This window comes from Zea mays, chromosome 5, assembly GCF_902167145.1.
Source record: "Zea mays cultivar B73 chromosome 5, Zm-B73-REFERENCE-NAM-5.0, whole genome shotgun sequence".
NCBI classification, from domain to species: domain Eukaryota; kingdom Viridiplantae; phylum Streptophyta; class Magnoliopsida; order Poales; family Poaceae; genus Zea; species Zea mays.
Genome location: NC_050100.1, coordinates 152479718 through 152551806, shown reverse-complemented (window position 1 = coordinate 152551806; position 72089 = coordinate 152479718). Strand labels below are relative to the sequence as shown.

The 72089-nt window shown below is 43.1% G+C and overlaps 1 protein-coding gene across 1 annotated transcript; it reads left to right on the top strand.

Annotated features, from left to right (window-relative positions):
* Nucleotides 1-59696: 59696 nt before the first annotated feature.
* LOC100275174 (uncharacterized) lies at nt 59697-64273 on the top strand. The gene is made up of 13 exons (NM_001353653.1): nt 59697-60023; nt 60381-60561; nt 60652-60737; nt 60830-60934; nt 61081-61143; nt 61259-61368; nt 61509-61628; nt 61702-61777; nt 62361-62434; nt 62529-62649; nt 63232-63329; nt 63419-63542; nt 63785-64273. The coding sequence occupies exons 1-13, from the start codon at nt 59802-59804 to the stop codon at nt 63914-63916; spliced, it is 1512 nt and encodes a 503-aa protein (NP_001340582.1). The 5' UTR covers nt 59697-59801; the 3' UTR covers nt 63917-64273.
* The last annotated feature ends 7816 nt before the right edge of the window (nt 64274-72089 follow it).

Sequence of the window (72089 nt, the reverse complement as noted above, 5' to 3'; positions counted from 1 at the left end):
GCTGGAAAATTTTGAGATTTATCTTCATCAGCTGACTCCTAACGCTATCGTTAGGCTCAGCGTGTTTATCTGGGCTCTCCGAAGCCAAGGAGCCGAGCCGCTTGCCGAAGCCTTCTACCGAGTACACGAACTTCATTATCAGACGAAGGCTAGGGAGGATGGGCTGCACGAGAACTTTGACTGTTATAATTTTGCATACCGCAAAGACATGAAGACACCGGTGGTTAGCTACCGCACTAAGTGGCCGACTGGGTGGAAAACTGAATGGTTTTATGTTAAAATTGATGAGAAAAAGGAGAAGCTAGTTCAGAGCCCGCTGGAACTATCCTTCGGGTTGACTAGGCCTCAGTGCAACATGACATCGGGGGCACCATGCCCAGATGCTGTGGGCGAATTTAGAATTGTATCTGAACATATTGGTACTAGAGATTTAGTTTAGGAATACTTAGCCAACAGAGTATTCCCAACGCTAAGGGAATGGGGTATGCCGAAGCTTAAAGGAGAGCAGAGAAAGAATGAACTCGTTCGGCTGCCCTATCATTTTAAGTTCAAGAAACACGTCAACGAACCCTGCCAAGAATGGTTAGATACAATTGAAGTTATGTGCAATTAGATCTTGGGCAATTATACGAAAAAAGAAGATCAATTGATGACTGCAGCCTTCGGCGCTCGTCCGAAGCGAAGATTGAATCGGGTAATGGACGCCCTGAATTTTGAATATCCTTACTATGAGCGATTGAACAAGGGCGCCAAAGGGAAAAAAGAAAAAGAGTAGTTAGTGTTGTGGGCAGACAAGCTGCTAGGATGGTTAAAGAAGATGAAGAAATTCTGAAGAAGAGAAAATTGAGCCCTGAGCCGAAGGCAGTTGCTTCAAAGAAAAGGAAAGCTGCGGCTCCGAAGCAGAAGGCGACTCATATAGAAGAAGAGACTCCTTCAACACCTTCTGCTACCGACGTGGAAGAAATTCTAAAGGTAATGACTGAATCCTTGCCTATCAAGCTAAGCCCACTGGGGCCACATTTGACGAAGCTTTTACAGAAGGAACAGGAGCCCTCGGCAGTGAAGAAGCCTGCTGGGCTGAAAAAACGGAGAATTATTCATGTGATTGAAGCCATTGAAGAAACACCACTGCCGGCCTCAGCATCAAAAACACCAGCTGTCGAGAGCGCTTCTGTTGCCGAAGCTGCACCCATCGAGGCTAGAACTGCCGAAGCTACAAATCTGGAGAGCACATTTTCTGATATTGATAAAATGCTCCTAAATATGGCTGCGGAAGAAGCTGCTCCAGTCGCTAAAGAGACCCTGACCACAGTGCCTAGAAAAGAAAAGGAGAAAGCCAAAGATACTTCGGAGGAATAGGACTTCGATTTTCAGAACATAATTGGTCAGGAGTTATCTGAAGCTGAGAAAGAGGAATTGAAAGATTATGCAATATCCTGTGGTTACAAACCAGGAGCTCTGCTCTTCGGCGGCATTGACGATGAAAGCTTAGGTTGCCTCCAAGACCGAACTGGAGCGAAGGTTATCAGTACTCTGTCGAAGAGTATTGGTTTCCCAAAGCTTGAGGCCGATATCAGCCGCTACCGACGACAGCATATCATCGGTAGTTTGTTCTATTCTAATTTCAAGGTAAAAACCTTTTTTGGCTTTTCATTGTTTTAACGACGAAGGAGTTTTCTGACGAAGGTTGTTTTTGCACAGAGTATGCTGTTAAGTAAAGCTTTGAAGATGCAACAGGACCTTGAAGACAAAAACATGAGGTTATAATTGAAGGTTTAGAGAGCAAAATAAAAGATCATGCAACAGCTCTTGAAAAGAAAGATTTCGAACATCAAACAGTGGAGGGTTTACTGGCAGAAGCTGAAGCTAAAATTGCAAAATTAAATAGTGAACTCCTCTCAAAGTCAGAAAGCTTCGAACAAGAAAAGCAGAAATTTGATGCGAAGTTTGAGGCTGAAGTCGAAAAGAGTTCAAATTTGCAAAAATCACTGAAAGAGCTTCAAGGTAAATGTATAGACTTCGGCAACCGATGCGTGCAGCGGCTAAAGCAGGTTTTCAACTCGGTTGGAGCCAGCTCCTAGAAATTCAATCCTTCGATTGAAGACCTGCCAGGGACCTTCGAACACATTGAGGGTGAAGTTGATGCTCTTGATGAAGTTATAGCTGGACACGGCGATTTCTGTGCCCTGCTAGCTTCTCGGGGCACAGCTGTTGCCTTCATGAAATCTGGTTGCACACATGGGAAAATTGTTAATAGACCAAACTTCAGCTTATCACCGGCAGATTTAATTGATATCCCCAGCCTGGCCCAAAGCATAGGAAATAGATTCATAACGCAAATCTGGACGAAGGGCGGGCGAGACATGGCTTGTGACGAAGCTCGAAGCCACCTTAAGCCGGTAAGAAATTTGTGCCTGTTGCTTTACCTTCTCCTTGAAATTTGCACTTTTCTCATATCGCTTTGATATGTACAGGATGACGAAGCTGAGGAACAGTGAGCCAAAGATGAAGCTGAAGACCTTGCTACGAAAAATACTCTAGGAAAAATCTTGTATTATCCTTGTAAAAAATATTGTAATTTAAAAATCAGATACTTATGTTGTAAAATTTGTCCATACTTTTAATATATTTCTACCTTTTCGTCTATGTATGAACTGCTTTGATGTGAACGAAACTTGCATTTTTTGAGCCGAAGGCGAAAAACACCTCCCCTTCTTTTCGTACACAACGAAGCATGAAACTGGTTCTTTTCTTTTTGCCGAAGCCTTATCCTTATAGCCGAAGCTGTGTCTGTGTGATATGATGATGATGATCCTATGTATGTCTAAATGAATGTTTATGAATGCAATGTATGATGTAATGTGGCATGCAAATGAATGTCCAAACACACACATACGAAGCCACAATCATAACCTTCATTCCCTTGGGAATGACTGAAATCTCTTTACCGCTTATTTTTTGGCTTCACCACTTATTTTTCGGTGTAAGTTCTGCATCCCCTTAGAAATGTCTTTTGAACTTCTTCGCCTTCTATTTCGGCGGTATTCGCGTTGACTTTTTGCGCTTCGCCTTATATTTCGGCGGTATTTGGCTCTGCATTCCCTTAGGAACGACTTTTGAGCAGAAAACTTACGCTGCGCTCCCTTAGGAACGGCTTTTTTGTAGCTTCATCGTGCTCTGCATCCCCTTAGGGACGACTTTCGAGCTTCTTCCTATTTTTTCCTTTTTCTCTGCACTCGATGGTGCATGCTCAGATTTTACATTTACATATTTTGGGGGATTTTGCTCTCGTAGAGCTGAATAAGAGAGGAAAAATTACAAACTATGGCCCCATTAAAAACCTTTCTCCCCCTTTTGGAAAGGAAAAGGGTACCATAGGAAAAATAAAAAAGATTACATTAATTTACACATAATATCGCTGAAGCTCATCCGCATTCCAAGATCTAGGAATGTTGTTGCCGTCCATATCCTTTAATCTATAAGAACCGGGTCTTAACGTAGATACCACCAGAAAGGGTCCTTCCCACTTCAGTTGTAACTTGCCTACTGTGTCCGGATTGGCCACTCTCCGAAGTACCAAATGTCCTGGCTTAATGTTTTTTAGTCGAACTTTTCTGTCACGCCATTTTGTTGTTTCGGCTTGGTATTTGTTGATATTCTCCACAGCCTGAAGTCTGGTCCCTTCTATAGCATCTTTTGCCACAGAATAATCAACTTTATCCTTTGCCGAAGCTACTGTTCTAATTGACCCTGCTTTAGCTTCTTCTGGGGTTATAGCTTCGTCACCAAACAATAACTTGAATGGTGTAAAACCTGTTGACCTTGATATTGTTGTATTGTGGCTCCACACCACTTTAATCAACTCATCTGGCCACTTTCCTCTAGGCTGATTGAAGATTAGCTTCATTATTCCCGTCATTATAATGTCATTTGCTCTTTCGACAAGTCCATTTGACTCTTGATGTCTGACTGATGCAAAATGAATCTTCGTGCCAATCTGATCACAGAATTCCATGAAAGCTTTGGCATCAAACTGTGTTCCATTGTCTACAGTGATAGCCTTCGGCACGCCGAAGCGACAAACAATGTTTTGCCAGAAGAATTTCTGGACTGTGACCGAAGTTATTGTGGCCAAAGGCTTCGCTTCAATCCACTTGGAAAAATATTCTACCGCCACCACAACATATTTTAAATTGCCTTGTGCTGGTGGAAGGGGGCCAAGCAAATCGAGGCCCCATCTTTGTAACGGCCAAGTGGGCTGTATTAACTGAGTGAGAGATGAAGGTTGCTTCTGGTCTCTTGTACATTTTTTAAAACCTTCACATTTTTGGACAAGTTCTGTTGCATCCGAAGCTGCCTCGGCCAGTAAAATCCTTGTCGAAAAACTTTTCCCAGCAAGGGCCTAGACCCAATGTGAGATCTACACAGACCTGCGTGTATCTCTTTCATTAATTCAATACCTTCAACTCTTGATAAACACTTGAGGAGTGGGGAACGGACTCCATGTTTATACAATTCCCCTTCTATTATCACATATGGTCTTGTCCTTGCCTCCATTCTCTTGTTATAAGCTTTGTCACTTGAAAGACAATTGCCTTGGAGGAAAGATATAATTTCAGTCCTCTAATCTTCACTGTGTACTGGAGAAATAGTAAGTACTGCTCTCTCCATGAGTTTAACCGAAGGTGCTTTTATTGTTTCAAAAAATACTTCCGAAGGCAAAGGGAGCCCCTGAGCGGCTGATTTGGCTAGCAAATCTGCATGCTCATTTTTACCTCTTGGAATATTCTTGACAGAAAAACCTTCGAAAGAAGCCTCCAACCTTCGAAGTGTATCCAGATATCTTTCGAGTTTCGGATCTCTTGCCTTGCTACTTTTGTTCACATGGCCAGAAATAACTTGAGAGTCAGTCTTTAAGATGGCCCTTCTTATTCCCATTGCCCTTAACTTTCGAAGTCCCAACAGAAGTGCTTCGTACTCAGCAATATTATTTGTGCAGCTGAAATCCAATTTGGCTGCATAACATGTTTTGACTTTTGAAGGTGCCACTAGGACCGCAGCTGCTCCTGCACCGAAGGTTCCCCAAGAACCATCGCAGAATACTGTCCAAGCTTTGATATCTTTGTTTATTTCTTCTTCGTGAGCCATTGGCGTCCAATCAGCGATGAAATCTGCTAATGCTTGGGATTGGATTGAAGATCTATGCACGTAGTCAATGGTGAATTCATTAAGCTCCGTGGCCCACTTTCCAATCCTTCTAGTAGCTTCTCTATTCCTCATAATATCCTTCAGAGGCTGTGATGAAGGAACAGTTATGTGGTATGCTTGAAAATAATGCTGAAGCTTCCTGGATGCCATTAGCACAGCATGCAACACCTTCTCCAATTCTGTATAATTTTTCTTTGATAAACTTAGAACTTCGGAGACAAAGTATAATGGGACTTGCTTTTTAGATTGCCCTTCAAGCTTCTCATGTACAAGCGCCGCACTCACTGCAGAGTGCGAAGCTGGAAATTCCGAAAACTGATTCCGTTTTCGAAAAGTACCGTTACCGATGAATCCGATCAAAAAACTTTCGAAATCGGTTTCTGGAATACCAAAAAATTCTGAAACCGTTTTCATCCCTAAAGACAATAATTGCGTCTCGTTAATTCATTCATATTTGCATTCTATAAAACACGTATGAATATTAACAGAATTAATATTACATTGATACCTTCGGCTTGCTCGAAGGTGGAGACACGAGAGAGTGATTACAATTCAGCGTGAACAATATGGTGCTACTGTTCATCTATTTATAGGCATGGGACGCAGCCCGAGTAAAAGTACATTTATATCCCCAATATTCACATATGATCATAATACAATTTATTGAGGACTAAGTAGTCTTTTTTTCTTTTGGTCAGCATCATCATTATACTTCATCTCTGTTGTGAGCCGAAGCTGTATATCTGGTGATAGCTTTGACGTTTAATCTGATCCTTTTTAGATCTGTCTTCATCTTATGTACCTTTGTCATGAGGAAGAGGCTTACATCCTGAAGATGAAGCTTCCTGTAATAGCTTATGCTAAAAGCAAATGGTTAAATACGTTTTTGATGACCTTCGGAAGAAGAAGGCCCCCAACAGGGCCAGATGTGCAGCCCAGACCTAGGCTGGGCCAATTAGGCCGGCCAGGCCATTTTGGCAACAATTTTTTCCAGTGAATTTTAATTGTTTTCATTTATTATTTCTGGGAAAAAGAAAATTATTAAAGAAAATTCAAAAAAAATTATAAACATTTTTTCCTAGATATAGAAAATTTTATGGACTATTTTATTCCGCTGCGTTCTTTGGTACTTTTATTTATATTTTATGTAATTTTCAGTTAATTATCAAACCAATGTGGATTGATTATTGTTTAAATTGCATAGAATTCAGAAAATTTGTGGCAATTGAATATTCTAACCAACGTTAGATATTGTTACCACATTTTGAACAGAAATATCTATTTTTCTAGATCATGCAACGATGGTTTAGAATTTTAGAAACATGTTACCATTATTATTCTATGCATTTCTGTTTATTATGAAGCCTACGTGGATTAATTCTCATTAAGTGCATAGAAATTCAGAAAGTTTTGTAGTGATTGAATATTTTAACTAACATTGAATATTGTTGCCACATTTTATACAAGAATTAAGTTTTCTAGATCATCCAACGATGGTTTAGAATTTTAGCACGAGACATTTGTAGATCAGGCATGGTTATTATTTGACCAACGTCAAATATTTAATTCATGCAAGTTCTATGTTTTAGTATTTACTTTAGATGTCCTAAATATTTTCTGTTTTCACTTTGCAAAAGTGCACATATTGGCCTACTAGTTGGTCAGATAAGGCAGATTAAACCACTACATGCTATTCATTACCACTTTAGCGGGAACAGATTGAAATGATAACTACATTGGGTGAGATAGATTACTCACCATGGTTATGAGAAACCCACTAAGCCTACAGAGTATGACCTTAAGATGTTGTAGTACAGCATCGATAAGGTCAAATAGAAAAGATTCAAATGTAATGTACTTGATCACAAAATAAGAGTCTCATCAAAGATCCTATTAAGGGTGCTATTCTAGAAAATGAGACATTTTATGTTCAATATAACACCATTGTAAAGGACAAGTGCAATATAGATCAACTCATGGCATAGTGTGTCCAGAAGGTGGAAAGTTTGATGAGTCAAATAAGTGATTCTATCAATCTTCCCAAACTAAATATCCCCAAACAGAACAAGAACTCTAAGAAAGGTTCAAGAATAAGATCAAGCATGATCACCATGTTTTCTACAAGCAACAATCATACATTTTCTCAGATCCCCCTGAGACCTGCCTCTACTGCAAGAAGACAGGGCATTACAATAGAAAGTGCCTAAAATTTCTGCAATAGATGCTACATAATGCAATTTTGTACAAACCTAAGGCTCCCAATGGTTAACGAAAAGCAAGCAGACACTTAACTTCAATTTCGTGATTAGACAATTAGCACATCCACTGTCACTTGGTGACAGTCATTGTGTGATATTCAGTTTGATAACAAAGATATTGGTCTAGCCATCCGACGAGACATGCTTTATTTATCTCCACACAGTGATGTTGTTAACGTCTTCGATACACTAGAAAAACGATCCAGCCAGCAGTGGCAGGAAAAGAAAACGAAGTGATGGAGAAATCTCGTCGAAAATATGGCACTATCTTTTCGGCCATATTTCGAGGGGGAGAATAGAATGTTTTGTTAAGGAACAGATTCCTCATCCCTTAGACTTCACAGACTTAGAGCAATGCAGATATTGCATTAAGGGTAAATATGAGAGTGTTAGAAATTATTCATATAGATATATGTGGTCCTTTTTCCAGTTAGGACAGTAGATGGGTTTGACTTGTTCATAACCTTCATAGATGACTACTCTCGCTACGGTTATATTTATCCAGTTGAGAAAAGATTAGAAGTTTTAGACAAGTTTAAATAGTTCAAGGTTGAGGTAGAAGATCAACACAATTTGAACATAAAGGTTGTCAGATCAGATCATGAGGGAAGTACTATGGGCACCATACTGTGTACTCAACATCTGGTGAACCGCAACAGAATATGGTTGTCGAAAGACGTAACAAAATGCTAATGGATATGGTAAGGTGTATGATTAGTTACTCTAACTTACCATTGGGTTTATGGATGGAGGTTTTAAAAACCGCTATGCATAAACTCAACAGAGTTCCTAGTAAATCAGTGGATAAAACTCCATATGAGTTGTGGACTAACAAAAAGCCCACGCTCAACTACTTCCACATATGGGGTTGTCCAGCAGAAGCTAGAATATTTGAACCTAGACAGGGGAAGCTAGATGAGAGAACCACTAGCTACCATTTTATTGGCTACCCTGAGAGATCGAAGGGTTATAGATTCTATAGCCTAGATAGACAAACCAAGTTTATAGAAACCAAACATGCCATTTTCTTAGAGGATGACATGATCAAGGGGAGTAAGGTACTCAGAGAGGTTGACCTTCAAGAAAAGAGGACGTATGTCACGATTCCGATGGTTGAAGAACCATATTTCTCGATACCCGCTATAGTTCCACCAACGGTTGTTATGACTGGAGGTGAAACCCCTGCTACAAACGTTGCATCACCCAGTGCAACTACTAAAGAGCAAGTCGCTTCACCTTTTGCACCGCCTAGCTCTTCTGAGCCGGTTACACAGGAGAGTTCACATGACAGTGGTAGTGTTGTGCCAAGTGACGCACCATTGCTGGAGTCCCAGAATGAACCAGAACTAGAAACAAGTTTAAGAAGGTCTCAAAGGTCTAGACGATCTATGATTCCTAATGACTATGGAGTTTACACAGGTGTGGACATAGAAAGCGATGAGATTTATATGAGTGGGGACATCGATGTAGAAGATGATCCCACTACATATGAAATAGCTATGACAAGCGCAAATTCATCCAAATGGTTACCGACAATGGAAGATGAATTAGAATCCATGAGAATGAACAACGTTTGGGACTTAGAAGTCATTCCCCAAGGAGCCAAAACAGTAGGCTATAAGTGGGTCTACAAGACCAAGCGTGACTCCAGAGGGGATGTAGAAAGATACAAGGCTAGACTTGTGGCCAAAGGATTCACACAGAGAGAAGGCATTGTGATATGTACCCGGTTATATTCGATACTAGGGTGCCCGATCTTCACGATAGTAGGTTGATAAATAGGATGGTTGGATATAAAAGTAATCGGATAACAAGGTAAATTTGCTGAAGAACAGCGGGTAACTGGCTTTATACCTGATCAAGGTCTGAGGTGACCAAGCGACGGGGAGAGAGACACCGAAACCATGTAGACTTTCAATCGAACTCCGAACAACCGTAGAACCACAACCGGAGCTAATCCACACAATGCGAGGCAGCCGTACTGGAACTCGCAAGGCACGAACTAGTGGATCCCAGATGAACCTCTTCACAAGAACAGGAGAACAAGGAAGAACAGGGGTAGAGTAAACACTCACCAGCTCGTCTGCGGTAATCACTTGGATTATCAAATCATCAAAGGTTATCCAAAATTGTTTTACGTCAAAGACATAGGGGGTATTTATAATAGCTACAACCAGCCTTAGATAGGTATAAACACAAAAAAAGTATTTTAACGTGCTAATGTGAAGGGGCCTCCTCGGGAGATCTCCAGAGCTGAATTCCGCGTGGCTGTTTGACTTCTGCGCAGCTTTCAGTATTTTGATAATAACTTCTCCTAGGAATCTCCAAATGGCGTGGAGCTAGATGCATTGGAAAGCTAACTTGATAAGCTTTCTCACCATATATATCATGCCTAATGAAACTTCGTAGAATGATGCAGTTTAATACTGAAACTTGGTCATCAAGCAGACTATTGACCTTCTAACCAGTCAGCACTAAAGTAGGTCGGTGTCCTTGCTGGGAGATCCGATTAAGTCGGTCATAGAAGAATTGGAAACTAGACTTCAATAGCTTTCCAAAATGTACTTATGGGCCTTCATAGCTTTTGGAAATCAAAAGATATGACTGTTTCTTCTGGACGGTTCTGTCACGCTGGACTGACTCGAACATAGTTCTTCTCTCTGATTCGCCCTTGATATGTTTTGTCCTTCCACTTTGGTGGACCTAAACAAAATCAACATATATGACTTAGGTAGCATAAAGTTATCATTAGTGTTTAATTTAAATTCATAAAGTCGTGCTTGCACCTCTTGTTTTATCTGTTTCGCTCGGCTTCGAGTGATAGGTCCAGTAGGTATGGTCAGCTTGATGATGCTGGTATGGTCACATCATCCTCCCCCTTTAAAAAGAGTCATCCTCAACTCTTCCAATCCAAAGAAAGGAGAGAGGTCGGCCACATTAAAACTGGTACTCACATTGTAAGTATCTGGCAGGTCAATTTCATAAGCATTATCGTTGGCCTTGCGAAGCACTTTAAATGGATCATCAGCTCGTGGTTGTAATTTGCTTTTGTGTTGTTCAGGAAATCTTTCTTTGCGTAGATGTACCCAAACCATGTCTCCTGGTTTGGACAACATCTTTATTCGTCCCTTATTGGCCCGCTTTTCATATTTCTTGGTCACCTTCTCAATATTTGCTCGAGCTTTTTCATGAAGGTTCTTGATTAACTCGGCTAGCTTGCAAGCATCAAAGTTTACCCATTCCTGCACAGGCAAAGACAAAAGATCTATGGGAGCAGTGAGTTTGAAGCTATATGCAATTTCAAATGGATAAAATTTAGTAGTCGAGTGTTCAGCTCTGTTGTATGCAAACTCCACATGTGGTAGACTTTCTTTCAAGAGTTTTAATTTTTTCTTAAGGATAGCTCACAACAACATTGATAATGTTCGGTTTACAACTTCAGTCTGTCCATATATTTGTGGATGACATGTTGTAGAGAACAGTAGTCGTGTTCCAAGTTTTCCCCACAAAGTTTTCCAATAGTAACTTAAAATTTTAGTGTCACGATCAGAAACAATGGTTGGTGGAATGCCATGTAAACGAACAACTTCTTTGAAAAACAATTCAGCAATATGTGAAGCATCATCACTCTTGTGACATGGAATAAAATGTGCCATTTTGCTAAATCAATCAACCACAACAAAAATGGAATCCCTTCCCTGCTTGGTTCGTGGTAAACCAAGAACAAAATCCATGGATATGTCTTCCCAAGGCACACTAGGAATAGGTAGTGGAGTGTATAAGCCATGAGGGTTTAAACGAAACTTAGCTTTATGACATGATTCACATCGAAGGACATGTCGCTCCTCACCCCTTCTCATTTTAGGCCAAAAGAAATGATCGGCAAGCACTTGCTCCGTCTTCTTGGTGCAAAAATGACCCATAAGTCCTCCTGCATGAGCTTCCTGCAAAAGTAAAATTCGAACGGAACATTCTGGAATGCACAGTTTGTTAGCTCGGAACAAAAAACCATCATTAACATGAAATTTTACCCATCCTCTGCCATCACAACACTTAGAATATGGTTCAGCAAAGTTTAAGTCAGTCAGATATAATTCCTTTATACTTTCTAATCCAAGAATTTTAGCATCGAGTTGTGTTAGCAAAGCATGTCGTCGAGACAAAGCATATGCTACAACATTATCTTTTCCTTTCTTGTATTTGACAATATAAGGAAATGATTAAAAAAAATCACACCATTTTGCATGCCTTTTATTTAGTTTTAGTTGTCCTTTAAGATGTTTTAATGATTCATGGTCTGAATGTATCAGAAATTCCTTAGGAAAAAGATAGTGTTGCCAAGTTTCCAAACTCCAAACAAGAGCATATAATTCTTTATCATAGAATAAATAATTTAGAGTCGGACCACTTAGCTTTTCACTGAAGTAGGCAATTGGTCTTCGTTCTTGCATGAGCACGCCTTCGATCCCAATTCCACTAGCATCACATTCTATTTCAAATGCCTTACCGAAGTCTAGGAGTGCAAGAACTGGGGTTGTTGTTAACTTCGTCTTTAATTCTTCAAATGCCTTATGTTGTGCTTCTCCCCATTTGAAAGGTACTTCTTTTTTGATCAATTCATTGATGGGAGCAGCAACAGTACTAGAGTCTTTTACAAACCGCCGGTAGAACCCAGCGAGCCCAAGGAAGCTTCTCACTTGGCTCACATTCTGTGGAAGCATCCAGTCACGTACAGCTTTGATCTTTTCTTCATCTACCTCCACACCTTGTCCTGATACAACAAATCCAAGAAACACTACCTTGTCGGTGCAAAAGGTGCAGCTCTCAGGATTAGCATACAATTTTTGTTCTCGAAGGACAGCAAGTACATATCGGGTATGTTCAACATGTTCATCAATGGATTTACTATAAATTAGTATGCCATCAAAATAGACAACAACAAATTTGCCAATGAAAGTTCTGAGAACATGATTCATTAATCTCATAAATGTACTAGGTGCATTTGTTAACCCAAAGGGCATCACCAACCATTCATACAACCCAAATTTTGTTTTAAAGGCTGTTTTCCATTCATGTCCCTCTTTCATACGGATCTGAAGATAGCCACTTCTTAAGTCAATTTTAGTGAAAATAAAAGCACCACTAGGTTCATCAAGCATATCATCTAATCTAGGAATTGGATGTCTATACCTTATGGTGATGTTATTGATAGCTCGACAATCCACACACATTCTTCAAGATCCATCTTTCTTAGGAACTAGAAGGACAGGGACAGCACAAGAGGAAATACTTTATTGTACGTACCCTTTTTATTCAATTCTTCCACTTGTTGCTGAATCTCCTTTGTTTCTTCTGGGTTGGTGCGGTAGGCAACACGATTTGGGAGGGAAGCACTAGGCACAAGGCCTACTTGATGTTCAATCCCTCTCTTAGGTGGTAGCCCTAGTGGCACTTCATCAGGAAACACATCCTCATATTCCTATAATGCATCAAAGACAATACTTGGAAAAGTAGAGGGTAAGTTGTTAGTAGAAAGAAGGTTGTCCTTGTACAGGAGCACAAAGAACATGGCATTAGGTTCACTCAATTATTTTAGATCCCCCTTCCAAGTCATCATGACTAATCCCTCTTTTCCCGGTGTCTAGGTTATTGGAGGCTGTGGAGTTTTATTTGGCTTTGGAAACTCTTCCTTACTATTTTTGTGGATCACTCTCAAGTGCTTCTCGCTCTCTCGTTGTTTCTTCTTTAGATCATCCTTCAGAATTTCCTCCAGTGTCAATGGAAACAAAGAGATTCGCTCTCCTTTGTACAAGAAAGACAACTTGTTGGTTCTTCCAAAAATCTAGACATCATGATCATATAACCAAGGTCGACCTAGCAGCAATTGACATGCTTGCATAGGGACCACAATACATTCCACATGATCATTGTACTTCCCAACAGAAAAAGGAACATTCACCACGTGGCTAACACGCAACGCTCCACAATCATTAAGCCATTGCATCTTATATGGACTAGGATGACGCCTTGATTTTAATTCCAATCTATCCACCAATTCTTGACTAGCAATGTTGTTGCAGCTACCATTATCAATAATGATATGGCATAGCTTATCTTTGATCATACCTCGGGTGTGGAAAAGATTGTGGCATTGTCCATTTTATTCTCTTTCAGCAGTCACACTTAGCACTCGAAGAGAGATAAAACAGTTATGATCTCCTTCTTCTCGCTGGATCTCATTCTCTTCCTATTGAATTTCTTCATCAAACTTTGGTTCGTCGTCTTCTAGATCACTGTCTGATTCCCATTCGCCTTTTTCATTCAACAACATTGTTCTTCTACTTGGACATTGAGCAGCAATGTGTCCACGACCATAACACTTATGACACACAATTTCTCTTGTGCGGGTAGAAGAAGTAGCGACTAAAGCTTTAGTCGGGTCTGATGTACTAGCAGCAGGTCGCTGCTTATTTGCAGGGAATGACCCTATAGAGGCCGCCACCTTTGATGTACCATTGGATGGAGAAGACCTCGCTGCATTTCCTTGGGATCGTCCTCCACCAAAAGAAGCACTGGATTGTTGTTTGCGCCATGGGACAACATTATAATGACTTGCATAAGATTTTCCACGTGACTCTTGTTGAATTTTTCTCTCTGTACCCATTGCTTGATCAACTATATCTTGCAAGGTACGGTATGGGAACATCTCGACAAATCTAGAAATCTCTTCATTGAGTCCGCCTAGAAATCTTGCCATGGTTGACTTGGGATCTTCTCTGATTCTAGTCCGTACTAACAACAACTCCATCTCCATAAAATATTCATCAACGGATTTCTTTCCTTGCTTCAATAATTGCAATCGATTTCGAAGATCATGTTGATAGCTGGAAGGAACGAATCACCTCTTCATCATTCGCTTCATCTCTTCCCATGTATTAATATGTCTTAGTCCCAATCTAAGTTGATGTTCTTGCAGTTGATTCCACCAAGTAAGAGCATAACCAGAAAACTCGACTGAGGCCAAGTTCACTCGGTGTTGATATGAAAAACTGTGAACTCTGAAAATTTGATCACACTGCTCAGCTCTATTAAGATATTCATATACACTTTCTTTCCCAGTAAATTTAGGAATATCCAACTTGACTCGGGAATTATGGTCTTGGTCATTTCTATGACAACGCCCATGATAATGGTCTCTATTTTCAAAATCAGCATATCGGTGATGATGACGCCGACCAAACATTCCATCATTTGGAAAAGGATTTTCATCAGATCCTTCCTCACGATCATGGTCTTCAGACTCCTCGTCTTCAAATCTTACTCGACGTCCGTGTGCACGACGCCTTCCATGCAAATTATCGAAATTAGTGTGGTGACCATCACCATAACCTCTACGGCCATCGCCGAAGGGATCGAATTCATGGCCGAAACCAAAATTCTCATCTCCGGATTCTTCGCGGTTAAATTCATTTGGATCACAATGATGTAGCCTTTGACCTCTTGTCACGGGTAGACGTTCATTTAACATCCTTTCCATGGCCCCCACGAGTGAGTCGGTCATCTGATGCAATTCAGCCCAAGAGACAGGGGGCTCTCTGTCTCCATGGTTTCCACCGTGAACACTTGAATTGGATCCTACCATGTTAGAGGGAAGCAAGAAAAACTAGAATATGGAAGTATTTGTGGAACACTCGATCTCACCTCTTACTTACCCAAGCTCTTTCCTGATCTCTAGGATCGTGATGGTGCCGGTGTGATAGCTTCGACAGAGGTGGTAGAGCGGTCGAAAGGATCACAAGTCAAACGTCCTAGTTCAGGTTTTTAGTGGAGCTATAGGAGGCTGATCAAGATGGGCTATGGTACTTCAACCAAGTGTGTTGACGTGCTAAAAGATATGAAATTGTTGCTGGAAAGATTCTCACCAAATCAATGTAAACTGAAATTTTCAGCAACACACTGCAACACAATCCCCTTTCACAATATTTTTCACTTTTTCTTTTTTTGACTTCTTTCTCTTCTTTTTTTTCTTTCTCTTTTTTTATAACACTAATGGTGTTGGGTCTATGCTTCGTCGTCGAAGGTCTTCTAGGAAGAAGCGGCTTTCGGCTGAAGCTGCTTGTGTGAGATGGCCGAAGGTTCCTCTTCATGAAGCTTCGGTATTACAAACCGACTTAAAGATAGAATGACCTTTTAGTCCATAAAGGTCTGGGTCAATGTTGTAAACTTTTATGAGGGGCATAATTGTAATTCCTCACAGGCTGTGTCCTGTGCCTATAAATAGTGAACAGTATTCCTTTATTGTTCACGCATTCTGACAATTGTAATCGCATCTTTCGGGAACCAATCTTTGTCAAGGCAGAGGTATAATTGTATTCAATAATTCAATATATTAAATAAATATAATTTAATTCGTTTATGATTCATTTATCTTTTCATACCCTTTATTTTATGTTATCTTATATCATCTATTAGAATTTAATTACGAAGACTTAACCTTCGTAATTATATTCTCATCAACCTTCGTCCATGGTTCATTATCCTCAAGGGAATATTGTTTCATGGGCGAAGGGCGTTAACATTTAACATTTTATGTTGCCTTGTTCTTAATTCATAGCATTTGAGAACAAGTCCCCAACATTGGCGCCCACCTCCGGTGAACTCACTTCCACTTTTTTGAGCTGATGGCTTCGTTCAACGATCAAGCTGGAGCTGCTTCGGACCCGAAGCTGGTGCTCCCGATTACAGGTGGTTCGTGCTCAGAACCAGCCAATAAAAAGCAGAAGAAAGAGGCACAGAGAAGAGTACAACATGTTGGAGTGCAAGGGCCCTTTATCAAGTCAAGGTGGTCCCACATCCCAATCACCTTTTCCCAGGAGGACCTTCGGCTCAAGGATTTTCCTCATAACGATGCTATGGTTATTTCTTGCGTTATCAAAGGGTTTCTGGTCCACAACGTCTTGGTTGATACAGGCAGTGCAGCTGATATCATATTTGCTAAGGCCTTCAGACAAATGCAAGAGCCAGAAGATAAGATTCATGATGCTACACATCCTCTCTGTGGCTTCGGAGGAAGACAGATTGTAGCGCTGGGCAAGATCACCATGTCAGTGACCTTCGGGTTCATTAACAACACTAGAACTGAGCAAGTTATATTTGACATTGTTGACATGGAATACCCTTACAATGCAATTATTGGTCGTGGCACCCTCAATGCTTTCGAAGCAATTATTCATCCTGCTTATCTTTGCATGAAGATACCTTCGGATCAAGGACCCATCGCTATTCATGGAAGTCAGGAAGCTGCCAGAAGGGCCGAAGGAAACTGGACTGACTCAAAAGCAATCCATAACATAGATGGAGCTGAAGCTTGTGAACAGTACAAATTCAGAAGGGAGAAAGCAGCTTCAGCAGATCAGCCGAAGCCCATGCTCTTATGTGAGGACATAGCAGAGCAGAAGGTGTTGTTGGGCTCTCAATTATCCGAAGAACAGGAGAAAACCTTGATAAGGTTTTTGTTCAACAACAAAGATGTTTTTGCATGGTCAGCCAATGATCTCTGCGGAGTAAATAGGGATGTTATTGAACACTCGCTCAATGTTGACCCATCCTTTAGACCCAGAAAGCAGAGGCTTCGGAAAATGTCTGATGATAAGGCCGAAGGTGCTCGTAATGAAGTCAAAAGACTCCTCAGTGCAGGAGTTATCAGAGAAGTAAAGTACCCAGAATGGCTAGCTAACACTGTTATGGTAAAAAAAGGCCAATGGCAAGTGGCGAATGTGTATCGATTTTACAGATCTTAACAAGGCTTGTCCGAAGGACGAATTCCCATTGCCAAGGATAGACTCTTTAGTTGATGCAGCAGCTTCTTCAGAGCTCATGAGTCTGCTAGACTGTTACTCAGGCTACCACCAAATCTGGATGAAGAAGGAAGATGAGCCGAAAACTAGCTTCATAACCCCAAGTGGCACATATTGCTATCTTCGGATGCCTGAGGGGTTAAAAACGCTGGAGGAAGTTTCAGCAGAATGACTGTGAAGGTTCTCCACTCTCAGATAGGCAGAAATGTGCTAACTTATGTTGATGACATCATTGTAAAAAGCACGAAACAGGAAAATCATATTGCTGATTTGCAGGAGACCTTCGCCAGTTTCAGACAAGCTGGCTTAAAATTGAACCCAGAAAAATGTGTCTTCGGAGTGAAGAAGGGAAAATTTCTTGGATGCTTGGTATCAACAAAGGGAATTGAAGCTAATCCAAGTAAAATTGAAGCTATACTTCGAATGGAGCCACCAACTACAAAAAAGGGGGCCCAAAGATTAACAGGGAGGTTGGCATCTCTTAATAGATTTATATCCAGATCAGCAGAAAGAAATTTACCATTCTTCGAAGTGCTGAAATCAGCCGAAGTCTTTCAATGGGGACCAAGCCAACAAAAAGCCTTCGAGGAACTGAAGCAATATCTGATAGATTTAACAACATTAACTCCACCAACGCCAGGGGCTCCTTTGTTATTATATGTGGCAGCTTCGCACTCAGCGGTAAGTGCAGCACTTGTTCAGGAGAAGCTTGATGGCCAAGTCAAGAAGCAGGTCCCAGTGTATTTTGTATCTGAAGTTCTTAGTATATCAAAGAAAAACTACACAGAATTAGAGAAGGTATTATATGCTGTTTTGATGGCATCCAGGAAGCTTCGGCACTACTTTCAAGCATACAATATTGTTGTTCCTTCTTCGCAGCCGTTGAAGGATATTATGAGAAATAGAGAAGCTACTGGGCGGATTGGAAAATGGGCTGCAGAGCTCAATGAATTTTGCATTGATTATGTGCATAGATCTTCGATCCAGTCCCAGGCGTTAGCAGACTTCATTGCTGACTGGACGCCAGGGGCTCAGGATGAAGAAACAAATAAAGATGCCGAAGTATGGACAGTGTTTTGCGATGGGTCTTGGGGAACCTTCGGGGCAGGAGCAGCTGCTGTGTTGGTCTCGCCATCCAAAGTTAAAACTTGTTATGCGGCAAGACTCGATTTCAGTTGTACAAACAATATTACCGAGTACGAAGCCCTGCTTTTGGGTCTTCGGAAGCTAAAAGCAATGGGAATCAGAAGGGCCATTCTTAAAACTGATTCCCAGGTTGTTTCAGGTCATATCGACAAGAGTTGCAAGGCTAAAGATCCGAAGCTTGAAAGATATCTAGACATGGTTCGAAGAGTTGAAGCTTCCTTCGAAGGATTTTCTGTCAAAAATATCCCTCGAGGACAAAATGAACATGCTGATTTGCTAGCTAAGTCAGCAGCACAGGGGCTGCCTTTACCTTCGGATGTGTTCTTCGAAACAATAAAGGCACCTTCAGTGGAACTCCTTGAAAGAGCAGTCCTCAATATATCTCCTGTTTATAGCGAAGATTGGAGAACTGAAATCATCTCTTACCTTCAGGGTAAATTCCTTTCAGATGACGAAACTTATAACAGGAGGATAGAGGCAAGAGCTCGTCCATATGTCATGATAGAAGGGGAGTTGTACAAGCATGGAGTTTGTGCTCCGTTGCTCAAGTGTTTATCTAGAACCGAAGGCATAGAGTTGATGAAAGAAATACATGCAGGCCTGTGTGGATCTCACATTGGATCTAGGCCGTTACTTGGAAAAGTTTTCCGTCAAGGGTTTTATTGGCCGAAGGCAGCTTCGGATGCAGCGGAATTAGTTCAAAAGTGTGAAGGTTGTCAGAAATGTGCAAGAGATCAAAAACAACCTTCGTCCTTAACACAGCTCATACAACCCATCTGGCCATTGCAAAGGTGGGGCCTTGACTTGTTGGGTCCATTACCACCGGCCCAAGGGAACTTAAGATATGTTGTAGTGGCTGTGGAATATTTTTCCAAATGGATTGAGGCAAAGCCTTTAGCCACAATAACTTCGGCCACCATTCAAAAGTTTTTCTGGCAGAATATTGTTTGTCGTTTCGGGGTACCAAAGGCCATCACTGTGGATAATGGAACACAGTTCGACTCCGAAGCTTTTAGGGATTTTTGTGATTAAATTGGTACGAAGATCCATTTTGCATCAGTCAGGCATCCGGAGTCAAATGGGCTCGTTGAAAGAGCCAATGGCATTATAATGACAGGAATAATGAAGTTAATCTTCAATCAACCCAGGGGAAAGTGGCCAGATCAGTTAACCAAAGTGGTGTGGAGCCACAACACAACAACATCAAGGTCTACAGGATTTACTCCATTCAAGTTATTATTCGGTGACGAAGCAATAACTCCGGAGGAAGCTAAAACTGGATCAATAAGAGTAGTAGCTTCGGCAGAATCAGGTTCTGAAGATGCTTATTCTGTGGAAAAAGATGCTTTAGAAGGGATTAGGCTTCAAGCTGTGGAGAATATCAATAAATATCAAGCCGAAACAATCAAATGGCGAGATAGAAATGTTCGGCTAAAGAATATTGAGCCAGGACATTTGGTGCTTCGGAGAGTGGCCAACCCAGACACAGTGGGCAAGTTGCAGTTGAAATGGGAGGGACCTTTCTTAGTAGCATCTTCGTCAAGACCCGGTTCATACAGATTGAAGGATATGGACGACAACGACATTCCTAGATCTTGGAATGCGGATGAGCTTCGGCGATATTATGTGTAACTAGATGTAACTTTTTTATGTTTTTTCTTTTTCATGGCACCCTTTTCCTTTCTAAAGGGGGAGAAAGGTTTTTAATGGGGCCATCATATGTAATTACCTTTTTTAGTTCTATAAGAGCAAAATCCCCCAAAGAATGTAAATGTAAAAGCTGAGAATGCACCATCGAGTGCCGAAAAGTAAAAAGCAAAGAAGCTCCAAAGTCGTTCCTAAGGGAATGCAGAGCTTACAGCGAAAAGTCAACGCTGATTCCGCCAAAAGTAAAAGGCGAAGAAGCTCCAAAGTCGTTCCTAAGGGAATGCAGAGCTTACAGCGAAAAGTCAACGCTGATTCCGCCAAAAGTAAAAGGCGAAGAAGCTCCAAAGTCGTTCCTAAGGGAATGCAGAGCTTACAGCGAAAAGTCAACGCTGATTACGCCGAAAGTAAAAGGCGAAGAAGCTCCAAAGTCGTTCCTAAGGGAATGCAGAGCTGATGTGTGATTGTTTCTAAGAAAATAATGGCTGAGAGTATAGCTTCGGATATGTGTTTGGACATTCATTCGCACATCACATTACATCATAGCATTTGCATTCATAAACATTCATCCAGGCATATGTAGGATAATCATCATCATGGCATAAGTAATTGCTTCGGCATAAGAGAAGAGCTTCTTCGCGTACAAAAAGGAGAGCTTCGGAAGAAAGGGAAATGTTGTTTTCTATGCTTCGCTGTGTACGAAAAGAAGGGAAGGTGTTTTTTCGCCTTCGGCTCAAAAAAGATAATTTCGTCCACAACAAAGCACTTCACATACATTAATGGAAGGGTAAGAGCATGATACAAGGTATGAACAGAACTCATTAAAGACAAGTTTAGTTACATTTACAAAAGTTATCTCAAAAGTTTCCTAAGTCTGTCTACAGTCTACTCCTACTTAATCTTCGGGGGATCTTAGCTTCGGCGTCATTCTTTTCAATCATCGGCTTCGGCTTCGTCATTCTACATGAATTAAGTTGTTGTAAGTCAAAATTGAGCTTGAAGGAAGAGGTAAGCACAAGGTATGATTTCTTACTGGTTCAAGATGACTCCGAGCTTCGTCTCCAGCCTTTTCTCGCCCGCCTTTTGTCCATATCATTTTCACAAATCTATTGGAAATACTTCGGGCGAGATCAGGAATGTCATCTAGGATTGATGGTGATAAAGTGAAATTGGGCCTATTGACAATCTTTCCGTGATCGCAGCCAGCTTTTAGGAAGGCTGCAGCAGTGCCCCGAGAAGCTACCCAGGCACAGAAGTCACCGTGCCCAGCTATAACTTCGTCGAGCTCGTCAATTTCACCCTCAATATGTTCGAAGGTCTTCGATAAATCTTCAGCTGAGGGGGTGAATTTCTCACTGCTGGCTCCAACTGAGTGAAAAAATTTTCTTAGTCGTTGAATGCATCTGTTGCTAAATTCCAAACATTTTTCTTGAAGGCCCGCCAATAGTTTTTTCAAATCTGAATTTTGTTGAGCTTCGGCTTCAAGTTTTGTATTAAGTTCTTGCTTTTCTTGTTCAAACTGCTCAGATTGGCGGAGAAGCTTCGTGTTCAGTTCTGTTATTTTTGCTTCGGCTTCCGCCAATAAACCTTCGGTTGCCTGGAGCTCAAAGTTCTTTTTCTCGATAGCATCTGATTGCTCCTTTATTTTGCTTTCTAAATTTTCAATTATAACTTCGTGTTTCTTGTCTTCAAAATCTTGCTGCATTTTCAAGGCTTTGCTCAACAGCATACTCTGCACGAAAACAACCTTTGTTAGACATGTTTTTATTATTAAAAACAATAAAAGTTAAGGGAAAAGTAGTTCACCTTGAAATTGGAATAAAATAAACTACCAACGATATGTTGTCGTCGGTAGCGGCTAATGTCCGTTTCTAGCTTCGGAAAACCGATACTCTTTGACAGAGTACCGATAACTTTGGCTCCAGTTTGGTTTCGGATACAATCTAATTTCTCATCATCAATACCTCCGAAGAGGAGTGCTCCTGGCTTGTACCCGCAAGATTTGGCGTACTCTTTAAGCTCTTCTATTTCGGGTTCTGACAATTTTTCTCCAACTAAATTTTGAAACATGAAGGCTTCGTTTTCTGAAGCTTCATCAGCAATTTCCTTCCCTTTCCCCGACGCTGCGGCCGCGGCCTCTTCGGCGGCGGTGGTAGCTTCTTCTGCAGCCATGTCTAGCAGTATTTTGTCAATATGTTCGATTGTGCTCTCCAGGTTCAAATCTTCAGCTGAGGCAGCTTCGGCAGCCGCGACCTCCGAAGGTGTGATTTCAATATATGTCCCTTCCTCAGCCGCTGGTGTCTTCTAAGCTGAAGCTCTTGGCGGTGTCTTGTCAATTACCTCTGTCACACCGATGATCCTCTGTCTCTTTACTTTAGTCGTTTTCTTCATTTTTTCGGGCTCCTTTTCCTTCTGAAAAAACTTTGTCAGTTGAGGCCCCAATGGACTTAGCTTCGCAGGCAGGGATTCAGTCATTACCTTCAAAATTGCCTCCACATCAGTGGCAGAGGGTGATGCGGGGGTTTCTTCTTCGTCGGATATTTTTCGCTTCGGAGAAGACGCTTTCCTCTTCTTCGGAATTTTCTTCTTTGGTGGTTCTTTTTCATCTTCATTTAAGGCTTCAGTTATCCTTTTCCTTTTCTGGCCTCCGGCACCTTTGTTCAGATTTTCATAGTCAGGGTATTCAAAACCCAAGGCGTCCAGCACTCGATTCAGTCTTCGCTTCGGACGGGTGCCGAAGGCCGCAGTCATCAATTGATCTTCTTTTTTGGAGTAGTTGCCAAGTATTTCATTACACATTACTTCAATTGTATCCAGCCACTCTTGGCAAGGTGTTTTAAAGTATTTCTTAAACTTGAAATAGTAAGGTAAACGCACAAGTTCACCTTCTTTCTTTTCCCCCTTTAGCTTCGGCATTTCCCATTCTTTTAAACTAGGAAAAACCTTGAAAGCCAAAAACTCCTGAACCAGGTCTCTTGTACTGATATGCTCTGCAATAATTCTGAATTCATTCATTGCTTTTTGAGTTGGACCTTCCGGTGTCATGTTGCAATGGGGGCGGGTTTCTCCGAAGATTAGTTCAAGTGGACTTTGCACAAGCTTCTCCTTGTCGTCATCAACCTTGACATAGAACCACTCCGACTTCCAGCCTGCTGCCCATTTGCTTCGGTAGCTGATTACAGGAAACTTTGTGGTTTTCCGGTAAGCAAAATTATAGCAACCAAAATTGTCATGCAATCCATCTTTTCTAGCCTTCGTCTGATAGTGCAGTTCGTGAACTCGACAAAAGCTGTCCGCAAACGGCTCCACCGCTTGGCTTCGGAGGGCCCAGAAATAAACGCTAAGCCTAACAATAGCGTTAGGAGTCAGCTGATGAAAGTAGATACCAAACCTCTTCAGTACCTCTGCAATAATCCCATGTAGGGGGAATCTTAATCCAGCCTTTAGAAAGCTCTTGAAAATGACAATTTCATCCTTCTCTGGCTTTGGGGTAGTCTCTTCTCCCCCGAAGCGTAATAGCTTCTTCTGATTCTCATTGAAAAAGCCTGACTTTACCATTTTGGAGAGATCAGCCTTCGAAACAGTAGACTTTCCGAAGTCCATGTGGCTGGGCTTGCTTGGCATGGCAATTCGATAATCGTCTTCGGGATCAGTTTCCTCAATATCTTCTTCTTCTGCTTCGGCAATTGCTTGTTCTTCCTGTTCTGCATCATCACTGGGGATCTTTTCCGAAGTTACCAGTCCGGACCTCTGCATCGCTTCGGAGATGGGAACAGTCTCCGAACCTTCAGCTTCGCCCCCCTCACGCTCAACATTAGCGGTAGAACGCACTCTGGCCATTTAATTCTGAATTTGTAAAAATTTAATACTTTTTTCTTCCCAAGTTTTTTCTTCTAACGAAGCAGGCTTCAAACTGGAGCTTCGTTCGATTCCGAGAGTTAAGCTTCGGCGATGGTTAAAAATTTTGGCAGCAAAACAGTGCAAATAGCAATGAATGCTGTGGTAACTTCACACCTACTCGTCTGTTTATATAGTACTGCAGGTAAGAAGGCGAAGCGCCAGGATTTTTACACCAGGCGAGCACCCGCTCGCACTCGCTGCAAGGTGGACCGCAGAGACCAAACAGTAACTCTGCAAGGTGGGACCGCTACGCGCTGGGAAACTGAATCGTTTCTCGACAACGAGCTCAGGGAAGGTGTTTTTTGGACCTTCGGCTCCCCGAAGCTTAAGCGACTTTTTTCACGGATCAAGCTCATTACGAAAAACAATCTAGCACCGCGAAAGGGGCTACTGTTGGGTCTATGCTTCGTCGCCGAAGGTCTTCTAGGAAGAAGCGGCTTTCGGCTGAAGCTGCTTGTGTGAGATGGTCGAAGGTTCCTCTTCATGAAGCTTCGGTATTACAAACCGACTTAAAGATAGAATGACCTTTTAGTCCATAAAGGTCTGGGTCAATGTTGTAAACTTTTATGAGGGGCATAATTGTAATTCCTCACAGGATGTGTCCTGTGCCTATAAATAGTGAACAATATTCCTTTACTGTTCACGCATTCTGACAATTGTAATCGCATCTTTCGGGAACCAATCTTTGTCAAGGCAGAGGTATAATTGTATTCAATAATTCAATATATTAAATAAATATAATTTAATTCGTTTATGATTCATTTATCTTTTCATACCCTTTATTTTATGTTATCTTATATCATCTATTAGAATTTAATTACGAAGACTTAACCTTCGTAATTATATTCTCATCAACCTTCGTCCATGGTTCATTATCCTCAAGGGAATATTGTTTCATGGGCGAAGGGCGTTAACATTTAACATTTTATGTTGCCTTGTTCTTAATTCATAGCATTTGAGAACAAGTCCCCAACAAATGGGATGTCGAGATCAAATGCAATGACACAATATGAATACGATGGTGGTAACTAGCAACTTGAGGGACTTTAAACAACACAAGGTAACATTACCGCTAAAGGGTTATAGGTTTTTTTGGCTTTGGACTATAGGACAAAACAAAATATAAGATGGATGAAGATTGTGATAAATAAGTGGATGACAGTAAGACCTACCATGACAACGAAAGCTTTGATATCAGATGATATGTACCGGGTTATATTCGGTACTAGGGTGGCCCGATCTTCACGACAGTAGGATGATAAATAGGATGGTTGGATATAAAAGTAATTGGATAACAACGTAAATTTACTGAAGAACAGCGGGTAACTGACTTTATACCTGATCAAGGTCTGAGGTGACCAAGCAACGGGGAGAGAGACACCAAAACCATGTAGACATCGACTCGAACTCCGAACGACCGCAGAACCAGAACAGAAGCTAATCCACACTATGTGAGGCATGCGTACTAGAACTCGCAAGGCACAAACTGGTGGATCCTAGAGGAATCTCTTCACAAGTCTAGGAGAACAAGGAAGAACAGGCGTAGAGTAAACACTCAGCAGCTCGGCTGCAGTAATCACTTGGATTATCAAATCATCAAAGGTTATCCAAAGTTATTTTACATCATAGACATAGGGGGTATTTATAATAGCTACAACCAACCTTAGATAGGTATAAACACGAAAAGAAAGTATTTTAACGTGCTAATGTGAAGGGGCCTCTTCGGGAGATCTATAGAGCTGAATTCTGCGTGGTTGTTTGACTTCTGTGCAACCTTAAGTATTTTGATAATAACTTCTCGTAGGAATCTCCAAATGGCATGGGGCTAGATGCGTTGGAAAGCTAACTTGATAAGCTTTCTCACCATGTATAGCATGGCTAATGAAACTTCGTAGAATGATGCAGTTTAATACTGAAACTTGGTCATCAAGCAGATTGTTGACCTTCTGACTAGTGAGCACTAAAGTAGGTCGGTTGCTTTGCTGGAAGATCTGATTAAGTCGGTCTTAGAAGCACTGGAACTAGACTTCAATATCTTTCCAAAATGTACTTATGGGCCTTCATAGCTTTTGGGAATCAAAAGATACGACTATTTCTTCTGACCGGTTTTGTCACGCTAGACTGACTCGAACATAGTTCTTCTCTCTGAAAGGGAAATGAGCTTAATCATTTCCTATAATCGATTTTGGTGGTTGACGTCCATCAAAAACCACGTGGACTAACTAATTTTCCTAGATGTTTTTTTATCTCAGGTGCATAAGGTTCAACACAAACCAAGAAAGAAATTCAGTTGGGGACACAAACAATTTTGGAGCAAAAGACATGAGAGTGTGCTACCAGTGGCGCACCGGATAGTGTTCGGTGTGCACCGGACAGTGTCCGGTGCACCAGGCCCGCCAGCAAATTAACATGCCACTCTCGGGTTTCTGCTAGGCGCGCTTCGCTATAATTCATCGGACTGTCCGGTGTGCACCGGACATGTCCGGTGAGCCAACGGAGCAACGGCTAACTAGAGCCAACGGTTGTCTACCAAAAGTGAACAGTGATGAACAGTGCGCGGCAGAAGTCAGAGCAGTGAAGTCAGAGGTCACCGGACATGTCTGGTGTGGCACCGGACTGTCCGGTGCAACTACTCCAACGGTCAACTCGCTCCAAACCCCAACAGGCGCACTGACGTGGCGCGCACCGGACAATGAACAGTGGTTGTCCGGTGCGCCACCGACTGTCCGGTGTGCCCATCGCCAGCAGAACCAGCCAACGGCTAGGAAATGGTTGGAGGCTATAAATACCCCCAACCACCTCATTCATTCGCATCCAATTTTTCTGAAGTTGCTATTCAATACAAGAGCAAAGCCAACTGTTGGGGACTTGTTCTCAAATGCTATGAATTAAGAACAAGGCAACACAAAAAGAAGTTAATAGTTAATGGCCTTCGTCCTTCGAAGCATTATTTCCCTTAGGATATAACGATCTTCGGACGAAGGTCATGAAGGATATACCTTCATCATCACAGTTTACATTGATGAAAGAAGAAGTATATGAAACATGAGAAATAACATGGATAATCATATAACATCATTTATATATCCTTTTTATATAGTCATGAATGAATAAGAACAATATTGAATTACATGTGTACCTTCGGCTTGACAGAAGGCAAAGATACGAGTGTGACGCATGAGCAAATACAAGTCAGCGTGTACAGTACGGGGGTACTGTTCACCTATTTATAGGCACAGGACGCAACCTATGTGAAATTACATTCATGCCCATGACATTCACTATTAACTCAAGAACAATCTGTCAAGGACCAGGTAGCCTTTTCCCCTTTAGGTCGGTTACATTATCCATCGCTAAGCCGAAGCATCTTTATGAGTAGCTTCGGAACTGGTTCGACCTTCTCCCAGACCGCGCTTTCCTCATTGTGTACAGTTCCATACCAAGTCCGAAGGTCGCTGTAATAGCATATTATACTTGGAAAGCATGTTAGTCATGTTTTTGAGGACCTTCGGAAGACGAAGGCCCCCAACAGTAGCCCCTCACAGTATTAATTTGTTAAAATAACAAATTTAGACTGTGACTTGAACGAAGGCCTTAAGACGAAGGTCTGAAAAAACACCTTCCCTTCGCTGGAATAGCGACAGTCAATGACAGGTGGGTCCTACCAAGTTGCAAGGCTCTGAGCGTATAAATATGAACCCACAGCAGCGGCATTTGATGCGCTATTTCAGCTATTAGCGTTATTTTCTCAAATTTCTGACTCTTGCTCAATAGCTCTCGCTTGATTTTCAAGTTTTCTAGAGCTTCGATTCAAAGACGTGTTTTTGCTCCATGTCTGGGGAGAAGATGTCTGAAGAAAAGAAGATAACTGAGGAAGAGAAGCTTTATGAAAAGAAGAAAGTTGTAGATCCTTTCATTTCTGGGTTTTTAGAATCCATGGCAAAGACGAACACAGAAAAGATTACAAGAGAAATACTGGCTGAACTGTCTGAGCATTCCGACGATAGCGATGAGTATGATGCAGAAAGTGGAGACAAAGATTCTAAAGATCGTCCGTGGCGACCGAGCCATACCATCTTCGGGAAATCGTCTATCAGACAGAGTCACGTTGATGCTATGAGAGGACGATACTTTCGCGACATGACTATTGTGAGGCTTGGAGGGGATAGCACTGCTCCTGTTCCTGAAGCAAATGAGGTGGTTATCTACCGAAGCTTTTTGAAAGCAGGGCTTCGGTTTCCATTGAGCGGGTTCTTGGTTGAAGTGCTGAAAACATTTCAAATATTTCTTCATCAACTTATGCCTAAAGCTATAATCAGGATGGGCTTGTTTGCTTGGGCTGTGAGAAGCCAAGGGTTGGAACCCAGCGCAAAAAGTTTTTACAGCATGCACGAGCTCTTATACGAGACGAAGGCCACCGGGAAGGAGCAGTATCACAACAACTTCGGTTGTTACGGATTCATTGCTCGATCCAATGCAAGCCATCCAGTTCCCACATTCCGAAAGAGGTGGCCTAGAACCTAGATGGAAGAGTGGTTTTATGTTAAGAATGATTTAATTGAAAGGGAAGATATTAAGGAAATCATTCAATGCCCTATCTGGTCTTGCTTCGGCCTTCGGAGGCCGAATGTGGTAATTGATCAAAATGACGAAGCTTGCCAGAAGGCTTTTAGCAACGTCTGTGCCTTCATTGGTACAAGGGATATTGTTCAAGAGCACATAGCGTACAGAGTATGGCCACTTGTGGAAAACTGAGATATGCCGAAGGAAACTACTTTTGAATCAACTGAAGGTGGGTTGATTCGACTAAAATATACTTTCAGGTTCAGAGACCGGTTTGATGAGCCAAATGATGATTGGCTAAAAAGTATTGAGGCTATCAGCGACGAACTACTCGGGGCATATAGCAAGGCCAAAGATGATGCTTTGTCTGCAGCCTTCGACGGCCGAGGGAAGAAAAGATTAAATAGGGTATTTGATGCCATAGGCTTTATATACCCTTATTATCACTACCCATTGTAGAGTCAAGGTAAGAAAAGAAAAATTATTGCTTCGGCCCGGCAGCTTCGACCACCGCTGGTGTGCCGAAGGGCAAGAAGATGAAGGTCTTGACCCACCCGCGGTAGTATATTGAACCAGCCGTAGTGCCTGAGTTCGGCTCAGGGTCCTCCTCAGCAGCCGAAGCAACAGAAACTACTGCAGTTGCACAGAGCACTGAAAAGGCGACCGTAACGTCGAAGGTACCCATAGCCAAGCCAGCCGAGGCTAACGTCAATAGGGCTGAAGAAGTGCCAAAAATTTCGAGCCCTCCAACAGAGACAAAACTGTCGAAGGTGCAAAAGGCTTCTGCTACAACTCCCAAGAGGAGGAGGATGGCCAACGTGCTGGATGTTGTGCTGGAAACTACGAAGTCTTTAAGTCCTGCTACTACAAAGAAAGTTGCTGAAACTACAAAGACGCAGGCCGAAGCCAAAACTGGGCAAGCAGAAACCAAAGTTGCGCAAGCTCAAACTAAAGCCGAAGCTGGGAATTCAGTGCCCACCGAGATGGAGCCTACTGATCCTAAGGAAAAAACGACAGTGCAGATTGCATCTGAAAAGATCGAAACTCCTACTCTCGAAGCTTCGAACAAAAGCATTGACTACATTATTCGTCATGCTTCGGGAAAAGAACTATCCCAAGAAGAAATGCTAGAAGCACGATACTACGCCCAAAAATTGAAATATCCGAAGGGGGCGTTAGTGTTCAATGGTTGTGACGAAGAAGATTTTCTGTACTGTCTCCCGGATAATAAAGAAATATATGTTTGCCGTGAGATAGGTAAAAGCATCAGATTCCCGAAGCTGGAAGACGGCCTTTCGATTTTATCGAAGGATGAACTTGCTGACAGCCTAGCATATAATAGCATAAAGGTATAAAAGTTAACTTTGAATTTGAAAATGAGGTATTTCATTTGTCATACTCAATTCTTTCCTCCTCTTGCAGGGCTTGATTCTTAGTAATGCCCTCATGGCACAGAAAAATATTGAAGACGAAGGCTATACAATGGCTCTGAACAACCTTCGTTCAGAGGTGATTGAATTGAGAAACGAAGGTCTTGAAAAAGACAAAATCTTAATTTCTCTGGTTAACAAAGTGAAAAAAGATGAAGCTAGTTTCAAAGCTCAAGTCGAAGCCCAAAAGATTGAAATTGAATACCTTCAGAGGCAACTGGCCGAAGCTAAGGAAAAATGCGCACTCGCAGAAGCTAACCAAGAAATCAGCGAATATTGGAAAAATCATTTAGAGAAAAATGTTGAAGAACTTCGCACATCCAAGGAAAGGTGCTTTGAAAAATCCTTGGATTGTGTGAAGAAAATAAAAGCTAGTTTCACCAAAGTGGGTGCCTATTCTGTTGAAGAAAACTTCATACGAGGCGACCCCGAAGGCGTTATTGAATGGATAAGTGGAGAGGCTGAGACCTTCGAAGAAATTTTAAGTGATCGCGAAGATGTTTGCGCGTTTTCCGGTGCGCGGGGAATTTCAGCCATCTTGGAGAAGGCGGGATGTGATCATATTAAAACCATGGCCCAGACTGAAGTTGCGTTCTCCATAGATGATACGAAGGATCCTTCAGCTGAAGCAACCTTGATGGGCGGAAAATTCTATAATGATGTCTGGGTGAATGGTGGCCAAGAGATGGCCCATGAATTTATAAAGAAAAGTGAAAAAGACACCCATGATGCCCGAGTAGAAGCAAGACAAGCTGAAGAAACTGCAGAGCGCGAAAAGCGTATAGGTAATATCTTTTGATTTTCAGCTTCGGCATTTGTTTTTGTGGCTTCGGACTAATTAATTTCTCCCACTTCGGCTGAATTATCTCCGCCACCTGAACCGTTCGATCCCCTGGCTGATCCAAAAACCAAGGAAGCGATGGAGATCATTAATATGGCTGAATCTATTGTTGATGAAGTTGTTAACAAATTACTGAACGAAGTTGCAGAAAAAGTCCTTAAAGAGGAATAGCTCTTATTGTAAAAACATTTTGAAATGGTCAATGTATGAGAAACTAGAATGGACATTGTACTTTTATTGTAACAAGACTGTAATATTTGATGTGTGTAGCTTTGAATCGAATATGTAAATTATTGTAATTCATTTCTTTGCGATGCATGAAACTTTACATACATACCATTTTTTAGCCTTCGGCGAAAAAACACCTTCCCTTCTTTTCATGCTTTGTAAAGAAAAAGATCCATGCTTCATAAAAATATCCATGCTTCGCAAAGAGGGATCCCTTCTTTTGTGACAAGGCTGATGAAGCTGTATTTCCCGAAGCTTACTTCGTGCCTTAGCACATTTTCATTTTTATGAAGCATTCGCCGAAGCTTACTCCGTATTCGATTCTCGTGTCATTGATGCGATATGATGTATGATGTGATGCTATGCAAAATGATATGATGCAAAATGATACTGATGCTGAAGACACACACCCACACTGGAATACACAAACTCTGCATCCCCTTAGGAACGACTTTTGAGCTTCTTCACCGTTTATTTTTCGGTGTTCACCGTTTATTTTTCGGTGTAAGTTCTGCATCCCCTTAGGAACGTCTTTTGAACTTCTTCGCCTTCTATTTCGGCGGTATAAGTTCTGCATCCCCTTAGGAACGACTTTTGAACTTCTTCGCCTTATATTTCGGCGGTATTTGGCTCTGCATTCCCTTTGGACGGCTTTTGAGTAGAAAACTTACGCTGCGCTCCCTTAGGAATGACTTTTTGTACCTTCAGCAATTTTAGCTCTACATTCCCTTAGGAATGCTTTTGAACTTCTTCGCCTTATATTTCGGTGGTATTTGGCTCTTCATTCCCTTTGGAACGACTTTTGAGCAGAAAATTTACACTGCGCTCCCTTAGGAACGACTTTTTGTAGCTTCATAACTTTTGAACTTCGTAAATCTGTGAAGAAGATATATTTCATTCTAATAGAAGCAAAATCATTACAAGAAATTAAAACTAAATTTACATTGCTTGTTCCTTATTAAAAAGCAGAATGGCATAGAACATAAAAGGATTTCAGAGGCAGGATATCGCTCTGTATATGTGCTTTGATTCTGGCACAATACTGTTGATTGTACGAGCTTTAGATTCCTCTCTGAATTCACGTTGCTGTTGGGAGTGCTGGCGCCCTTCTGGCTGCTGGCTTCGGGAATAAGTAGGTTGCAATGGTGGTGGCGGTGGGGGCTGAGGCCAAGAAGCCTATGAATGGCTTGTCGAAGCAACAGAAGCTGCAGAATGATTGCCCACATATTCTGGTATGTAGGGAGAGTGGCACGAAGCAGTGTGCAAGACCTGCTTCGGCTGATTCTACCGAGCTTCGGCTTCGGCGATCTCCTTTTGCTTCAGAATAGTGATTTGGCAAATTCTTGTAGTGTGGGCCTTGCCCTCACCACATCATAAACAATAAATTTTCCTGGGTTGATCCCCATATCTTCCTCTGAAGTCCCTGCCACCTCTGCCCCTTGGAGCTGGTGGCCTGAAGGAGCTTTGTTGCTGTCCCGGAGACTGTGAGGTGTACTGTGGCCTCTGAAGCTGGCTTCCTTTGTCATCATACTGACTTGAGCTGTGGATTGATCTGACATGCCTAGGGTGGATTCTTCCTTCGAAGCCCCTAGTCATCTCAGAGAATCTGTAAGCTTCTTCCCTTCTTTGGCGGAAGTCGTTGTCTGCCCGGATGTACTCATCCATTTTCTGAAGCAGCTTCTCCAGAGTTTGGGGGGTTTCCTGGTGAAGTATTGGGCCGTAGGCCCTGGCCGAAGACCCTTGATCATTGCCTCAATGTCGATCTCATTGGGAACTGTGGGTGCTTGTGCTCTGAGTCACAAAAACCTTCGGACATACGCCTGAAGGTATTCGTCATGGTCTTGTGTGCACTGGAACAAGGCCTGAGCTGTAACTGGCTTCGTTTGAAAGCCTTGAAAACTGGTGACCAGCATGTCCTTTAGCTTTTGCCATGACGTGATCGTCCTTGGCCGAAGAGAAGAGTACCATGTCTAGGCCACGCTTCGGACTGCCATGACAAAGGATTTTGCCATGACTGCAGTGTTGCCCCCGTACGAAGATATAGTTGCTTCGTAGCTCATTAGAAACCTCTTCGGATCTGAGTGTCCATCATACATGGGGAGCTAAGGTGGCTTGTATGATGGGGGCCATGCTATAGCATGCAGTTCTGCTGATAGAGGAGAAGCATCATCAAAAGCAAAATTTCCATGATGGAAATCTTCATACCAATCATCATCACTATAGCAATTGTCTTGACGAAGCTCTCTCTATGGAGGTCTTTGGTCCTGGTCATCTTGAGTGAGATGACGCATTTCCTTAGCAGCTTCATCAATCTTCCTCTGTAATTCGGAGAGGCGAAGCATCTTCTCCTTCTTCCTCTGGACCTGTTGATGAATAGCTTCGAGGTCCCTTATCTCCTGATCCAACTCGTCCTCTTGGGGGGTTGGACTTGTAGCCTTCCTCTTTTGAGTTCGGGCTTCACGCGGCGTGTCCTGGTTGACGTCTAGTGGCTGCAGTGCAGCCCCTAGCCCTGAAGCTTTCTTCGGTGGCATAACGAAGGTCACAGCTTGCCGAAGGTGGTCGAATGAGTTCGGGCCCACGGTGGGCGCCAATGTTGGGGACTTGTTCTCAAATGCTATAAATTAAGAACAAGGAAACACAAAAAGAAGTTAATAGTTAATGGCCTTTGTCCTTCAAAGCATTATTTCCCTTAAGATATAACGATCTTCGGACGAAGGTCATGAAGGACATACCATCATCATCACAGTTTACATTGATGAAAGAAGAAGTATATGAAACATGAGAAATAACATGGATAATCATATAACATCATTTATATATCCTTTTTATATAGTCATGAATGAATAAGAACAATATTGAATTACATGTGTACCTTCGGCTTGACAGAAGGCAAAGATACGAGTGTGACGCACGAGCGAATACAAGTCAGCGTGTACAGTACGAGGGTACTATTCACCTATTTATAGGCACAGGACGCAGCCTGTGTGAAATTACATTCATGCCCATGACATTCACTATTAACTCAAGAACAATCTGTCAAGGACTAGATAGCCTTTTCCCCTTTAGGTCGGTTACATTATCCATCGATAAGCCGAAGCATCTTTACGAGTAGCTTCGGAACTGGTTCGACCTTCTCCCAAACCGTGCTTTCCTCATTGTGTACAGTTCCATACCAAGTTCGAAGGTCCCTGTAATAGCATATTATACTTGGAAAGCATGTTAGTCATGTTTTTGAGGACCTTCGAAAGACGAAGGCCCCCAACAGTCACTACACCATGACACAATATTGCCAACAGATTGTCTGATGGTAAAACACCTAAATAGCGTCGCACAGTCCGTCGGTAAAGAGCTTTGCCGACAGATAATGTGTGTCGGCGAAAGTCCTGTCGGCAATAACCTTTACCGGCAGACATAGATCTACCGACAGACTATCTGTCGATAATGGTTATATTATTGCCGACAGACATATCTTTGCCGTCAGACAAAGTTGTGCCGACAGATTCTTGTGCCAACAGCTTGTGTGTCGCTAAAAGTCTATATACCGACAGATTGTCTGATGTTATTCCCTATGTGCAGTTAAAAAACATGTATACAAATATATGCTAATGAAACAAATAATAAACTGATTATGATGCACATTACAGGACAACTTGAATAATATGTAGCTCAGAATATATGAAATTTGATTACTAAAAGAAAGAGATCAATCTTTGACTTTGAATTCCAACGTATATTGTTTTGGAACACAATTTGTGTGATGAACATATAAAAAAATAATAGCATACATGTTTTCTAAATTCTGAAGTGATCTTTCAGTTCAATTACATGCAAAGTCTAAAGATTCATCTAGCTAGCAAACTAAAATCTCTCCATCAGCTGGGTGATGTTACGCCAACGGCTAGCATGCATGCGAGTAATCATTTTTTCACACACTTCAAGCACTCCTGATCCTTGCTTCCAGCACCTCCCCTACAACATATTTTGATAATTTGTCAATTACTATATATATCAACAGATCTATAAACTACCAACAGAAAATTCAAACTGAAAGTTTAATAAAAGTATTAAATTGCAAAAAGTTCGGTGATACTGCTCATGAAAGTAACTCACAAAGATGAAAGTAAATCATATCACAAAGTTCGGTGTACTGTAGATGAAAGTTTAGGGGTGAATAGAGAGATGGAGTTTTATGAAGTCATTTAGGTGGGCACATACTATACCTTGACAACAGCAGCATGCGTACTTTGTCGGTATTAGCAAAGATGGGCCAAAAGATCACCGAATAAGTTCTGAAGAGGACAAAACAGAGACATGAATTTGGACATTAAAAATTAAGACAAAATAGAGACAGCATGCAGAAAATATATGAAGAAAATAGTACGAAATTTATGGAATTTCTATGTAAGGACGTCGCTTCAGTTAGCTCACTCATCCAGATCAAACAACTGAACTTTGGTTCCTCTAGAACCTCCTTCACAGATTTTGGAGATTTAGGAGACAGGGGGCGATCTGGCTCAAAGAGGCATGCTCACTGTTGGACACAAAATAGAGCCTCTCGAGCATGACAAGGGACTCCTATATATCCATAGTGCCTCTCAGGAGTATGACAACAGTTAGCTCACTCATCCAAAAGCTATGGTCACGTTTGGTTAGCTCTACCAAGGACAACTAGGCTCCTCCGGTGCAAGCATCTGAACTCCTAGATCCCCCACAGTGCCCGAAAACTCTATGCCACAGCTTCTGTCGTTGACCTGCACACATGCCAGTTGATGGGGAAAAAAGATGTTCCAGCTAGTAGGGGCCTGTGCGTACAGTCTGTGCAAATTCCTGTGAATGGACATGTGCGTACAGTCTATGCAAACTCTCCTGTGAATGGACATGTGCGTACAGTCTGTGCAAATTAATCAATAAACAGACAAATAAAATAAAGCCTTGGTGTCAATTATGAGAAAGCAAACAGATTCTTTGCACGAGCGCAAGGGCTACTAGGGGCCTGGCTGGCACATGTAGTCCTGGCTACAGAGGGAAGAGAACCAATCGCGCCCTATATCTTCTCAGGCAAGCTCTATATCTTCTCAGGCAAGCTTGGTCAGCTTGCCCAGCTGAAGTGTTTAAAGCACAATCAGTCGCTGCATCAGAGGCTATTCCTCTACTTCAGTACTTGATACAGTCTGGCCCACCGCGATTTCAAGAAAAAGCAGAATTGCTTCTTCAGTGCTTGCCTGGGACTCTTACTGTTACGATAAAATGTGGCAGAATTGCTTCAAGAAAAGGCAGAATTGCTTCTCTATCCATTATCCTCGTTCTGAGGCTATGCTTCCATCCAACACAGAGCACCAATCCTTTCAGGTTCTAAACTTTATAAAAGATCGATCCCAGGAAGGCTGAGTTACAAATCTTGATAAAACAGAACCCAGGAAGATCGATCCCAGGTATATTGATGGCTAAAACATCAAAAGAGAAAAGAAACTAACCTAGGTCTAGTCAGGAATTTTGACTTAGACTAAGTAACTTGGACAGGGACCCCTAGACTTGGAAGACCGACTCAGACTTAGCTAGGTTCAACAAAGTTTGGTCCACACATCATGATCAGAACAAGTGGCGCCTTCACAAAAAATACAAGTCTAAAACTAAACTATAAACTGTTGTAAACTATAAACTATTTACCTGCTGTAAACTAGATGTCATTTATTTCAAGAGTCTGAAAACATATTTTCAGGCAAAATATTTACCTGCTACTGTAGAACCTTGTTGGTCTGCTTCATGGACGTGTTTTCCTACTCGCTATACATACACCATGCGTCTCTCATGCGAAACTTTGCTGCCATCACAAGCCATCACATCTCCCCATGCGAAACTTTCGCTGGAGTCTGGAGAGGTTGCTTCTCTAAGAAAGGACAAGAACACTTTGACGAACACCTAGCGGGCGTGCATCGCAAGGAACGGCCACACTACATGCCGGCCAATGACAAACACAGAGATGCGGAAAACTGGGGAGCAGCTTACGGAGTCGAGGAGGGAGAGCGCCTCGCGGGTGGCCTGGTGCTCGCGGCCGCCGTCGTAGGTGATGAAGAAGCCTGCACGCCGGGGCGCAGTCGCTGCTGTTAGGTCTAGGGACGCACGCACGGGTGACGGCGCGCCGGTCTGCTCGCCCGCCGGCCTGCTCGCCCGCGCCGGTCTGCTCGCCCGCCGGCCTCCGGCCTGCTCGCCCGCGCCGGTCTGCTCGCACGCCGGCCTCCGGCCTGCTCGCCCGCCGGCCTGCTCGCCCGCGCCGGTCTGCTCGCCCGCCGGCCTGCTCGCCCGCGCCGCCCTCGACCCTCTCAAGCGCCGCCGCCTGTTGCTAGAGTCGCGCGGGACACGTACGTACGGCGCCAAGTTTTTTACTGGGCCGATGTGTTGTATCCCCTTCAATAACTAACGTGTACATGTTTATAAAAATCAATACCGAAAGCAGATTGAATACTCATCACTAGTTCAATGGTTCTGTGTCTTCTCTTTTTGCAAAGGGTCACTGGTTCGATTCCTGATTCCTACATACGTACTCACGCTCGTTTATTTTTTTTCCTATAGGATCGTGACATCCATTTACCGACAAACGATCTGATGCTACTTTTTTCCGACAGACTGTGCGCCACGCATAATAAGTTTTACCGACAGATGGACTGTCACAATAACTCGACATTATTGCCGACAGATTTGTTGACTCCAATACAATAAATACCGACAGATAGTGTGATGGTAATATTTTGTGACACATTTTCTGTCGCAAAACGTCTATTTTTACCGTCAGATGTTTGACGCTAAAATTGTGTCATGGTGTAGTGAGTAGTCATGTTTTTGAGGACCTTCGGAAGACGAAGGCCCCCAACACCAACCACTCAAAGACACATTCAAAGCATTCAATCCTCTCCAAGTCCCAAAATCAACTCAACAACTTAGTGACTTGAGAGAGAGTTTTTGTGTTCATTTGTGCTCTTGTTGCTTGGACTGCCTTTCTCCTTCTCCATTCGTATTCTCTAAGTGCTTTGTAAATCTAGCAAGATACACCTAAGTGTGTGGTGATCCTTGCGCGGTCTTAGTGACCTATGCGATTAAGGAGAAGGCTCATCCGGTCTAAGTGACCGTTTGAGAGAGGGAAAGGGTTGAAATAGACCCGACCTTTGTGGCCTCCTCAACAGGGACTAGGTTCTTTGGAACCGAGCCTCGGCAAAACAAATCACCGTGTTCACTCGTGTTGATTTCCATTTGATTTGTTTGCCCTCTTTTCTCTCTCTAAAAGTTTCCTTGCTAATATTGTTTTGAGTTTGCTCCCAAACATCATCCGCATCAATTGAGTAACTCTTAGCAAGAGAAACAATCTTCCGCACTTGAATTTAATTCTAACGCTAACCCCAGCCTTAGTGCAAGTTTAAGTTTATAAATTTCAGGTTTAGCCTATTCACCCCCCCTCTAGGTGACTTTCAATTGGTATCAGAGCTAGTGCTTCATTAAGAGCTAACAAACTCGAAGTGATGTCTGAAGATTACGCCAAGAGGGAGATCGTCACCGGCAACAAGGCCATGGGCTCGGGAAGGACTCTATCAAGGGAGTCTGGCGACAAGTACAAGGAGGAATCCTCTTCCTCCATCAAGTCACATAGGAAGGGTGACAAGAAAAAGAAAATGAAGAAGGTGGTCTACTATGAGACTGACTCTTCATCACCTTCCACATCCGGCGTCGAGTCGACAACTTCGAAGCGCCACGAGCGTAAGAAGTATAGTAAGATGCCTCTACGCTATCCTCGCATTACTAAACGCGCTCTTTTACTTTCGGCACCCCTAGGCAAACCACCATATTTTGATGGTGAAGATTATTGTATGTGGAGTGATAAAATGAGGCATCATCTAACCTCACTCCACGAAAGCATTTGGGATATTGTTGAGTTTGGAGCGCAGGCACCACAAGTGGGCGACGAGGACTACGACTCGGACGAGGCCGCCCAAATTAGGCATTTTAATTCCGAAGCAACTTCTATACTCCTCGCCTCCTTGTGTCGAGAGGAGTATAATAAGGTGCAAGGGTTGAAAAATGCCAAAGAAATTTGGGACATCCTCAAAACGGCACATGAAGGGGACGAGGTGACCAAGATCACCAAGCGTGAAACGATCGAGGGAGAACTCGGTCGATTCATCCTCAACAAAGGAGAAGAGCCGCAAGCAATGTAGAACCGGCTCAAGACGATGGTCAATGAAGTGCGCAACTCGGGAGCCCAAAATGGGATGACCACGAAATGGTCAAGGTTATTCTTAGATCACTTGTTTTTCGTAATCCCACTCAAGTGCAACTAATCCGTGGAGACCCTAGATATAAACATATGTCTCCTGAGGAAGTGATTGGCAAGTTTGTGAGCTTTGAACTAATGATCAAAGACTCCAAACACATCGTCAACTTGGAGCAAGGTGACACCTCTACACTCGAGGTGCAACCCGTTGCATTTAAAGCAACGGAAGAAAAGAATGAGGAGTCTACACCAAGTAGGCTTCCGATCCAATCGACGCCTCCAAGCTTGACAACGAGGATATGGCTCTTATCATTAAGAGCTTTTGTTAAATCCTCAAACAAAGGAAGGGGAAGGACTACAAGCCTCGTTCCAAGAGGGTGTGCTACCGGTGTGGTAACTCCGGTCATTTTATCACTAAATGTCCATATTCTAGTAATAGTGACAGGGACGAAGACAAGAAGGGGAAGAAGATAGAGAAGAAGAAGTATTACAAGAAGAAGGGTGGCGATGCGCACATGGTGCGGGAATGGGACTCCGATGAGAGCTCCACCGACTCCTCCTCCGACAAGGACGCTGCCAACATCGCCATCAACAAAGGCCTCCTCTTCCTCAATGTCCGCCACAAGTGTCTCATGGCAAAGGACGGCAAAAAGAAGAAGGTACATTCTAGAGATACCCCCAAATATACTACATCCGATGATGATGGTAGCTCTAGTGATAATGAAGATGATTTAACCTCTCTTTTTGCTAACCTAACTAAAAGTCAAAAACAAAAGATTAATGAATTAATAGAATCCATTAACGAGAAGGATGATCTCTTGGAATGCCAAGAGGACTTGCTCGTTAAGGAAAACAGAAAAATTGTTAAATTAAAAAATGCTTATGCTCTAGAAGTAGAAAAATGTGAAAATGCCATTTTAAATGCTAAGATAGAAGAATTGAATGTTTGCAAAGCATCTACATCTACTGTCGAGCATGTTTCCATTTGCACTAGATGTAGCGATATTAATGTTGAAGCTATTGATGATCCACTTGCCATGATTAAAGAACAAAATGATCACATAGCTAAATTAACTACTAAAATTGTCGAGCATGAATTAGAAAATGGAAATTTTAAATTTGCTAGAAGCATGCTCTATAATGGGAGACGCTCTGGCATTAAGGAAGGCATTGGGTTCCAACAAGAGAGCCAAACCAATGTCAAGCTTAATGCCCCCAAGAAATTGTCTAATTTTGTTAAGGGTAAGGCTCGTATGGTTCAGGATAGAGAAAACTATATTTTATATCCTGCAAACTATCCTGAGCACAAAATTAGGAAAATTCATGCTAGAAAACCTCATAATATTTCTCATCATGCATTTATGTATAAAAATGAGTCTTTTAGTTCTAGGCATAACACTCATATCAAATTTCCTAAAAAAGAAAATTTCTAATGCATCAAATGAGCATAATATTTCATTTAAGACTTTTGATGCTTCTTATGTGCTCACTAACAAATCAGGCAAGGTAGTTGCCAAATATGTTGGGGCAAACACAAGAGTCCAAAGACTTGTGTTTGGGTACCCAAGGTGCTTGTTTCTAATGTGAAAGGACCCAAGAACGTTTGGGTACCTAAGAACAAGGCCTAAATTTGTTTTGTAGGTTTATGCATCCGGTGGATCAAGTTGGATAATCGATATCGGGTGCACAAACCACACGACAGGGGAGAAAAGGGTGTTCTCCTCATACGAGAAAAATGAAGATCCCCGATGAGCTATTACATTTGGGGATGGAAATCAAGGTTTGGGTAAAATTGTTATATCTCCTGACCATTCCATTTCTAATGTTTTTCTTGTAGATTCTTTAGATTACAATTTGCTTTTTGTCTCTCAATTATGCAAAATGGGCTACAACTATCTTTTCACTGATATAGGTGTTACTGTCTTTAGAAGAAGTTATGATTCAATAGCATTTAAGAGAGTGTTAGATGGTTAGCTATATTTAGTTGATTTTAATGTTAACAAGGCTGAACTAGACACTTGCTTAATTGCTAAGACTAATATGGGCTGGCTTTGGCATCGCCGACTTGCCCATGTTAGAATGAAGAATCTTCACAAGCTTCTAAATGGAGAACACATTTTAGGACTAATAAACGTTCATTTTGAGAAAGACAAGATTTGTAGCGCATGCCAAGTAGGGAAGCAAGTTGGAGTTCATCGTCCACACAAGAACATCATGACGACCGACAGGCCACTTGAGCTACTCCACATGGACCTATTCGACCTGATTGCTTACATAAGCATCGGCGGGAGTAAGTATTGTCTGTTATTATGGATGATTATTCTCGCTTCACTTGGGTATTCTTTTTACAGGAAAAATCTCAAACCCAAGAGACCTTAAAGAGATTCTTAAGACGGGCTCAAAATGAGTTTGGATTGAGAATAAAAAAGATTAAAGCGACAATGGAACGGAGTTCAAGAATTCACAAATCGAAGGATTTCTTGAGAAGGAGGGCATCAAGCATGAGTTCTCTTCTCCCTACACACCTCAACAAAATGGTGTAGTGGAGAGGAAGAATAGAACTCTATTAGACATGGCAAGAACCATGCTTGATGAGTACAAGACACCAAACCGGTTTTGGGCGGAGGCGATCAACATCGCCTGCTACTCCATCAACCGATTATATCTTCACCGAATCCTCAAGAAAACATCATATGAACTCCTCACTAGTAAAAAGCCCAATGTTTCCTATTTTAGAGTCTTTGGGAGTAAATGCTTTATTCTTATTAAGAGAGGTAGAAATTCTAAATTTGCTCCTAAAGCAGTAGAAGGCTTTTTAATAGGTTATGACTCAAACCCAAGGGCATATAGAGTCTTCAACAAGTCCACGAGATTAGTTGAAGTTTCTTGTGACATTGTGTTTGATGAGACTAATGGCTCCCAAGTGGAGCAAGTTGATCTTGATGAATTAGATGATGAAGAGGCTCCGTGCGTCGCACTAAAGAACATGTCCATTGGGGATGTGTGTTCAAAAGAGTCCGAAGAGCCTCCACAAGAACAAGATCAACCATCATCTTCCAATCAAGCATCTCCACCAACTCAAGATGAGGACAAGGCTCAAGAAGAAGAAGAAGAAGATCAAGAAGATGAGACACCTCAAGAGGACGACATGGATCAAGGGGGAGATGAAGATGATCAAGACAAGGAAGATGATCAAGATATTTGGGATCAAAGACCGCCACACCCAAGAGTCCATCAAGCAATTCAAAGAGATCACCCTGTCAACTCCATTCTTGGTGATATTCACAAGGGGGTAACCACTAGATCTCGAGTTGCACATTTCTGTGAGCATTACTCTTTTGTTTCCTCTATTGAGCCATACAGGGTAGAGGATGCACTAAGAGATCCGGACTGGGTGGTGGCAATGCAAGAGGAGCTCAACAACTTCACAAGGAATGAGGTATGGCACTTAGTTCCACGTTCTAATCGAAATGTTGTAGGTACCAAGTGGGTATTCCGCAACAAGCAAGATGAGCATGGTGTGGTGACACGAAACAAAGCCCAACTTGTAGCTAAAGGTTATTCACAAGTAGAAGCTTTGGATTTTGATGAAACCTACGTACCCGTAGCTAGGCTTGAGTCAATTCAGATATTACTTGCCTATGCTACTTACCATGGCTTTAAGCTATATCAAATGAACGTGAAGAGTGCCTTCCTCAATGGCCCTATTAAGGAAGGGGTATATGTTGAGCAACCTCCCGGCTTTGAAGATAGTGAGTATCCTAACCACGTCTATAAACTCTCAAAGGCACTTTATCAGCTCAAACAAGCCCCAAGAGCATGGTATGAATGCATGTGAGACTTTCTTATCACTAATGGCTTCAAAGTCAGTAAAGCTGATCCTACTCTCTTCACTAAAACAATTTCTAAAGACTTGTTTATATGCCAAATTTATGTTGATGATACTATATTTGGGTCTACTAACAAGTCATCTTGTGAAGAGTTTAGTAGGATAATGATACAGAAATTCGAGATGTCGATGATGGGGGAGTTGAAGTATTTTCTTGGATTTCAAATGAAGCAACTCCAAGAGGGCACCTTCATCAGCCAAACTAAGTATATTCAAGATATTCTCAAGAAGTTTGGAATGAAGAATGCCAAACCCATCAAGACACCCATGGGAACAAATGGGCATCTCGACCTCGACACGAGAGGTAAATACGTAGATCAAAAGGTATACCGGTTGATGATAGGTTCTCTACTCTATTTATGTGCTTCATGACCGGATATTATGCTTTGCGTATGCATGTGTGCAAGGTTCCAAGCAAATCCTAAGGAAGTTCGCCTTAGGGCCATGAAAAGAATCATGAGGTATTTAGTTTACACTCCTAAGTTTGAGCTTTGGTACCCCAAGGGATCTACCTTTGATTTAATTGGGTATTCCGATGCCGACTATGCTAGATGTAAGATTGATAGGAAGAGCACATCAGGGACTTGTAATTTTCTTGGAAGATCCCTGGTGTCTTAGGCTTCAAAGAAACAAAACTCAGTAGCTCTTTCCACCGCCGAAGCCGAGTATTTTGCTGCAGGCCATTGCTGTGCACAACTACTTTGGATGAGGCAAACCCTTAGGGACTATGTCCACAAATTGAGCAAAGTCCCTCTCCTATGTGATAATGAGAGTGCCATCCGCATGACAGAAAATCTACACAGCCGCACTAAGCACATAGACATCCGGTTTCACTTCCTGAGAGATCACAAACAAAAGGGGGATATCAAAATTGCTTATGTAAGCACCCACAACCAATTAGCCGATATCTTTACCAAGCCACTAGATGAGAAGACTTTTAGCAAACTTAGGAATGAGCTAAATATACTTGATTCTCGGAACTTTGATTGAAACATTGCACACATAGCTAATTTGTATACCTTTGGTCATGTCCCTTTCGCTTGGTACAAATGCATATTTCTTATTCTTCTTGTGCCAAGGCTAAGACTAATGTGCTTTCAAGTGTATTCCTATGCTTAGTCTTAGATTGAAAGGGAATGGAGTATTCGACAAAGACAAGGCTTCCACTCCAACTCTGATGGTATCATTTATCCTTTGTCGTTACTCAAGTAAACTCTCATTTGGTATGACCCTTCACTCATATTTCTTTTACCAATGGGGGAGAAAGTATCAAGGGCTCTCAAGTTCTTCGTTTTTGGTAATTAATGCCAAAGGGGGACAAAATATTAAGCCCAAAGCAAAAGGACGCACCACCATTTCAAAATCTTCACAAATGTTTATTTCAATTGGCATTTGAGTTAATTGATATCTTATTTGGTTTCAAAATTTTAAGTTAGTACAAAAATTTCAATCTGTATAAATTTCATTTGGAATCTATTTCAAAAAAAAGGAAATCATTTCAAAAACCCTCTTGAAAGCTAAGGGGAGAATTTCTTCAAGGGGAGCTTTTATTTAGTCAAGGAAAAGCATTTGAAACAGGGGGAGAAATTTCAAATCTTGAGAATGCTTCTTAAAATCTTACTCTTATATCTTTTGCTATTTGCAAAAGAATTTGAAAAGGTTTTTCTAGAAGATTTGCAAAAACAAGCAAGTGGTGCAAATGTGGTCCAAAATGTAAATAGGAGAAAAGCAATCACATTCACTCTTAGAAATATGTATAAAGTCTTTCAATGGTTTAATTCTAAGTAACCTATGCATATCTATCTCAATTGCTAACTAGTTACAGTTTTACACTTTATATTTGCTTTGGTTTGTGTTGGCATCAATCACCAAAAAGGGAGAGATTGAAAGGGAAATGAGCTTTATCATTTCCTATAATCGATTTTGGTGGTTGATGTCCATCACAAACCACATGGACTAACTAGTTTTCCAAGATGTCTTTTATCTCAGGTGCATAAGGTTCAACACAAACTAAGAAATGAGAGTGTGCTGCCAGTGGCGCACCGGACAGTGTCCGGTGCCCGAGGCCCGCCAGCAAAGGAACATGCCACTCTCGGGTTTCTACCAGGCACGCTCCGCTATAATTCACCGACTGTTCGGTGTGCACCGGACATGTCCAGTGAGCCAACGGAGCAATGACTAACTAGCGCCAACAGTCGTCTGCCAAAAGTGAACAGTGATGAACAGTGCGCGTCAGAAGTCAGAGCATCGAAGTCAGAGGTCACCGGACATGTCTGGTGTGGCACCAGACTGTCCGGTGCAACAGCTCCAACGGTTAACTCGCTCCAAACCCCCAACAGGCGCGCTGACATGGCACGCACCGAACAGTGAACAGTGTTGTCCGGTGTGCCCATCGCTAGTAGAACCAGCCAACGACTAGGAAGTGGTTGGAGGCTATAAATACCCCCCAACTACCTCATTCATTCGCATCCAAGTTTTCTGAAGTTACTATTCAATACAAGAGCAAAGCCAACCACTCAAAGACACATTCAAAGCATTCAATCCTCTCCAAGTCCCAAAATCAACTCAACAACTTAGTGACTTGAGAGAGAGTTTTTTTGTTCATTTGTGCTCTTGTTGCTTGGATTGCCTTTCTCCTTCCCCATTCTTATTCTCTAAGCGCTTTGTAAAGCTAGCAAGAAACACCTAAGTGTGTGGTGATCCTTGCGGGGTCTTAGTGACCCATGCGATTAAGGAGAAGGCTCATCTGGTCTAAGTGACCATTTGAGAGAGGGAAAGGGTTGAAATAGATCCAGCCTTTGTGGCCTCCTCAATGGGGACTAGGTTCTTTGGAACCGAACCTCGGTAAAACAAATCACCGTGTTCACTCGTGTTGATTTCCATTTGATTTGTTTGCCCTCTTTCCTCTCTAAAAGTTTCCTTGCTAATATTGTTTTGAGTTTGCTCCCAAACGTCATCCGCATCAATTGAGCAACTCTTAGCAAGAGAAACAATCTTCCGCACTTGAATTTAATTCTAACGCTAACCCTAACCTTAGTGCAAGTTTAAGTTTATAAATTTCAGGTTCGCCTATTCACCCCCCCTCTAGGCGACTTTCACTCTCTTATTCGCCCTTGATATGTTTTGTCCTTCCTCTTTGGTGGACCTAAGCAAAATCAACATACACGACTTAGGTAGCATAAAGTTATCATTAGTGTTTAATTCAAATTCATAAAGTAGTGCGTGCACCTCTTGTTGTATCTGTTTCGCTTGGCTTGGAGTGATAGGTCCAGTAGGAATAGTTGGCAAGGTTGACGATGCTGGTATGGTCACATCACATTGACTACCATGAAACCTTCTCACCTTTCTCAACAAAAGATTCATTCAAGATCATCATGGCACTTGTTGCTCATTTTGATCTAGAGTTCCATCAGATGGATGTAAAGACAACATTCCTAAATGGAGAGTTAGTAGAAAACGTGTTCATGGCTCAAGCAAAGGGTTTTGTTGTGAGCGGTAAAGAACACATGTGATGACACTTAAGGAGGTTCATTTATGGATTAAACCAAGCCTCCAGACAGTGGTACATCAAGTTTGATCAGACTATCAAAAAGTTTGGTTTCGAGGAAAACAAGTAAGACAATTACATTTATGCAAAATTTAAGAAAGGAAAGTATATCTTCTCTGTTTATGTATGTCGATGACATATTTTTAGCTAGTAGTTATAAGAATCTACTAGCGGAAACAAAAAGGTTTCTCTCCTCGAACTTCGATATGAAAGACATGGGAGAAGCCTCCTATGTTCTAGAAATAGAATTTCATAGAGATAGACATAAAGGAGTATTATAACTCTCACAGAAGTCATACATAGAAAAGTACTAAACAAGTACAGTATGCATCAATGTAAGGCCACGCATGCGCTAATAGTCAAGAGTGATAAGTTTGGGAATCATCAGTGTCCTTAGAATCAGTGTTAGAAAGATCAGATGAAGTCAGTACCATATGCTTCTACTATCAGAAACATTATGTATGCTCAAATATATATTCGCCCTGGCTTAGAATTTACTACCGGGATGCTTGGGAGATATCAGATCAACCCAGGCATAGAACACTGTTAAGCAGTTAAGAAAGCTCTAATATACCTCCAAGGTACTAAAATGGTCTCATGCTAACATACAGAAGATCTAGTTCCCTACAAATAGTTGGCTATGCAGATGCTGACTTAGGAGGTTGTAGAGATACATCGAAGTCTACTTAGTGGTATGTATTTACACTCTTTGGGGGAGTTATTTCTTATAAGAGTTGCAAACAGACAGCGATAGCATCATCGACAATGCACGCTGAGTTTGTACCCATGCATGAGGCAAATAGGCAGGCAATATAGATAAAGAAATTCGTACCTAGATTAAGAGTGCTTGATAGCGTAGTAAGACCACTGAGAATTTACTGTGAAAATGAGCCAGCGGTATTTTACTCCTATAACAACAAGTCATGTGGCGCTACCAAGTTCATTGATATTTAGTGTTAAGTTGTTAAGGAGTAGATTCATGATCAAACCATAAACGATGAGCATAACAGAAGATAGCAGATGCTAGCGAATCCGCTCACAAAAGGTCTTCCTCCCAGCGTGTTAAGACAACATGTAGTCGTCATGGGTTTAAGGGAGTGCCTATGATCTTGAATCATAGGGGCTACATATTGCAACTAAATAAAGTATCTTTTCGTTTTGAAGTAGGCGAGCATGTTGTAGTCAATGAGTGCGGTGATACTTAATTGGTCATTGTCAAGCATTGGTCTCTATGTGTAAACTTGTCGAGGGATGGAACCTAGAAAAGTTGAGTATAAAGAATGTAGAGAACAAAGGGGAGATTGTTGGGTGTGTCATCTACAGCCGGTCAATAGAGACCGGATTGGGCTTAACCCAACTAATCATCTCTTTAATCGGGCCATTGATTGGGAGGGCCCACGCTAATCTCGGTTGGAGCCCCCGGGCACACGACGATATAAATATAGGACTAAGGGGTCATAGGAAAGACTAACGCTAGTACCTCACCCTAAAATCCTAATCCCCAGAGGCCCCGATCGCCTAAGCGTCTGAGTGTCTGGAAGCACGACAACCCACAGCGGCTCGGATCCCGATGCCTGCTGCTCCTCTACAGGGAACAGAATGACGAGGACAATAGCGACAACTCTCCAACAACAACAACAACAAAGGTGTGTTTCCCTATTCCTCTCAGTAGAACAGATCTACTCGTCATCGAGGTTTTTATTCGAGTTACGGATTGATATTCTAGGGACTTAGGAATCGATCATAGGCACCATAGAATCTAACTAGATCATGTTTAGATCTATATACATAACTAATAGTTCGCTGCTAATTAATAACTAGCCCTTTCTAGTTTTAAACGGATCGAACTAAGGGCATGTACAACTCAATTAAACAAGGATCTCTTGAGGGAGTTTTTAAGGGGCTAAGTGAAAAAATTCAAGAGATGGGCTCTTCATAAAGAGTCTATCTCTACATGACACTATACATATTGTGTCTTGACTGCATTTATGATCTGGGGACTTAGGGTTGTATCATGCAGTTTCTTAGTTGTCTCTTGTACTCGGAAAACCGATCCAAGGGCTCAGGGTTGTACATGCCCTAATAGGTCATCTAATTATTAGCTAAGAGCTCGAGTAACAATTAGCTAAAACTAATGTAATAGTTAGTAAATCCAAATAAGACCTAAGAGCAACTCTAAGAGATTTTGCAAACACAAGGTTGAATTGTCACTTGTGGTTTGGGTTGATGATGAGTGATTGTCAATATGGGTAGTGCTTTAGTGTGAGTCTTGGACTAACTAGAGTACGAGAGCTTGTGTTGTGCAACCATGTCTGTCGGCTTGTGATGTGCAGGTGTGTAATACAGGGACGATGGTTGATGGCAAAGGTGAAGATCGTGCGGGCTCGTGTCGATGGGCCTGGAGCGACGAAGAATGAGTGTTAGGCCTTGATCGAGGGATTAGAGAAGCTAGGTGACCAGCCACAGTGACTGACACTTGGGACATGCACCAGCGCAAAGACGTGGCAGAGCGGATTGTGTCACCGGCGCGGTCGGGGACCGGCGGGACACGTGTCTAGGATGTGGGGGACGCGTATGCAGTACACTACACATGACAGTTTCACTGATTGGGCCTCAAAACCAGCAAGCTATGGAGGGTTAGATTCACTGGGTTTTGGCCTCAAAACTCAGGGGTGCGGTTCTAGCAGGATTAGGAGGCGGCACATGGCGTCATCGTGAATGGTGCGTCGAGGTGAAGTACCTTCGTGTGGAGCGCATGGCCGTCAGATGCATATTCTAGCAGTTGGTCCATTTTGCCCTAGTTAAGTTGACGAGCCCTATGTATTTAGGGGTAGTTTAGACTAGTGAAATTACCCTCTATAGGGCTTGTTTGGGAACCCAAGAACCGGAGGAGATTGGAGGGGCTAAAATCCCCTTATTCAAAACTGAATAAGAAGGAGATTTTAGCCCCTCCAATCCCCTTCGGTTTCCGGGCTCCCAAACTAGTCCATAAATAGGTGGGAGGGCTATTGTATGCAGCCATCTCTTTGGCTATTCTATTTGGCACCTATTAGGAAACCCTAGTTCTATTTCCTAAGTTGTTCTAGTTCTTACCCTAGAGATCCACAGGTGTTCTTATGAAACCACATCTGAATAATTGTGATTTTGAGGGGAAAGGTGGCCATAACCATCAGTGGTCCAACATTTGTTCGGATCATGTCTTGTTGATCTCACTGTGATTTTAAATAAGTTTTTCCTCTCTCAACCCCTCTCTTTGGATTTTGTGAGAATCATTGATTTCTTGAGTTGGGGATTGTCTTGGGATTGCCTTGGCGTAGAGATCACTCCCTAGACCATTGTAATCATCTGGTTTGACAAGTTTGCGGTTGTGATCCGATCTGAACTCGTTTTGAAAACCCCAACAAAACCTTAGCTAAACCCCAGTCTAGAATGTTGTCGGAGAGTAGATCTCCGGCCGGGTGGCGGAGTGCACCCGCCCTAAGTCCTGAGATGAGGAGGGGCTTAGGCGTTTCGCTTGATCGTTGGAGCGAGGGAGAAGAACTCAGGAACACATAAGGGTTTAGAGTGGTTCGGGCCGCCGGAGCGTAATACCCTACTCCACTGTGAGATGTATTGTTGAGAGCTTGTATGAGCTAGCGAGTCTGAGATTGCGTGTGTGTAACGTCGCATGCCTCCCCTTTTATAGCTAAAGGGGGGCATGCACAAAGGCACTGGGCCCCGACATGTGCGCCCAGGAACATAAAGAATATAGTGCTTGGATCCTCTAATGTCTGTTGTCGAGACAATCTTCTCTTCCTTGACGCCCGAGATCTGCGTATCCTTGGCATACAGAGTAAGCTTCTTGCGGAAGAGAAGATGAGTATAGCGTGCCGCTCGGCACAGGCGTACTGTTTGCCAGTAGACCCAGCAGGCACGCCGCCTGCTGGATGACCTTGACGCCGCCTGCCAGCGAATGGGACGGAACGCATTAAATGCTGAGAGGGCACATCGCCCGTTAGCGCAGTGGCAGGCGGAGCGTCTTTTCCTCAATAAATGCAGGGGCTACACGACTTCTCGTCAGGTTCGGCCCGGTAGCTTATGTCATGGGCCACAAGCAGCGGGTCTCCGCCTGAGCGGGAAGTGGAGGGCAAGGCTCGCACACGTGTCAGCACCAGACCCCTGCACACAGCAGGGTCCTTCTCGTTCCGGGACCTTGCTGGAGTTCGGACCTACCCGGGGGCTCCGGACTTGTATGTATATAGGGGCCCGGTGTCCTTCTGTGGGGGTCCGGACTTAATGAGGTGTGGTGCCTTTTCTTGCCGCGTGGCGCCCTTTGGCCTACCCATCCGGTGGGGTCAGGCGCGGTCCTCTGCGTGGCTAGGAGACGTCGCATGGGTGCAGTGTCTTCATGCTGTAGGAGAGGGCACCCCTGATTTAGGGTACCGATAGTGGCCCCCTGTCCCGCCTCAGGGGAGGATGCAAGCCTACAGGTGGGACCAGAGTCTGATTGGTGGTTGGACCGCTACTTCTGTGCGCCTGTTGCTGCAATTACTGCCGGCCCGCCTATGGCCATGCCAACTGCCGCGCCTATTCCCACGACTGACTGGCCCGTGACCATCGTACATTCGTACTTAATGGCACTGCTGGGCCATGCGTGGGGCTGCCTCGAGTCGCTGCACTAGTTCTGAAAAATTTACCTTTTCAGACTCCCGTGATAGCTTCGAGAAGACGTGGTATTGGCGCAAGCGGCGGTGCGGTTTCTTCGCACACGGTAACCGGCACGCCGGTTACATGTCATGTGGGCCTAGGCCCCCGCCAGTCGCGGTGGAGCTGATGGGGCGCACAACTGTAGGACGGTTGTACGCTTCTTGCGTGGCGGTTCGCCTCTTTGACCGCTGGGTGTGGCAAGGATGAAGGGGCGCTTAACGGCGGGGCGGTTGCATGCCCCTTGCATGGCGGTTCGCCTTCTTGACCGTCGGTTGCCCCGCAACTGAAGGGGTGCGTAACCGCAGGGCAGTTGCACGCTCCTTCTTAGGGCTAGTATGTATGACACGCGGGGCCTGGCCCCCGTGTCATAAGGTGGGATCCTTGGTGCACGCCGAGGGAGACTTCACTCGTGATGCTTCAGGGGCACGAGTGTGGGGATCTTCCTTTAAAAAGGGGTCGATCTCCCGGGCAGTAGACATGTCTCGCTCCTCTTGTGACCACCGCACCCTTTCGCCTTCTAGGCCTCCAGATGGGGTGCGCCGGTGTTCTCTGGAGGGATCCGCATCAAGGCCGTCTCTTTCGACGATTTCACCGTCGGAGAGCGTGCGCTCGTGGTGGTATCGCCGGTCTTGTCTTCTTGCTGCTGTTGGAGGGGTGCAACCCCACGGGAGTTTGCATCCTTCCACCATCATTCGGCTTCAAGGATTTTCATCATGCAGCCCGGCTGCAGTCCCCCGCCGGTGGTCATCTAGAAGGATGACTACCAGCCTTGTGGTGGGGAGAAGCAAGCCGGGCTGCGGCCTCCCTCCTGCCCTCAGCTTCAAGGATGTTCATCATCCGTGCTGGGGAGGAGGGTGTGCCGAGTTGGGGCCCCACCTCCGTGTGGGTAGCGGCCCGCTTCTTCCCTCAGTGTTTGAGGGAGAAGGGCGTTCGCCGGCCTTGCGGAGGAGGCGAACTCTGGGTGCGCGGGGCCAGCCATTTGTGGCGCCGTCAGCTGCCGCGTGTCTGGCTCCCTGGCCTGGGTGGCTCTGGTGCCGCCTCCGGTGCTGCCTCCTGCCTCTGGGGTGGAGCATGGCTGGCCGTCCACCGTACGGGCGACGGTCGTGCCGCCCGCGGGTTGGCCACATCCACGGCTTCTCCCGTGCCGCTGGTCGCACCAGGGGGTTGTACAAGACGTCGTACGCCGCGGGGGCGGCGACAGCGTTCTTGGATGGTTTTGTCCTCACTCCCGCAGTGAGGACGGGAGCGAAGACCTCTTCGTGCACGCTGGTGCAGCCGCTGCCCATTGGTGCAGAGGTGGTCGCTGCCACTGGTGGGACTGACGTGGTCGCCTCTGCTGGTGAGGCTGCCCACTGCAGAGGTGGTTGCCTCCGCTGGCGAGACCGTCAGTGCCACATGTTGCCGGACCTCCGGCCCTTTGGTTTTAATGGCCTCGCTGTTACCCCCGTAGGAGGACGGGGTCGAGGACCTATTCGTAGTAGCGCTCACCCTGAGGTGATCGCTGCTGCTGGTGAGCCGCTCGGAGCAGAGGTCATTGTCGCTGCTGGTGCAGAGGTGGTCACCGTCATTGGTGGGACTGTCCGGAGCCAGCTTCCAGCGCGACTCTTGCTGGTGCAGTGTAGTTCATTCCTGCAGAAATGGAGCTAGGGTCCCGCTTGTAAGGGAATGTAATGACATCTGCTTGAGAGCAAAATGTAATAACATATGTACGCATGATTTTAGCCTTGGAAGCCTAGTTATGTGTCCGAACCCCCTAGATGGTGGCTTCAAGTACTAAGACACCTGTCGCAGGGGGGTGGAGTATGCAGGCTCACGGTACGGGACCAGGCTGAGCGGCTACATGGTGCCGGACCCCCCTAGGAGACAAGTGTCCGTTTTTCAGAGCCAGACCTCTAGGTTGTTGGATGCACATGACTTTAGTTTTAAATACTAGGACACCCGCTACGGGGTGGTGGAGTGTGCAGGATTTTAGGTACGGAACCAGGCTAACCGGCCACACAGGCTCCGGACCACCCTATGGAGCGGGCATCCGTTCTTTAGAACTGGCCCCCAGGCCTTCCCCTGTTTTTGTAAACAAATAAATATTGTCTTCTAAGTTGCATTTAACACTTATCTGTGTAACGCCTGTTCCTGTTGTGAGCGATGTTGTTGACTCCTCCCTGGTACCTGGCCCCCCGCCTGGGATGCAGGCTTGATGTGTTGAGGTTGGATACCAGCGTTTCTGAAAAAGGTTGTCAACAATCTTCGGGAGGTAACTTCATCGGGATCTGAATCTGTACACAACTTTTAGCTAGGAAGCATTAGTAGTACACCTTATAGGGCTCTCTGTCTGACATTAGTCGTCCTTTGATACATACTCGGGACTTGGAGGTTTTAGTCTGCGTGGCCAAGTTGCGTGTCCGGACCCCCTTGGGTCGCGGTTCTAGATACTAGGACACTTGTCGCAGGGCGATGGAGCGTGCAGGCCCACGGTACGGGACCTGGCGGAGCGGCTACACGGGCTCCGGACCACCCCAGGAGACCAATGTCTGTTCTCTAGCTCCGGTCCCAAGGTTGTCGGACCCGCAGGACTTATAAGTCTAGATACTTAGTCCCCGTCACGGGGTGGCGAAGCATGTAGGCCCACGGTACGGGACCTGGCTGAGCGGCTACACAGGCTCCGGACCACCCTATGGAACGGGGTCCTATTCTCTAGAGCCACCCCCAGGCTATCGGACCTCCCTACTTTCGTGTCAGGGGCCCTAATCTGCAAGCCTGGCTATTCAATTCGGATGTCTCCATGTCAGACAGATGGGAACCGTATGGGTGGGTTAGCTAAAAGGTATTATCTGAAAGATTGCAAGGTAGGACCATGGAGCAGCAAGATGGAACTATCACAAGAGCACGACTGAGGAGGGTAGTTTCTTCTTCATAACTTGTTGTGCATGTGTGCAGACCAATAGTCCGGGTTCATGGGGGCAGACCCACCGAGTTGTCGTACACGTATGCGTTATCTAGTTACAGAAAAGAAGGAAACAGACTCGACCCCTTAGTCTTGCTCTATGGATAGAACTTAAAGAGATATTTGGCATCAGGGTAAGGTACTCCTCCAGTCGTAGCTAGATGGTTCCCCCTAGGTCGGTGTACTCCCGTTACCTTGAAGGGTCCTTCCTAGCTACGGGAGAGTTGCGGAGCTTCTCTTGGTATGGTGTGTGCCGTGGGGCTAAGCCCCGACCCAGGGTTCCCATCTGTATTTGACACGAGAGCCCTCGTCTCTGGATGTGATCACTTCTGCATATACCTGTCTGCAGCTCGGACCCGTGGGGGTCCGGAAGGGCCTCCGGAGGAAAGGCATGCTTCAGCTCCATAGACCGGGGAACACGGGGTCCCTCTGGGGTCTGTTTAGTTGTCTTCACTGGAGTAGGAGCCTCCGGTGAAGATATCTTTCAGGTTCCCCTCGGCGACTGGTACCTGAGGTCCCGCTCAGCCGCGGCTACCTCACTGTCGTCCACCTTCTCTTTGTCGGGCCGATGGCGAGGCGGGGAGCCGTCTTTGGAAGACTGCTCGCGCCGCTCGCTGACGCGTTTTGCGAGGTCAATGATCTCGCGACACTCCGCGGCGCTGTGGCGACCATGCGGGTGCACAGGGCATGGACCGCTGCTACCCTTCTGCGGTCGCGGGCGTTTGTTGCGGTCGCCCTGGCCTCTGGTCGCTGCTGTGGCCACCAGAGCGGTGGACCGCAACTTCTGGTAGTCGCGGTCCTTCTTCTTTTTCTTCTTTCCATCCCAGAGGACGGCCCCCGAGCCACCCGACTGGGCAGCTCCAGTTTGTGGGGTCGAGTGCCATGCTCGGCCCACGCCGGCTCTGGCGCACTTATCGGCCAGGGCAAAGAGCGTAGGGACAGTTTCCACGTCATGTGTGGCCAACTTCTCCAACATTTTTTCATCACGTACTCCCTGTCGGAAAGCATCAGAAATACGAGGTATCGTACCTCGTACTTTGGTGAAGCGGGAGATGAACTTCCGGAGGGTTTCCCTGGGCTCCTGCCTCACTGCATGGAGGTGGGCCTCCACACCGTGCTGCTGGTAAGCATTTGCGAAGTTCGCTACGAACCGCGCACAAAGTTCTTCCTAGGAATAGACTGATCCCGGGGTGAGGTTCATGAGCCAGGTCCGGGCAGGTCCAGACAAGGCAACATGAAAGTATGTTGCCATCACAGTGGTGTTTCCACCTGCTGCCGTGATGGTGGTAACGTACACCTGCAGGAACTCCGACGGGTTTGATGTTCCGTCGTATTTTTCCGATAGGTGTGGCCGGAACTTGGGTGGCCAGGATGTCGCGCGGAGATGATCCACCAGTGCGGCATAGCCCACTCCGGCCAAGGGGACACCCGTCTGGGACCGGGTGCCTATTGGTGTCTGCGGTGCAACCGCAGCGAAGTCTTGATCGAGGTCGCGTCCATTGATGTTTTGGCGGCGCTCGCGTGCCCTTTCCAAGGATACCTGGGCATCCTCTCCCGCATGCCTGCGATTGAGTTCTACCTGGAGGTCGTTGGTCTACGCGCCCCTCACTAAGGGCGAGCGCACCAATGCTGATGCCTCGTGTTGGCGCTGTGATGATCGCGCCTTTGACCTGGTTGAGGTAGAATGCACCATACTGAGCAGCCGATCGACGTCGTCCCGCCATTGCTTCATGGCTCCTGGTGAAGCCGTGGAGCTTGGAGGGTGTCACAACAACTCCCTGGCTGCTGACAACGCCCCTAGAGACGCCCTTGATGGAGTCCGGGATGTTTGCACTACCGTGTGCTGCCGTGCGGTGTGCACGGCAGGAGTGACTGGTGCCGAGCGACTGGGAGCCTGCGGTGTGGAGGAAGCAGCTTCTCCCTCCACCGCAAAGTCTACCGAAGTCTCGGCGCAGTGCTCTACGATTTGCACCATCATGCTTGGGCAAGGGATCAAGCGAAAACCTAATGCCTAGGCCCCTACCTGGCGCACCAAATGTCGGAGAGTAGATCTCCGGCCGGGTGGCGGAGTGCACCTGCCCTAAGTCCTGAGATGAGGAGGGGCTTAGGCGTTTCGCTTGATTGTTGGAGTGAGGGAGAAGAACTCAGGAACACACAAGGGTTTAGAGTGGTTCGGGCCACCGGAGCGTAATACCCTACTCCATTGTGAGATGTATTGCTTGAGAGCTTGTATGAGCTAGCGAGTCTAAGATTGCGTGTGTGTGTAACGTCGCATGCCTCCCCTTTTATAGCTGAAGGGGGGCATGCACAAAGGCACTGACCCCCGACATGTGGGCCCAAGAACATAAAGAATATAGTGCTTGGATCGTCTAATGTCTGTTGTCGAGACAATCTTTTCTTCCCTGACGCGCGATATCTGTGTATCCTTGGCGTACAGAGTAAGCTTCTTGCGGAAGAGAGGATGAGTATAGCACGCCGCTCGGCATAGGCGTACTGTTTGCAAGCAGACCCAGCAGGCGCGCCGCCTGCTAGATGACCTTGACGCCGCCTACCAGCGGATGGGACGGGATGCATTAAATGCTGAGAGGGCACGTCGCCCATCAGCGTAGTGGCAGGCGGCGCGTCTTTTCCTCAATAAATGCAGGGGTTGCACGACTTCTCGTCAGGTTCGGCCCGGTAGCTTATGTCATGGGCCACAAGCAGAGGGTCTTCGCCTGAGCGCGAATTGGAGGGCAAGGCCCGCACACGTGTCAGCACCGGACCCCTGCACACACCAGGGTCCTTCTCGTTCCGGGACCCTGCTGGAGTTCGGACCTACCCGGGGGCTCCGGACTTGTATGTATATAGGGGCCTGGTGTCCTTCTGTGGGGGTCTAGACTTACTGAGGTGTGGTGCCTTTTCTTGCCGCGTGGCGCCCTTTGGCCTGCCCATCCGGTGGGGTCAGGCGCGGTCCTCTGCGTGGCTAGGAGACGTCGCATGGGTGCGGTGTCTTCATGCTGTAGGAGAGGGTACCCCTGATTTAGGGTACCGACAAATGTGTTTTCTGATATGCGATTGATTAACAAATCCGTTTAATTTCAAATTTTGTGGAGACCTTGGAAACTCATTTGTCAAGGAATTTCAGCTCAATCAGAGTCTGTTTGGATAAGTTTCGCATTTGAAAACTGAATTTTAAGCTGCTGAAAACAACACTAGATAGCGACACGGTTTTAGGCTGATTCAGACTTTTTGGAGTCTGATTTGTGATCTGTTTATTTTGTTGGTCTCATGTGAGTTCTAGGACCATTTTCAAAACATGAGATCACTAGTTGGTTGATGAGCTTTTGGTTTGAGCGACTTCATCTCCATTGAATTAAGTGCTCAATTTCACGTTTTGAGTAACAGAATTTGATTGGCTCCCATTCACTCCCTCTGGTCGCCTTTTTGATCTTTCAATTGGTATCGGAGCTAGTTAAGGATCTTTCCACCTTTATCGGTTTTAGATCCACTAAGGTGACATGGAACGAGGTGTTGACAAACCTCCGTTCTTCGATGGGATGAACTACCCATACTAGAAGATTTGGATGTCTACGTATCTGTAGAGTATCAGCTACCGAGTATGGGAGATTTGCCTTTTTGTTCAAATTATGGGACTCTATCTGAATTGGTTGCACCTCAAAACGACCCAACGCTACGGAGGGTTGGTTTTGCTGAGTTTGGGCCTCAAAACTTAGTGGTGCAGTTCCAACAGGAATCGGAGGAGGCACGTGGTGTCATCGTGAAGGGTGCGACGAGGCGAAGCAACTTCGTGTGGAGCGCGTGGCCGTTAGATGCATATTTTAGTAGTTGGTCCATTTTGTCCTGGTTAAGTGGATGAGCTCTATGTATCTAGGGGTAGTTTATACTAGTGAAATAACCCTCTATAAATAGGTGGGAGGGCTGTTGTGTGCAGCCATCTCTTTGGCTATTTCATTTGGCACTTGTTAGAAAACCCTACTTTCCATTTCCTAAGTTGCTCTAGTTCTTAGCCCGGAGATCCACAAGTGTTCTCGTGAACTCCACATCTGTGTAATTATGATTTTGAGAGGAAGGGTGACTATAACCATTCATGGTCCAATGTTTGTTTAGATCGTGTCTTGTTGATCTCACTGCAATTTTGAACCAGTTTCTACTCTCTAAATCCCTCTCTTTGGATTTTGTGAGAATTGTTGATTTCTTGAGTTAGGGATTGTTTTGGGGATTACCTTGGGGGTAAAGATCACTCTCTAGACCATTGTAATCATCTGGTTTGAGCAGTTTGTAGTCGTGATCCAATGTGAACTCGTTTTGAAAACCCCAACAGAACCCCGGTCTAGTCTGTGTTTTCTAAAATGTGTTTGATTTACAAATATGTTCGAGTTCAAATTTTATGAAGACCTTGGAAACTAATTTATCAAGGCGTGTGTAAAATTCTAGCTCAATCGAAGTCCGTTTGAATCAATTTCGCATTCGAAAACTAAATTTCGAGTTCCTGAAAACATCACTAGATAGCGACACAGTTTTGTGGCGCTTCGGACTTTTCGGTGTCCGATTTGAATTTGTTTGTTTTGTTGGTCTCGTGTGAGTCCTAAGAACATTTTCAAAACACGAGATCACTGGTTGGTTGATGAGCTTTTGATTTGGACTTCTTCATCTCCATTGAAGTTAAGTGCTCAAGTTCTAGTTTTAAGCAACATGATTTGATTGGCTCCCATTCACCTCTCTGGTCACCTTTTCGAACATATAAATAGAGATTGTTTTTTAAAATGTCATCCAATAGCTTATGTAAATGGTTATCCAAATATGACCATATTCTATTATGAGTTTTTCGCTAGCCAAAGATCGAAAACGCGTATGTCTCTAGAGTGCAAATAAAATATAGAAAAGTTGTTGGGGATTAAAAAAATACTCCATTCATCCTAAAATATTAGTCATTTTAGCTTTTAATTTTTATATCTACGTTTAAATTATATAAAACAAATACATTAATTACTGTATGAATTAACTAAAAAGTTAAAATAAATTTTATTTTGAAAGAAAGGAAGTAGAAAGTAATTTTTATGTAAATGACTCACTAAGTGATAATTTAGAAAGGCTTTTGGAGATACTCACGCCAATTTGAGGCCATCCTTGAAAATCAAAATCCAAATTAAAATTCAGATCGGAAGCCAATCCACGCATGACGTGGAACCTGAGCTGGAGCACGATGAGCCCACAGCCCCACACGCACGAGTTTCACTTTCGCACGACTCCAAAGCAGCAAAGGACGTCAATCAATGAGCAAATACATCGAATTGCGCGAAGGCAAAGCGTCCAAGCAACCACTTCTGCTCTGCATCCCGTCTGGGCCTCTGCATTTGCTTGGCTGCTGCTCCCTTCTCCCACCGACCAACTCGATCCCGCGCCATGGATCGCGCCGACCCCGCGCGGGGCCGCCTTGCCGTGCTCTCCTCCCACCTCCGTGGTGCAGGGGCCGAGGAGGCGGCGGGGCTGGAGAGGTCGCCGGTATCCGCGCCGGCGCCCGGGCCCCGCGCCGGCGCGCTTGCCGTGGTGGACGGGAGGACCGGGAAGCGGCACGAGGTCAAGGTCTCCGAAGACGGCACCGTGCGCGCCACCGACTTCAAGAAGGTACCGAGCAGCGAGCGCGGATTGACGGTCCCGGCGGTCGCGCCGTGCCGTGCCGTGATCCCCCGGGGTCTTGGCGTTCTAGCCTTCTAGGAGGCGCTTGCTATTGTCAATTGTCATGTTGGCTGTGTTGCTGCCGGAACATGCTGTGCGAATTGTCAATTTGTAGCAATCATGATTGATGACCAAAGATCGTTGAATTAGGTGCTGAATTTTTAGGTCTGCCTGGAGTGGATTGAAGGGGATTGGGATTTAATCTCCCTCAATCCTCTCCTGTCCCTATGCAACCAAACAATTCCTTTGCGATGATAGAAGGTCGTCTAGAAACAAAGATGGTTACCTTTCCCGAATATGCTGCAGATTACCACTGGAAAGGACGACAAGGGTCTTAAGATTTATGATCCTGGTTACCTTAACACTGCCCCTGTTCGCTCGTCCATCTGCTACATCGATGGAGATGAGGGAATCCTTCGCTATAGGGGTTATCCAATCGAAGAATTGGCTGAAAGCAGCTCGTTTGTTGAGGTGGCCTACCTTTTAAGTAAGTGATATCGACTTTGCTGTCCTTCTATTTATCATTGTAACCGATTGAAATTGTTTTGTGAACTTACATAATACATATTGTATTCAGTGTATGGGAACTTGCCTACTCAGAGTCAATTGGCAGGCTGGGAATTTGCTATTTCTCAGCATTCTGCTGTTCCCCAAGGACTGTTGGTATGCTTTATTATCAACTTTTCTTATCAAGACAGATTTTTGAGTTGGCATAGATTAAAATGTATATTTTGTAATTACTTTAATGTGTTCAGGATATCATACAATCAATGCCCCATGATGCTCACCCCATGGGTGTTCTTGCCAGTGCTATGAGCACCCTTTCTGTCTTTCATCCAGATGCAAACCCTGCTCTACAAGTAAGTACTGCCTATACGCACCAATCAAGACAGAGGATATTATTCAACTAGATCAACTTTCTGTGATACAATTAACCAGAAATTTCAACCCAGCCAGATCTTTAAATTTGAATTTAATATTTTGAACACATATTCTGCTCATGTAGGGTCAAGATCTTTATAAATCGAAGCAGGTGAGGGATAAACAAATTGTGCGAGTACTTGGGAAGGTATGCCTGGTTATCTAGTTCCTTTAGTTAATGCTATAATTCTAGCAAACAACTGGAGATCTTGCAAATTTAAAATGATGGTACCTTGATTTTTATATGCATTTGGCTTGTTCAGGCACCAACAATAGCAGCTGCTGCCTACTTGAGATTAGCAGGAAGACCTCCCGTCCTTCCTTTAAATACTCTATCTTATTCAGAGAACTTCTTGTACATGCTGGACTCTTTGTAAGTTGTTTCATATTGAATGCATGTTTCAACTATGCCATGTATGATTATTTCCATGCATTCAAATAAGCAAACAGTTCAACTGTGACTGTACATTGATTTATGTTTTCTAAGAATATAAAGAAAAATCAATTTGGCAGGGGTGACAGAACATATAAACCAAATCCTCGACTTGCTCGAGCTCTAGATATTCTTTTTATTCTGCATGCTGAACATGAAATGAACTGCTCCACTGCTGCTGTTAGGCACCTTGCTTCAAGGTAAATCACTTCCGAATTTTACCTCCAAACAGTAAGGAACAACTTCCTAATGAGGTATATTATGTTTATATAGTGGTGTGGATGTATTTACTGCTCTTTCTGGTGGTGTTGGAGCTCTATATGGTCCTCTGCATGGCGGCGCAAACGAGGTAAGCCATAGTGGAGCATAAAAGCTAAGAAATTACTTGATTTACTCCATCTGTAATTTCCCCTTTTATCAACGATAGAAAGGTTGAATTTGTCCAAAGCAAGAGTGACAACTAATATGAAAACAGAGGGAGAACCTTTAGTGGGACGATGAATCTCCCTCTGTTTTCATATTAGCTGTCACTCTTGCTTTGCCCAAAATCAGACATTCCTATCTTTGACATCGACTAGAACTTTGTATAGCTTAAATCATATGATTTATGTTTTTGGATTCGTCATAGGAAGTAGTTATAATTTGAATGTTGTTAAACTATACAAATTTATATTGATGGACAAAGATAGAAATGTTTGACTTAGGATGATCTAAAATGACAATTAATTTGAAATGGAGCGATTATTCTTTTTTGCGCAAATTTACTGCCTTTTTTATGTATAATCAAGCATGACAATTTTTCGACATCCTTTCTTAAAATAAAAAGACCCAACATCCTAGCGATAGGATCACATTGGACTAGCTGTTGCTTTTAGAGATTAAGGAGTTCTTGCTTAAGCCGTTCACTAAGAAAACATTATCCTGTATGCCAGGCAGTACTTAAAATGTTAAATGAGATTGGAAGCATGGAAAATATTCCAGATTTCATTGTAGGAGTGAAGAACAGGTAACCTGATCTATATTCAGGTGGAGATAGTCAGTTTGTTGTCCTTTTATATGCTTTTAACATTGTCTTACAAAATTGTCTGTTCATTTTCTAGGAAGAGGAAGATGTCCGGTTTTGGGCACCGTGTGTATAAAAACTATGACCCTCGTGCTAAAGTCATAAGGAAATTGGCAGATGAGGTGTTCTCAATTGTTGGACGGGATCCACTTATTGAGGTTAGCTTTCCCATCCGCTTTGATCATAGACAGGAATTTTTTTTTCTGAATTTAACCTTTTTGAGTTACTGGTATTGTGGTTTGAGCTTTCTGGCAATGTGTAGTAACCACTAACCAGGAAGAGTTTCTATGACCATAAATAGGGTGGTACACAATTAATTTTGCATGTGTAATCAAATGATGCAATACAAAGTTTTTTTACTAAGATGGAAAATTGAATTTATAGAATGAGTATGATATATTGCAAATTACTTTGCATTTGAATCTCCAAAATCGATAACAGTTGAACACTTCGTCTCCTCGAGTTTCCCTAGTGTCTGATAGATGCTGTATGATCATGGTTTCAAAATCATTGAATAATTTGCAACAGAATACTGGCCACAAGCAATGCTGGTATAGTGGTTACAATTGACCATTTTGCTACTTTTTTTTTTCTTCTCATGAATGAAATATTCTGCTCAAGAAAAAGAGAATTCCACAGTAAAATGGGGGATGACAGACAATCTTGCTGTGCAACTACCAGAGAGCCTTGGCAAAACTAATTGGGCTGTCTTACATTTTATTTTCCTTATGCCGTGTCAGGTGGCCATTGCCCTAGAAAAGGCAGCGCTGTCAGACGAATATTTTATCAAGAGGAAGCTGTATCCAAATGTGGATTTCTACTCTGGGCTAATTTATAGGTACATCGGTTGGAAACTATTCCATAGTGTCCTTTCTTTTCTTCCCTTTGGTATTATGGTAATTTTATTGTTACTGTATTGGTTTCCAGGGCAATGGGATTCCCTACAGAATTTTTTCCTGTGCTGTTTGCTATTCCTCGCATGGGTGGCTGGCTAGCGCATTGGAAAGAGTCACTCGATGATCCTGACACTAAGATTATAAGGCCCCAACAGGTCAGTAGAAACTAGAAAGGGAAAATATTATCTAGTACTGTTACTGTTTTTCTAAACTAGTGTGAACTTCCATTCCCACATCACCTACTTTATTTTTGTTATATATTTCAAAATTAATTAGAACGAAAACATCTATGCTCTGTCATGCTGGTTGTAAGAAAGTTTGTGGTACAAGTAGGGCTGAGACCAGATTTTTGTCTGCTTCCATACCATTTCGTGACGATGTTCTGTTATTTCTCCAGGTATACACCGGCTTCTGGCTTAGGCACTATACCCCCGTCAGAGAACGAGTGCTATCAAGCCAGAGTGAGGAACTTGGTCAGGTTGCCACCTCAAACGCAACTAGGCGCCGCCGTGCTGGTTCTGCCCTGTAGAAGCTGCAGCGTATAAACGCACCGGCATACTCAATAAACATCGACCACTTTTGTGCTTGAAAAGGCCACAAATGCTTTTTAGCTTGGTTGGAGTTGTAGGCCTTTTGTTGTCGAGTATATAGGCAATAATGCAGTGAGAACACCACACCGTTACAATGTAAAACTGTCACGAGGCATCACTTGCTGGTGTACACCCCTTGCGTTCTCTATGACTTAATCACTTAACTTCCCAAAAGATGAATTAAGAGGTACGATCGAGTACCCGTGTTCTTGCGTTGACACCATGTGCTCATTTTGGTGAAATTTTGTTGTTCATTTGCATGGAGATTAGTGGAAACAAAGATCGCTGTTGGCGTATTTGTGTCACGGATATATTGAACACATTTATTAATTGTTTTTCTTTCTCTGTCCTAAAATGAAAGCTAAAATATCTTCTATTTTAGGACAGGCAAAATATATTGTAGAAGCTGTTCCTTCATGTTCAGTGCTAACATCATGCACCATGCATTGGGATTTTGGAAAACACTAAGGCCCCGTTTGTTTGGTTGGAATTGAATTCCATTTCAATAATTATAATTTAGACAAAACTAATTAAGTTTATATATTTATATATGTAATATATTTGTATACTAAGGCCCCGTTTGTTTCATTGGAATTGAATTCCATTTCAATAATTATAATTTAGACAAAACTAATTAAGTTTATATATTTATATATGTAATATATTTGTATATTATCTTAAATTATATGAGAGAGATAGTTATATACTACATTCATGTTATAACGAAGCAAGTAAAAGAATGTGTTATAAGTTGTACAACGGAAAAATAGCATGTAAATCTATAGAATCAATTTCTATCTCTCACCCCATGAATTTGAGATAGACTTATATGATAACTTTAGAAAGTGGTGGAATGTCACATTCTAAAAAAATAGCCTATTCCAATAGTAAGAATTCAATTCCTCAAAATGAAAGAAAACAAACAGGGCCTAAAGGTCCCTTTGCAATACAGGAATTTTAGAGGAACCATACAAGAATTTCAAAAAAAAATCATTTTCATAGAAAAAACACAGGAAAAGAGGAAAAAAATCCTGCGGTACAAAGGGGGCCTAATGCTAACACGCCTACCCGTCTAGACGTTTCTGAATGGATGAAGAAGTTTGTTTTTATGATTAATCATGATACTAGATTATTGTGATTAACATGTGTTTTATAGAGACGATCGAGATAATTGTGATTGATTGGGTGTATATGGGTTTCGTACTTGATTAATGGTATTTAGGTTTTAGTTTTTTGAAGGACGAGCGAGAAGATTGAGGATCAGCTATTCCAAATATCAATGAAGTTGATGAACATAAAGATTAGTGATACAATCTTTTTTCTTTGACCCTACTTTAAAGGAGAGCATGAATGGGTAGCTTGATGGAGTTTAATAACAAGTTTTGATGCACACTTATGAAATCTAGTACTAGGTAGCTTTATGAAAATATAAGATAAGTTTTAGGTGATCTTAGAGTATTTGAAATAGATGAGTTGGTGGTGATGCATATGCACCGAACATGTCTTGTGTGTGTCAGATATGGAGCACCACACATAGACAACACCAACGTATTTGATATGCACCGAACAAGACATATAAAGATGAATGTGGGTTGACATGAGAGCCTATTTACACATCAGATGTGTCCGTGAGGCACTAAATATGTCATTGGTCGGGACAATCAAAGGGGTCTGCAACTATACACCTCGATGCTTTACACTCACTAGATGTGTCCGGTGAACAGTGATCAACAACACTGGATACTACTACAATAATGGATAATTTCTAAACTAACCATTGGGACACGCGCCAGACATATCTAATGCAGGAGTTTGGTGTATATTAGACATGTTTGTTTCCCCCTCTAAAAGCCAAGTGAAGCTACAACGACTACTTTCTCGCCATGGGGATATAATATCTCATCCATTTAAGGTCTCTTACCTATTTGTTCAGTTAAAGAAAAAATTAGAGATAAAGAGAGATTCCTTGCCTAGTGAGGTGTTTAAGATTTGATAGTCGTCAGATTACAAACCTTATTAGTACATAGAAAGTAGGAAGTATGCATCCACCGTTCTCATTAGGCTTGATCAGGTCAAGTGAGTTTTTTTGCTTGTTACTCATGGTGATCGACATCACCTAGATGACTTGGTGGCAATCGGGAGTTCGGTGATGGCTCAGTGGAGATTATATATGGATGGACCAACTCATGGTGTATATGGTTGTGGTTGATTCATCGTGTTGGAGTGACAAAGACTTAACCCATATAGAGCAGCTAATCTTTGTGTCAATTAATGGGGAGCGACACCCTTGACGAGTGCTCCAACGAGGACTAGTGGTGAATATTGACTCTCCGAGACATCATGACAACATTATCGTGTTCGTAACCCTTCTTTACTTCAAAAATTTGCTTTTGAACAACTAAATTGTTGTTTTTACATTACTAGAATTATCATGCTAGAATAGGGTTGGAACTTATGGTGCAAAATTTAGTGCTAACAATAGATAACACCTTTGGCATAAGGGGTGAATGTTGGCTATTTGGTAGGATTTATTTGTTGTAAGAAATTTTGGATTAGCCTAAGTTACTGCCCTCTTAGGCATATTGATCCTTTCAAATTTGTATTAGAGCCTCATGCTCATTGGTTTATGCTTCACCGTCTAGTGAAAAATGTATGATGTCGATGGGCCCCTCCCATGTTTTAGAGAGACAATTTTCCTTATTGGAAAATTTACATGGAGGTGTATCTACAAGCTATTTATGTTGGAGTATTTAGAGCTACCTAAAAGCATCTCGACCCTTAGTGGTTTCAGTGACATATGATTATTATGACTAATGTGTGTTTTATAGAGATAAATTAAAGTTAAGTCACAATGATGGAGATTGTTTTCACAATCGATGGTTTTCATGCCCATGATTATGGGTTTCATTTTGATTTTAAAACGATGGAAGACAATGTTAAGGATGAACTAGTTCTATGTGTTGTTTGGAGTTGAGAGAGACTTAGAATAGTTAGGACTTTGTTTTTTTTCTTTAATCATACTATAAAAGGGATGTATGAACTAGTAGTTTGACCTAGGTAAGTCTAATTACCTAGTGTGGTGCACACTATTTGTCTTTAGCTCTAGATCATTTAGGAGAGACCCAAATAAGTATGGATCAAAAGCCATTTACAAAGTTTTCAATTCAGACAAGCTGGAAGGTTTTTCCAAGCATTAGACCCTAAGATTTAGGGTCGTCGAACCATAGTTGACTGGTCTAATGCCTCCACATATGCAGACCGAGAGAGCATGATTGTTGAACCCTATGAATAATAGAGCATTAGACTAACGAGTTGAGTTGAACAATCTATGGAAACATATGAGAGAGTTCTAGGGTACATTGGACTGGTTAGATTGTGCGTGTCAAACCATACGCCACAACTATTTCAGTTAAGATTCCACCTACAAGGTCATTGAACTCTATGAATAGTGGTCGTGTTGGAACAATGTGTTGGGTCCGTCGACCTTTGTTAAGTGACAAGCGAGGTTTTCGCAAGTGTCGACTTGTCCAATGGTGAGCGGTGGACCATACGCCCACAATAATAATTCAAATGGAGTTCTGATATAGTAGTAAAATTGTTACCATTGTGTCTCATCGAACCATGTGATATAGTCCAACGGTTGAGTGTTGAATGCAATGATCATGGATTTTGCCAGATTATAGTAATGGCTATTTGGCCATTTAGGGGCTACAAATACCACACAAACCATCCCATACATGAGCTCTTGCCAATTTAATTGGTAAAGCAACCATTACAAAGTGTGAAGAAAGCCATTGCCTAGAGAGGAACTTGAAGGTTGAATTTTATTTGGTTAGTGACCTTATTAGCGCATAAGAGTAATTAGTATGAACCCATTGATTTCATTAGATTGGTAGAGTCAAGTTAGAGTTTGTGCTTATTTCTCTGGGTGATCATCATTACCTAGACAGTTTGATGGTGATCATGAGTGCGATGATCACCCAAAGAGTTTGAGTGACCCAGCTTAGGACTTGTACTCAGTTATGAACGGTTCATCGTAGATAGATGAATAGTTACAATACTATATACAACAAGAATTAGAGCCTACAATTCTTCTTCGAGGAATGAACTTACAATAATTAGTTCTGCATGTCTTGATGGAACTCCATTTTTTCTTGTATGTGTCTTGATATAGACCTCATCTCTTCTTGGAGAACGCCTTAGTTTATGAGCCTGCAAGTTTTGCAAATTTCAACACTGAGATACCTGCAAACTAATGTTTTAAAAAGGTCATGGAAAGTTTCACATACTAGTTCATGCGTAGAACAAGCAAAGCTCTTGCTTCCTGAAGTGTGATGATTTCCCACCTTTGAACGACATTCTTTTGCTATTTCTGAGCGAGTCTGAGTACAAGGTACATAGTGCAATTAACTATTGAAGAGCAAATATTGTGATCTCAATGAGAATATTAGTTTACACTTACTTCAGATTCAGATGACCTCCAATATTCTGTGAGAAACTTCCAATCATCATCATTAACTCTACCTTTATGTCTTGCCTTTAGGTCTGCATATGATATGCTTTCATCAAAAAAATGATGCTTTAATGTTGACTTAAAATTCTTCCATTTCCTTTCGGCGCTATCCATAAACCAACTGAAGGCAACATCATCGATATCATAAATTTTCTAATTTTTCATGCAAAAGTAGCCAATTGGTTGTATATGTGGGTAATAATGTACTACTCATCAAAGAAGGATAATGATATACCTTCATATCTTCCCACACTTCATACTTCTTTTGAGGATCCACAAGTCTCCAGTCAGAACAACCAACTGATAATTTCCTTCTCACATGGCAGCCAAGAGCACTAGAAAACCTTCTACAATTGTCCCCAATAGGCTAACCATATTTATTGAGTTCTACTTTGATTTTAGGCATGTTGCGCTTCTTTGCAAATATTTCATCCAATCTAGTGATACCCCTTCCTTTCCTATTCTTTTCTACACTGTTACATGAATCTATTACATGCAATTTAAAAATATGAGAAACATGTTACAACAAGATACATGTTTGCACAATAAGATATATATCATACATGATACAATACCTTAGTTATCACATAATAAATCTCCAACTGATTCACAACCAAGGTCTTCATTAATTTCTTCATTTCCATTTTCAACACAATTCTTTTGTGGCCTTGCACGTAGATTATGACCTTCAGTTGCTACATCACTAGTGTTATGAATCCTCTGCAACCATTAAACATGGTGTAAAAAGTTGTTTTGAAATGAACAAATCCTATTTGAAGAGAATATAAATACATAACCTTAGTTCTTTTTGTAGTTCTACCATGTTGATTCGTATTGCTCAAAGTAGGGATATTAAGAGCTTCCAATCGCCTTTTGTTTTCTATGATGGTTGCAAGCCGTTGTTGCTCGTATTCATTAAGGGAGGCATCCTTATACCTTCTTCTTCCGCTTGCATTTTTCCTAAAACAAAGAAGAAAGTGTTGGGGGCCTTCATCTGTCGAAGATCCTCAAAACATGTTTAACAATTGGATGTCAACATGTTATTAAGTGTTGCAGGAGCTTTGATGATGAAACACCTTCGATGCAGAACGTGGAGAAGGATGAAGAAGCTAGTTTCGTCATAACAACACAAGAAAATGATAACGGGAGAAGGTGTTATCCTGAAAGTTAAGTGCCGAAGAAAATATTGCCCTCATGTTATTTGTAAATCCTATGTATTATTCCTATGGGCATACATGTAATTTCATACAAAGCTGTATGTTCCACTATAAATAGGTGAACAGTACCCTGCATAAAGTGCCTTTTGGTGAGCTGGATAATTGCTACGTGTAATCTCCTTCCTAGAGCACCTTCGCCCTTATTCACTTTGTGAAGCCGAAGGTAAAATTGTAAATTCATTATATGAAAAGGGAGAAATTAATGTGATATTAAGATTTCTAAGATGAGCCAACATGTTCAACTCCTTTATGTTCCTTATATATTCATCTATATATACTGTTAAAATGATCTATTTAATTAAGATCCCAACCTTCATCTTCGAAGGAGTTATTCCGAAGGAATAACTATTCGGGGATGAAGGATGTTTATCTTTTTAACCATGTGTTGTCTTGTTTTCAACCGTGTATAGCAATTGAGAAGAAGTGACCAACATTGGTGTCCACCTCCGGTGAACTCATTAACAACCACCTTCATCATGCCGCAAAGAAAACAAAGGCGCCAGGGGCTGTTCTTGCTCCTCTGCACACCAACCAAGATGGAATTCTTTTAAGAGAAGCTCGAAGCCAAAAAGGAAGGCTTCTAGCCCAACCCCACAAGATGAGGAGCTAGACCAAGAAATCAGCAACCTTGAAGCCACACACTAATAGGTGGAAAAGAGAAGAGAAAATTGCTTCAGTTGTCTGAGTTGCAAAAGAAGATCAACGAAGCAGCTGAAGAGATGCGACACATTGCGCATGATACTGAACATCAAGAGTATCATCCACGCCAAAGAGATCTTCGACAGGAAGGCCCCAACCACGAAGATCTGTGGTATGAAGCTTTTAACCATGACAATATTGCTTTTGATGATGCATCTCCTTTACCTACAGAGCTACAGGCAGTACCATGGACACCATCGTACAAGCCACCTCAATTGCCCATGTACGATGGCCACTCTGACCCAAAGTAGTTTCTTATGAGCTACGAAATTATCTTATGGTGGTAATACAGTCATCATGGCCAAGTCCTTCGTTATGGCGGTCAGAAGTGTTGCTCAGACCTAATACACCTCTCTCAGGCAAGGAATAATAACATCTTGGCAGAAGTTGAAAGACATGTTGATCACAAGTTCCAAGGGTTTCAGACGAAGCCAATGACTTCTTAGGCCTTATTTCAATGCACACAAAACCATGAGGAGTACCTATAGGCTTACGACCGAAGGTTTTTACGGCTCAGGGCCCAAGCACCAACAACACCGAATGAAATCGTCATTGAAGCAATGATCAAGGGGCTTCGGCCGAGTCTAGCTGCACAGTATTTTGCCAGGAAGCCTCTCTAGACTCTAGAGAAGCTTCTCTGAAAAATGGATGAATATATATGGGCTGACAACGATTTTCGGCAAAGGAGAGAAGAAGCATATAGATACTCTGAGATGACAAGGGGCTTCGGAGGAAGGTTCAATCCAAGGCACGCCAGAACAATCCACAACCAAGGCCAAAGTGAAGACAAAAACAACAATATTCAAGGACAACAAAGTCACTCCCAGTCAACGGTAACTCAACAGAGTTCCTTCAGACCGCTAGCTCCAAGAGGAGGAAGGGGAGGAAGAAGCTTCGAAGGAAGATACAACAATCAAGAAAGAAGACTATTCTGCTTATTCTGTGGAGAAAATAAAGGGCACATAACAAGAACCTGCCAAGTTACAATTCAAAAGCAGAAGGAACTTGCCAATGTTGAGGCAAGACATAATCAGCCAAAGCAGGTTCTCTATACTGCTTCATATCACTCTCCATACATTCCAGAGTATGTACGCAACCAACAACCAATCCAACAGCCTTCAGCTTCAGTCGCCTCACCAAGTCATTCTCGAGCCACATGGGCCTTACCTCAACCACCCACATCAGTTCCAACTTCGTCGTACAATCAACAACCTCAAGGACAATATCAAGATCAGCAGTAGCGCGATGCAAGGGAACAATCCAAAGCTCGAAAAGTCAACAACACTGTTCCAGAATCTAAGCTTATCTACTGAAGCACCTGAGGGGTTGAATCAAGATCCGAGGCTATCTTCAAAAATCTATTGTAAATTTTGTTTCTTTTGCTTTACATTTGCCCCAAAAATACTTTAAGAAGGTACATCCTTTGACACTCTATAATAAATCTAAGGTTACACCATCGAGTGTAACAAAAGTACCGGAGAAGCTCCAAAGGCGTTCCTACGGGGATGCAGAGCTGAAAATACCACCTAGTAAAGGTGACGAAGCTCCAATGTCGTTCCTACGGGGATGCAGAGCTCAAAATACCACCTAGTAAAGGTGAAGAAGCTCCAAAGTCGTTCCTAAGGGGATATAGAGCTCAAATAAAACACCTAGTAACAGTGTAAAAGACTCCAAAGTCATGCC

What these genes read in the sequence shown, in the direction of transcription:
- LOC100275174 (NM_001353653.1), top strand. Translation starts at nt 59,802, where the DNA reads ATGGATCGCGCCGACCCCGCGCGGGGCCGCCTTGCCGTGCTCTCCTCC. An exon ending in TGAGGTGGCCTACCTTTTAA is followed by an intron (nt 60,562 to 60,651) that starts GTAAGTGATATC and finishes TATTGTATTCAG; the next exon opens with TGTATGGGAACTTGCCTACT. An exon ending in TTGTACATGCTGGACTCTTT is followed by an intron (nt 61,369 to 61,508) that starts GTAAGTTGTTTC and finishes TCAATTTGGCAG; the next exon opens with GGGTGACAGAACATATAAAC.